We start from the raw sequence: 72,089 nt of genomic DNA, 5'->3' as shown, positions 1-72,089 counted from the left end.
TATTAGGTTCATGGAAAATATTTTGGTTTATATGAACTTTGATTTCTCTACTTCATCTGTATGCTTCTTGATCTTTCCTTGAACAAGATCCAAAACCTTTTTCTTTTAGAGGATGAGATCTATCCTCTTTTTCCAAGCCCTGTAGTTGGAGATTCCTTCTAGTTTGTTTTCTCCCTTCATTGAGTTTGGCATAGTTCCCATAGATATTAGACTTATCTCTTTATATGATCATTTTTCCTAAATGACCTTTCTTTTATTTTATTTTATTCAATATATCTTTAACCCGCCTTTTTATTCTGTCTCCACCTAAGATCTGATACAATGTTAGAAAATATGAAAGGCGGAAATATTTTCTCTTATTGATAATTACTTGTGATTTCGGAGCTGATCTGATGGCGAGGGTTTCTGCAACCATTGTACAGGCCAAAGAAATTCCTCTGCCTAGTGATCTGGGTCTCAAAGAAGGCTGCAAGATGGGATCTCATAGCTTACATAGCAGATCAGATGATGGATCTACAACCTATGCCAAACAGCAGATCTTTTGAAATCATCAAGAACTCCCAGACGCAGAAATTTTCTTCCATTGGAAAAGGACAATCACACCCTCTCTAGATCAAAGTTTCATCCTTGGAGTGGGCCAGATCTTATCAGATCTGATCAATCCAAAGCTAGATTGACCCTTAATCTGGTCAGATCTGGAAGCATTTCCTAGATTTGGGCTTACCATTTGTAGAGCCGACCTAGAGTCAAAATACAAATCAAGGTTTTATGAAATGCTTGACAGATGGAGGCTAGGGTTATAATCATGGACGCTAATGCAACAATTGCTTTAAATGAGATAACAATGCGGGGAGCGCATGACAATTTGCTACAAAGCTAAGGTGTGGGCTACCCAGTGCTATAGATTGGGCAGGCTTACTTTACAACGATGGGGTTAAGAAGGCGACATGGCAGGCTCTTCTAGAGGTCCCTAGGAACAACTCTACTCCTCAATCCTGAATAAGCAACTTAAACCCTAATTTGCATCATTCATTACACCTCGTGGAGGATGCAGAGAGACTGTTTATCATCATTATTGTGCCGAAACATCCGCGAGACAACTGCGTCGTCCTCCACGACCTGAAGTGCTCGGATGCAGGTCTTCCTGCTGACCAGCGCATTGTTTTTAAGCATTTGGCTAAAGCCAGGGATCTGAGAATGGATAGGGTATATCAGAACGTATCTAGTGCCGACGTTGTTGTAGCCGTTAAGGAGAAGCACAAAGCTATCGGAATCAGCCTCGACCCTATCCCATGTGGCCACCCTTCCTCGGCTACTATTTTGAGATATTTCCACGGCATAGATCTGAAGAAGAAAGGACTAGTTGGGGCATCGAGTGGACCAAATCCATTAGACTCAGAATCTTTGGCAGCAGATCAAGCCCCACATCAGGCAGATCCAGTCAATCCTACCTGGATTTGATCCAAATTTTCATAAAAACGCTAGATGGAAAAAACATATGCAAGAAAATCGCGAGAGGGAGATGGTTACAATATGTAAGACAAAAAATCTAGACACGCATGGGCATACCAGCAAGCATACAAAACCTGATTTACTCAGGACATAGCCTACAAGATAACTGCACACTACAGGATTATGGTATTGACACAAACTCGAATATCATAGTCAATTTGTGGCTGCGAGGGGGATGCTCTGGTACAAGTACAAAGGGCACATGCACGTTTAAGGACACGGTCAAAGGAAAAGAAAAATCCCAAACCAAACCAACATTTTCCCCTGAACTACCAGGGCCCTACATAGTGCAACAAAAATCACAGAATCCTACCTTCACGGTCTCAATACCTGAGGTAAATGGGTTGTACTCTGATTTTCTTACCAAAGTAGTCATATGCAGATTTAATGGGTTTTGGCCCAAATTTGATCTTTTGTACCAATGGAATTTTACGCTTGGTCACCAACGTGTGAAATCCTTTTATGTTCCAAATGTTTTTTTATTGTTAGATTTAACACAGTTCAAGAAAAGGAAAATATACTTAATAAAGGACCATGGTTCTGGGGCAACACAGGGCTCTTCATGACCCCTTCGTTCTTAGAATTTGACGCCAACACAATGATGGTATCAGAAATGCCAATTTGGGTCAGATTACACAACCTCCCATTACACTTCTGGCATCATCAAGTGCTACAAGGTATAGGGAAATCCCTGGGGAAGTTTCTAAAGATTGACGTAGACAAATTTGCAAGGGGCATATTCACCTTCGCTACGATATGAGTCGAAGTAGACCTTAGTCAAGGATTACCAGACAACATCACATTGATCTTCAATGATACACACTGGACATAACCTCTGGATTACGAAAAAATAGCTTTTTGGTGCCAAGGATGTCTGCAGACAGGCCACCTCTACAGTGCCTGCCCTCAAGCTAAAAAAGATCCCAAAAGGAACAAAAAGCAACCCAAAAAACCAAAATCCTGGCAATGCATAGACATTTTGGAAGAAGAAGTAGGGCAAGCAGAAGCAACAGAAAATAATGCAAAAAAGGATATACAACAAGACCAGAACAGCACACAAACAGAGGAGATAGACCATACCATTGCCTGCATTTTGAGGACCAACAACCCCTTGCCCCATAAGGAGTCCCAAATAACAAGAATGGAAGTACATGGAAGCAAACGAACACATGGATCAGAAGGATCCGATTTTGACAAATAATATCCTATAGCCACAGATGAAATTCAAATGTCCATTATAACTTCCACTCCCAACACTGGAGGTTGGAGAAAAGTGGAAAAGAAGAAAGATAGAAAAGAATAGGTTATTGTAATTTCTAGTTTTCTTTTTTTGTATTTTGTATTAACAGAATTAGCTCAGTATGCATATGCTATTTAGCATCTACAACATGTAGTTTTGTCTTATGAATAAAATTATGATTTTTTCCAAGGGAAAAAAATTACTTGTGATTTCTTTGAGTTATTATTATATTTCTTATATCCTTATTCTATCTTAGTTTCATCAAGCAATTACCAAAACCAAAACACGAAGATCAATTACACCAAATGTAGGCACTCAGTCAAGGCTAAAACCCCTATATAGGGGAAAACCTAGTCAAAAACTCTTCCTTCAGTAAATTCAAGATGATATGGACCAAGACCCTAAAAAAATACCTTCCTCCTCCACCAACTCAGCCTTCCAATAAGATACATCAACCTTCAATAGTATCTTCTTTTCCAACAACTACAACCCAACATCAACCTAGAAATTCCAACCCCATCTTCACCAAAATTTCGGCCCAGCTTCAAATTTTTGGCCTCCCAGCTTCTACAAATTTTTGGCCCTCCAGTAACACTCTAAAACTTTGCACATGTGGAATAAGAGATAAATTTTTGTTTCTCTTCCAAGATAATGACCTCCTTCTTCTTCGTTATACTTTTCCTTCTTGTCCCTTGAATTTCACACATTTTCCTTACCCAGAAGTTGCAGATCGATCTTGATTGGATTGGTATCCAAATGAAGTTGAGTTGCTTCCTTTATATAGGTGATTCTTCCCCTCAGTTAGGCTGACTTGTCCTTCTTTGAGTTTGGATTGGTGGAGGAGGCCTAATTGCCTACTTTACATTAAAATAATTTTCTTTCTCGATAAATAAATCCCAAGAAGGGTTCTTTACATTATGACATGGACATGGACACTTGATATAAACCTAGAATCATGTAATGGAAGCTTTGACCTATAAACAAATGACCCAAGCATGAAACCCATGCTTTAATAAGTCAATTTATTTAATAATAAAATTCATTTTTCTTTCTTTTGACAAATGTATTACACCATGACTCAAATACAATTATGAAGGCTGATACTAGTTACACTCTTCAACACCCCCTCTTAACTAGGGATGTATTATAATTGAATATATATAGAGGTACATAGAAGATCTCAAAATGAACTATAAATAGTTCTAGCACACTAAGTGTTGTGAACTATATATCTGGCCAGGGTATTCTATCTGGATGGGACTAAGGGGACTCAAGCTTTAGCCAAATCTAGGTAGCGTCAAGATTTTAAGCTCTTCCACCAACCCAGAGATCTAGATGTGTATCCAAGGTCAAAGCTCAATGACCAACACCACCCTCCCTCTTCAGGATATAGACATCAACACATAGGTCAGTTAGATTTCCTCCCAAGAATATTGCCATTAGATGATTCATCTCTCCCTAATAAACTATATCAGATATATCCATTTGTCCAAGCATGCTTCGAAAGAGTCCAACCCTCTTATGGAGAGATAGGAGAGATTTTTTTGTACAAACGTAACTCCAATCATTAATAAACCTTCAAATATAAATTTACAAGTACAAACCTTTGGGGTCCTCAATCAATCTAATGATATTTCTCATCATCATCAAGTTATCCAAATGCAAGATGTCGGAAGCTTTCTTCCATGATAGCACCAAGTACATATTCAAAACTTCTCAATTCTTTTGTTTGCAACTTCATGAATGTATTTCTCACATTCATTCTTTGATAATATTCTTTCTTCAAAGTATTCATCATGACTATCATAATATGCCCCACCTGCTTAACTAGGGAGATGTACTATTTCTTTTATCTAGACTCCCTCTCAACTTGGGAAGATCAACAACTTCCTTCCTGTTATAATATCGGAGAAACTTCAATCTTTCAATGCTTCATAATTTTTCATGTCATCAAGGTTATATTGATCATTTTCATGCTCATTATTATGAACATATTCAATTACGAACATCTTCAACATCTTGAAGATTTTGTACATGAAAAACTGTAATAGCAAGTACAACCAAATACATATATGTCGAAGCATGAAGTTAATCATATCATATCATTACAATGGAAGAATCAAATCATTCAAACTTTAAACATCAAATACCTAAACCTAGTTAGGTTCATAATTGAAAAGAGACACATTTATTTATATACTAAACCTCAAATTCTTGCTAGAGTTTTGTTATAAAGTCTAGAATATATTTTTGAGACACAAGGCCTTAGATTCAACCAGCCAATCCAATCATAGTACTATACATCTAAGGCTTCAACAATATACTTTATGACATACCCTACTAGGGTTTATTCAAACCCTAGATTTTCATCATCAAAACATATAAATAATATCATCAAGTCCTAGAATCTTAATCTTTACTAGGGCTTTGTTACACTAGAATTTACAAACTAAAACATGAGTATCAACAATCATACTCACATATACATATCTAGGATTTCATATTCATTCACTAGCATATCACAACAATATATTCTAGGTAAACTTAGGACACAACCATCATTAAAGTTAGATATACGACAAATTTGATTAGACTAGGGTTTCACAATAATGATCAAAACATAATAAGGTTAGATTCATTCTAATGATTAATAACCATAACAAAAATATTTAAGATTAAAAACCCTAGACACATCGATGTCAGTAATGTAAAGTAAATTTCAAAACAAAAATGATAGTACTTTTTACATGAAGAGAAGTTTATGACAAAGCTTGAAGTCTAGAACATACCTTGAGTTTTTTCCTAACAAAACTTGTAGGACATCGATTCTTGAAACGGTTATTCTGCAACAGAACTTCTTTCATGCTTCAAGTCTCCTTCATAACCTTTTTGTTATCTACAATATTTCCTAACCAAGGAAATTTATAAAGAAAAAGGTTATTAGTATATAATAAAAACAAATCTTGATATGATAGGGAAACCAAACATAAAAGAGGAAACAAGAAATAAGATACTTATCTCTTGGAAAAATGGTGAAGTCTCCCTCTTAATCCATTATTTTAGGGATACTACAACTTACCAAAATTCAAAAATGTTCTAACAAGACATGTTAGACCTATAAACTCTAGAAACAAAAACATAAAGGAAAACAATTCAAAAGTTAAAATAGAATACTAAGATGGATATGTGTGAGAGAGAGAGAACTTTGTAGTATAATTCCTTGACGTTTCATTCTTCAATATTGTTCTTCTTAAGTGGAGGTTCACTGGTAACATTTGATTGATCTATATCTCTCTTCTTTTTCCTTGGATTCTCTAGACATTGATTTTTGTAGTGACCCATCTTGTGATAATTGTAACATTCAATATTGGATAGGTAAATTTTCTTCTTTGGTCCTTTGAAATTCATGAAGGTTTCCTTCTTCTCGTGATGAGAAGAATGGGCATTAGAGGCATTTTCTTCTTCATCCTCATTCTTGTTGTTTAATAATGATATTCGAGCTTCTTCTTGACTACATGCCTTCCACATTTGTTCAAATCATGGAGTATCCTTCCAACTATTGAGTCCCGAAGCAAAAGCACTCCAAAATTTTGGTAGTCCTAGAAGAGTAGTAATTATGAGCTCTTTTTGGGACATTTTCATCTATTGCTTGGAGTTCATCTTTGATTCTATATATCCTTATAATGTAGGATGATACAATATCATATTTTTTCATATTAATAGTTCTTAACTCATTATTTAGGCTAGCTATTTGACCAATGTTCTTGATGGTGAATAATTTGGAAAGACCCTCATACAATTCTTGAGCAGAATCTATGTTGGATATGTATGGAATGAGGTTTTCCTTTACTCCATCCACTATTAGGTTCATGGCCAAGATTTTGGTTTCTCTAAACTTTGATTTCTTTGCTTCATCTGTAGGCCTCTAGACCTTTCCTTGAACAAGATCCAAAACTTTGTTCTTTCCGAGGATGAGATCTATCCTCTTTTTCTAGGCTCTGTAGTTGGATTCTCTTTCTAGTTTGTTTTCTCCCTTCATTGGGTTTAACATAGTTTTTGTAGATAGTAGACTTATCTCTTTATATGATCCTTTTTCCTAAATGGCATTTCTTTGATTTCATTTTCTTCAATAGATCTTTAACCTACCTTTTTCTTCCTTCTTCACCTAAGCTCTGATACCATGTTAGAAAATTAGAAAGGCAGAAAAATTTTCTCTTGTTGCTAATTACTTGTGATTTCTTTTAGTTCTTATTATATTTATTATGTTCTTCTTTTATCTTAGTTTCATCAATAAATTACAAAAACCAAAACACGAATATGAATTACACCAGATTAGGCAACTAGTCGGGACTAAAACCCCTATATAGGGAAAAACCTAGTCAAAAAATCTTCCTTCAGTAAATTCAAGATGAGACGGACCAAGACCCTAGAGAAAATACCTTCCTCCTCCACCAAGTCAGCCTTCCAATAAGATATAGCAACCTTCAATAGTTTCTTCTTCTCCAATAGCTACAGCCCAGCATCAACCCATAAATTTTGAACCCAACTTCACTATAATTTTGGCTCAGCTTCAGATTTTTAGCCTCCTAGCTTTTGCAAAATTTCATCCCTACAACCACACTGCAAAAATTCGCACATGTGGGATAAGAGATAGAAACTTTGGTTTCTTTTCCATGATAATGACCTCCTTCTTCTTCGATATACTTTTCCTTCTTGTCCCTTGAATTTGGCACCTTTTTCTTGCCCAGAAGTTGCAAATCGAACTTGATTAGATTGGTCTCCAAATAAATTCAAGTTGCTTCCTTTATATAGGTGATTCTTCCCCTCAGTTAGGTCGACTTGTCATTCTTTAAGGTTGACTTGGTAGAGGAGGCCTAATTGACCTATTTTACATTAAAATAATTTCTTTCTTAACAAATAAATCCTAATAAGGGTTATTTACATTATGACATGGACAAGGACACTTGACATAAACCCTAGAAGCCTACAATGGAGGATTTGACCTATAAAAAAAGACCCAATCATGAAACCAATGCTTTAATAAGTCAATTTATTTAATAAGAAAATTTATCTTTCTTTCTTTTGATAAATCTATTACATCATGACTCAAATACAATTATGAAGACCGATACTTGTTACATTCTTCAAATCTCCCTCTTAACTATGGAGGTATTCATAATTACATATATATAGAGGTATATGGAATATCTCAAAATGAACTACAAATAGTTCTAGGACACTCAATGTTGCGAACTAGATACCTAACTAAGTTATTATATTTGGGTGGGACTAAGGGGACTCAAGATCTAGCCAACTCTAGGTACCATTAAGATTTTAATATTTACCACCAACCCAGGGATCTAGTTTTTTATCCAAGGCCGAAGCTACATGACCAACACCACCCTCCCTCTTCGATATCTAGGCATCAAAACATAGGCCGGTCAGATGTCCTCCCAAGCATTTTTCCATTAGATGCTTCATCTCTCCATAATAAACTAAATCAGATATATCCATTTGTCCAAGCATGCTTCCAAACTGTTCAACCTTCTTATGGAGAGATTTACCTGTATAAACACAACCCCAATCATTAATAAACCTTTAGATATAAATCTACAAGTACAAACATTCAGGGTCCTCAATCAATCTAATATTATTTATTATCATCGTCAAGTTATCCAAATGCAACATGTCAGAAGATTTCTTCTATCATAAAACCAGGTACATCTTCATAACTTCTCAAGTCTTTTGTTTGCAACTTCATGAATTTAGTTCTCTCATTCATTGTTTGATTTCATTATTTCTTCAAGGTATTCATCATTACTATCATAATATGCCCCACCCGCTTAACTAGGGAGATGTACTCTTTCTTGTATCCAGGCTCCCTCTCAACTTGGGAAGATCAACAACTTCCTTCCTTTTATAATATTGAAGAAACTTAAATATTTAAATGCTTCATTGTTTCTCGTGTCATCAAGGTTATCTTGATCATTTTCATGCTCATTATTATGAACATATTCAATTACCAACATCTTGAAGATTTTGTACCTGTAAAAATTTAATATCAAGTACAGCCAAATACATATATAAAGAAGCATGAAGTTAATCATATCATATCATTACAATGGAAGCACCAAAGCATTCAAACTTTAGATATCAAATACCTAAACCTAGTTAGGTTCATAATTGACAAGAGACACATCTATTTACATACTAGACTTCAACTTCTTTCTAGATTTTTTTTATAAAACCTAGAATACATTTTTGAGACAAAAGGCCTTAGATTCAACCAACCACTCTAATCATAGTACTATACATCTAAAGTTTCAACAATATAATTTATGACAAACCCTAGTAGGGTTTGTTCTAAACCCTATATTTTCATCATCAAAACATATCAATAATATCATCAAGTCCTAGAATCTCAATCTTTACTAGGGTTTTGTTACAAACCCTAGAATTCACAATCTAAAACATGAGTATCAACAAGCATACTCGCATATACATATCTAGGATTTCATATTCATGCACTATCATATCACAACAATATCTTCTAGGAAAACTCGAGACACAACCATCATTAAAGTTACATATACGATAAATTTGATCAGACTAGCAGGGAAAATTTTAAGAACCACCCTAAATTTATATGTATAATAAATGGGCTAATCCCCATGATACATAGGAAAAATGGGAGGCGATTTTATCAATAATATAACGTGTATATATAATTTTTTGGTGAATCTCTCACCAAATTATATTATCTTGTACAGTGATGGAGAATCTTTCACTGAATTATAAAATCTTGTAAGATCTTGGCAAATCTTTTACTTAATAATAAAACATTGTGAAGTCTTGGTGAATGTTTTTTTAAAGTATGAAACCATATATGATAATAAGAAAAAATATTCATTAAACTGTAATATACTAACATACATGTTTGGAAAAAGAAACATAATTTTCTCTTCCTACAAACAATGTTCCAATTCTTAGTGGCCGTGTTTGTCAAGGTTCTTACAATACACTCTTTCATATCCTTCTATTAGTTTTGATAATATTCCACAACAAAGTTCTTGTAGGTGTTGATATTAACAACAAGTTCTGTCAAGGTAGGAGAGATTAATGTTTTCTCTACAACTTTTGTCAAGCTACCACTTTTTTCAAGTTATCAAATTTCTTTCTTATTCCATAGACTCCAACTGCGAGATAAAAAAAACACATCAAGTTTGTTTACCCAACACGCCAACAAGTAGCAAGCCCCAACTATATTATATAAGAAAGTATTAGGTATCCCAAGGGCTTGAAGGGGATCTAATTGAAATAAGTGACCATTGTGAGAATCCTTCCAATCAATATATGGATATATAAATGTAGATTTATTATTATTTTAATTGGAAATCTTCAATTAAATAATAAAATTTAATTATGTCTCTCCCAATCTAAATTGCTTATAAGCATAATTCACTACCCTTATAGGTCTCGTATTTTTTAATAACGTTGTAACATGTAGATTAATTTTCTTTTTGGTTAACAATCTCCACCTTGTAGGAAAATATGGTGCAGTGGCTCCAACCCCTATAGATCATTAGGACAAACTAAGAATAGCACAGAAAATGAAAGGTTGTACAAACCAACTTATTTTTCAAACAACTAATCCAACATCAGTACCTAAACTTTTTCATGAAGATATCATATTGAGAATGTTTGAAAAATGGTGAGAAATCTTTTGGGAGGGTGATGCGGAAAGAGTGATAAGGTTTCATTGTTTTGAATTTTTTTTGTTAAATCAGAAAAAGTTAAAAACCAATATTAATGGAGATATTGGTATTTTTTACTAAATTTTGTGAAGTGACTAAATGTAGCTTTAACCATTCACCTTAAGATTTTTTTACAATATAATTTCATAAGTCTATTTAATATCTTCATTATCATAAAAACCAACCTATATCCATCTTAACTCCACATATACCACTATTAAGATCCCCCTTTAAATAGTCCATGCTCACATGAATACCATGGTATTACCATCAATACCATGGATTATCATAAACCTGGAGCTTAAAAATTAGTATTAGTAATTTATAAAAATTAATAAAATTAATAATTGAGTTTTATTTTATTTTTTATTTTAACCAAGTTAAAATGTTTAACAAACATTAAATTAAAACATCCATTTTTACTCTTGATCCACCAAGCCCCGAGAGGGATCAAATATTTTTTCACTCTATGCTAGTTTGCATATCATGATATTTGATACCTCTCGGGGCTTAGTAGATCCAGAGTAAAGATGGATCTATGCTGGTTTAATTCCCCCATTTAAATATGCTACATTCCAGGTGAATACCATGGGTCAATACCATGTGCCATTTTTATTTTTATTAATACTAATATTAAGGTTAATAATGTTTTTTGCATGGTATTAATAATAATCTAGCCCATGGTATTTGGCCCATAGTATTTTGCCCATAGGTTTCACCTAAATATAACGCATTTTTTGAGTGTTCGTAAATATAAGGTGACTTATGGAGTAAATATAAAAAAATGTTTTATTTGTTTACCATACCTCTCGTTTATTTATATTTTTATTAATTTACCATACCTTTTTTACAAATATGGTATTTGGCCCATAGGATTCACTTAAATAAAACCTTTTTTTTGAGCCTTCATAAATAGAAAGAGGGTTATGGACTAAATATAAAAAGAGGTTTTATTTATTTACCATACGTCTAGTTTATTTATGTTTTTATTTATTTACCATACCTTTTGAGTAAGTATAAAAAGAGGTTTTATTTATTTATCATACCTTCACTTTATTTATATTTTTATTTGTTTACACCCTTGCATATATATAAGGTGACTAATGGAGTAAATATAAAAAAATATTTTATTTATTTACCATACCTCTCATTTATTTATATTTTTATTAATTTACCATACCTCTTTTATAAATATGGTATTTGGCCCATAGGATTCACTTAAATAAAACCTATTCTTGAAAATTATGGCGAATGGAAGGTTGTAACTCCATATTTCAAGGACTAAATTTACCTTTTACCCTCTCCCTTAAAATAAGGTGGGCTATTTGAGGCGATTTGTAAAAATGTACTATGATACAAAATATTCGCCCACTAAAAATTTAAAACCCCTTAATTTCGCCAAAGGGCGAACATTCGCCCCTAAAGTTTTCCATGCAGACTAGGGTTTCAAATAGATAGATGAATATACACCTATGGATTTATTCCTACGATCTTAGTATTACAAGGGTTTTTTTTATAAACCCTATTTTACCAAAACCTAAAGATCTAGGGTTTCATCTAGACATTAATAGAAAACCCTAAAAGATTAAGGTTTTTTCCATATCATTATCAAAGCCCTAAACTTCAAGAAAATATAATTTTAGACATTATCAATAACCCACAAGTAACCTAGGGATTCATAATCAATATTTCCATACCCTTAGCCACAAGAGGCTAGAGTTTTATAGTGAACCATAAGGGTTAGGGTTTCACAATAATGATCAAAACATAACAAGAGTATATTTAATCTAGTGATTAATCACCCTAACAAGAATATTTAAGATTCAAAACCCTAGAAACAACAATGTCAGTAATGTAAAGTAAATTTCAAAAGAAGAATGATTGTACTTTTTACATGAAGAGAATTTTATGACAAAAATTATAGTCTAAAACATACCTTGAGTTGTTTCTTAGCAAACCTTGTAGGACATCAATTCTTGAAAGGCTTACTCTGAAACAAAACTTCTTTCATTCTTCAAGTCTCCTTCATAACCTTTGTCTAATCTGCAATCTTTCTTAACCAAGGAAATATGTAAGAAAAAGGTTATTAGAATATAATACAAAGTAATATTGATATGAGAGGAAAACCAAACATAAAAGAGGAAACAAGAAACAAGATGCTTATCTTTTGGTAAAATGGTGAAGTCTCCTTCTTAATCTATTCTTTGAGGGATACCTACAACTTATCAAAAAATCAAAAAATTTCTAAGAAGACATGTTAGACCTACAAACTCTAGAAATCAAAACATAAAGGAAAAAAATTCAAAACTTAAAATAGAAGACTAAGAGGGATATGTGAGAGAGAGAGGACTTAGTAGTATAATTCCTTGACTTTCAATTCTTCAGCCTTGTCCTTATTAAGTGGAGTTTCATTGGTAACATTTGGTTGATCCATGTCTCTCTTCGTATTCCTTGGATTATTCAGACATTTATTTTTGTAGTGACCCATCTTGTGAGAATTGTAAATTTTGATCTTAGATAGGTTAACTTTCTTCTTTGGTCCTTTGAACTTCTTTAATGTTTCCTTCTTCTTGTGATGAGAAGAATAGGCATTAGAGGCGTTTTCTTATTCATCCTCTTTCTTTTTGTTTATTAACGATACTCGAGCTTTTTCTTTACTACATGCATTCCTCATTTATTCAAATGATAGAGTATCCTTCCAAATATTAAGTCTTGAAGAAAAATCACTCCAATATTTTGGTAGTCCTAGAAGAGGAGTAATTATGAGCTCTTTTTCAAGGACAATTTCATCTATTTCTTGGAGTTCATCTTTGATTCTATATATCCTTATAAAGTAGGATGATACAGTATCGTCTTTTGTCATCTTAATAGTTCTTAACTCATTCTTGAGGCTAGTTATTTGACCAATGTTCTTGATGGTGAATAATTTGGAAAGAGCCTCATACATTTCTTAAGCGGAATCTATGTTGGATATGTATGGAATGAGGTTGTCCTTTACTCCATCCACTGTTAGGTTCATGGCCAAGATTTCAGTTTCTCTGAACTTTTCTTTCTCTACTTCATATGTAGGCTTCTTGAACTTTCATTGAACAAGATACAAAACTTTTTTCTTTTCGAGGACGATATCTATCCTCTTTTTCTAGGCCCTGTAGTTGAAGGCTCCTTCTAGTTTTTTTTCTCCCTTCATTGAGTTTGACATTGTCCCCGTAGATAGTAGACAAATCTCTTTATATTATCCTTTTTCCTAAATGACATTTCTTTGATTTCCTTTTCTTCAATAGATCTTTATCCTTCCTTTTTCTTCCTCCTTCACCTAAGCTCTCATACCTTATTAGAAAATCAGAAAGGCAGAAATATTTTCTCTTCTTGATAATTACTTGTGATTTCTTTGAGTTCTTATTATATTTCTTATGTTCTTATTTTATCTTAGTTTCATAAAGCAATTACCAAAATGAAAACACGAAGATGGGACACATTAGATGTAGGCACTCAGCCAGGGCTAAAACCACTATATATGGGAAAACCCAGTAAAAAATTCTTCCTTCAGTACATTCAAGATGAGATGGACCAAGGCCCTAGACCAATGACCTTCCTCCTCCTCCAAGTCGGCATTCCAATAAGATACGGAAACCTTCAATAGTCTCTTATTTTCCAGTAGCTACATCTCATAATCAACCTATAAATTTTGACCCCAACTTCACCCGAATTTCGATCCAGCTTCATATTTTCAGCCTCCCATCTTTTGTAGAATTCCAGCCCTCTAGAAACACTCCAAAACTTCGCACGTGTGGGATAAGAGAGAGAAATTTCGTTTTCTTTTACAAGATAATGACCTCCTCCTTCTTCGTTACACTTTTACTTCTTGTCACTTGAATTTCACACCTTTTCCTTGCCCAAAAGTTGCAGATAGAACTTTATTGGATTGATCTCCAAATAAAGTTGAGTTGTTGCCTTTATATTATTGATTTTCCCCCTCATTTAGGTCAACTTGTCTTTCTTTGAGGCCGACTTGGTGGAGGAGGCCTAATTCATTTATTTTACATTAAAATAATTTTCTTTCTTAACAAATAAATCCCATGAAGGGTTCTTTACATTATGACATGGACAAGGACACTTGACATAAACCCTAGAAGCCCGCAATGGAGGCTTTTGTCTATAAACAAATGACCCAAGCATGAAATTGGTGATTTATTAAGTCAATTTCTTTAATAATAAAAATTGTTTTTATTTATTATGACAAGTGTATTACATCATGACTCAAATACAATTATGAAGATTGATAATAGTTACATTCTTCAACTAAGAACAATATCACTAGTATAAAAAAGGTGAGGGATTACTATACTAGTGAGAGTTGGGAAAACTCAACCTACTTCCTCAAAACACTCTTATAATTTATCAATATATATAGCAGAAATGGAAGGGTAAAGGGGACACCCTTGATTTACTCTAATATTGTAATTAATTTCTTCTGACTAGCCCACAGTGGTCCTAAAGTTGGAAATAACATTCTCATGCAAACTTGTTAGAGTAGCCCTCAACTCAAAAGGAACCTTATCTCTTCCAACCTCTTCCAAAGGTTTGTCCTCAAAATGGTGTCAAAATCTTTTTTAAAGTCAACAAAACAATGTTGGAGATCATATTTAATATTGTGGTACTCGTCCAAAATGATCCTAAGAGCAACAAGTTCATCCGAAGTTGAATGAAATTTCATAATGTTGGTTGGGCCTTTAGATCTTTTCTCATGAGCTTCTAGCATAAGTCTAATCTTTTTTTCCAAAAGAATCTCATACAGCTTGGTTGAAATGGAGCTAATCATTCCCCAAATGGGGTTTTCAACATGGGACATATGGGGAAGCATAATGTTTCCATCCCACCAACTACAGGAGGAGGGAGATGTGGCACTGCTTCCCCCCATAAGTTAATAATGCAAATACCATCATATTTGAACTTCAATGATCCATTACTTGACAATGACATTGTCGATCATGTCACTCGGGTCTTGTTTAATGGAAGAACTCTCTTGGCATTTATAGTGTCATTATATTGTTAATTCCCCCATACTTTGAGGACTAGCATTATATGTGAGCTAACCCCCATTCTGCACATTATTCATTCTAAGAGGTGTATAATTATGATGGCACACAAATCCATCCCCCTGCAAATGTGGAAAGTGGCTCATGGTCTATCTACATTCATTTGTTATACACTATAGTTAATGGTTCACAGAATATGTTTATAGTTTCAAGCCTGGACACATGTATTTAGACATAGTAAAGACAGTTCCTTTATTAATTCAAGCTTCTCTCTGGTGAGCTCCAGTATTGCAGCAATAATGCTGCAACTCCTAGGACTCCCTTCTTTACTTTTATCAACCTGGTAGTTCGTAACAAACTTGGAAGCGACGGTGCTATATGCACAAGTACTAGCTCTTGCCGCAGCTGTCACTTGGTCAGTTGGCACAAGTTCGCTAGGAGCTTAAGCCAACTTCTATGAGCTCTGAGAAGAAGCTTTTTAACTGATGGATGAAAGCTAACTCAAAGAAGGCTGATCTACTTGTAGAAAGAAACTGGAAAGCTGAAAGGAAACGTAAACCCTAGCAAACCCTAATTTTACCAGTTGTCCCTACCGATGCAAGAAAGAGGATGCAAGCTACTGAAAGAAATGTCATTGACTTCTAGGAAGGTAAATACATGTATCAAAGCTGCTTCTACAGTAACATCTGAAGAAAAAAAACATCTTTTTGTATTTTTGAATAAATTTCCAGAATTATCATGCATGCGATTTGACTGTTTTAACTGTGCAGAGGTGGATTGGCGAGAGGAAATGCTTGGAGGAGGTCGGGAAGGTTCAGAGAGGGCCTAAGGGGTCCCTAACACCCTTCCAGAGAGTTTCACAGAGTTTGGCTATCAAGAAACCTCATTCGTGAGCTTCTACAGGAAGTCTACAAGGGTTCTACAGGATGTCTGTGATTTTCTATAGGATGTCTGTAATTTTTTCTACAGGATGTTCAGAAATGGGATTTTGGAGGATGGATGGAGGGAGAAAGATGAAGGAGTGGGTATGGAGGTAGGATAAGGGTTGGAGGTGGTCCAGGATTTGGTGGATGGAGTTGAGGACAAATGTAGATGGCTGGATTTGTTCAAGGAGGACTGAAGCGGTGTTGCACAAAAACTAGGGTTATATGAGAAAATGGCAAACGTAAGGCAAGAAGCTGAGATGAGGGATGGAGTAGATGGTTTTGATGGAGTATGGGTAGGTAGAGAAGTGGTACAGGTGCTTTGCAAGTTTCTTTTCCAACTGAACCAACGAAGACTTGTAAAATCAAAGACCTAGTTACGTTGACCTAATCTGATCTAGTTGTTAGTAAATAGAATGAACAGAAGTTTGACCTGCAATGAAACCATGTATACTAACTTATGCAACTAAGCAAGCAAAAATCTAAACATGTAACCAACTTCTACAAATGAAAATCAAACACTAGTGATTGCATGGCAACGCAAAGTCAGTGTTTTTGTGGGCAGCAAGGTCACCCTGATCCCAGCTCCTGATCCCACTGAGGTAGAGGTGAAATCAGAGGTGTTTGATGGCCCTTTTCTAAAGCTTTTCCCTGTTAACAACCTATCAACTCAATCTGAACATCAAAAGACTTTCTAATCATTAACAATGACCTAGTTAATTGGCAAGATTTAATCTACTTAACAGAAATGATTTTGCAAATACATAAAGAACAAATAACAATACATGAAGGAGGCCTTAGCACTCGGGTTGGGCCCAACCCCAAGAGCTGCAGGCTCCTATAAAGAACTCAGATCTGATGCCAAGTAAAGCTACTTCTCATTACTCAAAAATAATCATCACAAGAAAGTTGTACAACAGTAGCTAAGAAAAACGAGCTGAGAAAAGGACAACACTATAGTGCAAATACCAACAGTTCCAAACGTAAACCACGAAGGCTGAGGCCTTCCTATTTGTACACTACGAGGGGCCTAGCAGCCTTCCTAAATTCAAGGGACTCGACTATTCCAACTGCTAGTAAACAATCACTCTTCCAAAAGCTACTCGGCTGCCTTTAGAACTCGTTTTGGTGGCCTGTTGAGCTCGGAGTTGAGGGTGGAGATTTCGAGGAAGGGCCATTTAATTCCAAAGACAACCTCCCTATGAATCCTCACCTTAAGCTTGGTTGTCACCTGGGCCATAATTGCTTGGTTTTGCTCCAAAATTTGTCCAAAAAACCTGAAATGACCACGTATTAGCCTCCTTGGTAGAGTGACCACCCTTATTCGTTCAAATAACATAAACATACTAGAAAAACATGCACAATCTATGAAAAAATGGAGGATTGAACAAGGACAATTAGGCAAAATGAGCCCAATAAGTTACCCAATTCGGGGCTCATCATCACCCCCCTGCTAAATGGGTTGCTCATCCTCTGAGCAACTAGTCCAACTCCTCATCCTTTATGGATTTGATCGCTTCCCTCACGTCCCAGGCCTCTGCGGTGATATCCTCTTCCTGGTCGTGGAATCTTGCCTTCCTTTCCACTTCCTCCCATTGTCTACCTTCCTCCTCTTCCTTCACTCCTTCTAGCAATCCCAAAAGTAAAGGAGGATTGAATTTCAGGCCAATCCAATTGGCCTGCAAATTCTGCATCAACTGTTTGTAGAGAGGTACCCTTGCCAAGGCTTCCCTCATCCTGGTGGGAGAGTGGTATTCTTTTATCTTCAAGCTGTGAGGCAGTGTGTTCCACCGCCTTGTGCAGGCATGCATGCAGTTTTCTCCCAACAGTCTCTCCATGTCCTCAAAGTGGGCAATGGCTTGAGCCTGTTGCTCAATGTATTCTAGTAGATCCTGAGGACTGTTGGCCAAGTGCTAGTGGGCACTTATCACTGCTGAGGGGTCATCTGGCTCTGCTCTGATCATGAGTGGCTCACTGAGCTCTCTGCCTATGATACTGCAGACCTCTGCTGTTCTCTTCTCCTCATGGCTCATCCAAGAGGCCATGGACATAAGCTGGACATCTCCTATCACCATGTTGGGATCCCATGCGTTCATGTTCAGAAGGGCGAAGTTGTGCAAGTATAACTCTAATAATTTGGCCCTATCCTCAGATGAACTACTGCCACATAGAGCTGCAAACTGATGATAATTTTGGAATGGGGTGATGCCCCTTTGGGCCAAGGTATTGATCTGAAACTGTAACCACTGATCCTTGAGGTATAGGGCATAGGATTTGGCAAGCTTCCTACACTGCAGAGCTTCCATTGCCCAGCTGGCCATGCAGGGCAGTTGGGCCTCCTTTTCTTGTACCCGTTGTTTCAGAGACTGTATCCCCAAGCCTACTTGCAATTCTTTTTCCTGTAGCTGTCGATTCAGTGTCTCAATTTCAGTCTGCATCCCTTCCTTTCTCTGCTGTTCATCAGGGGTATCTTTGGCTGTTGTGGGCTCCTCTTGTTGCTGTTGTTCTCCCAAGATATGAGGCCTGTCTTCCTTCCTCTATCCCTATAACTGTAGCTGCTGTCTAAGCAGCTCATTTTCTTCCTGTAGCTTGACCCGCTGGCTACTCTCCACATGTCGTACCATAGCCAATTCCCTTCTTTCCTCTTTGAGTTGCTCCTCCAGAGGACCTATATCCGCCACACCCTTGGACTTAGCGATTTTCATCCAAGTGTGGGTCCTCACTCTCTCTTCTTCTAGTGCAAGGAAAAGTGGCACTGTGAATTTTTTAGGAATGATCTTTCCGGCCTCTAAGAAGTTATAGTAGGAGCCCAAGCTAGGCTGGGGGCTAGGTTCCACAATTTTCTCCACCTTTTCTTCCTCCTGTGGTGATTTAGCTGCCTCACCTTCCATTGCTTCGGTCTCCTTCAGCCTAGCCAGTGTTTCCTGTAGAATAGTCTTAGCATCCTGTAGAGAGGCCTTTGTGTCCAACATTTTCATTCTTTCTCTCCAGGTGGATGTCTTTGGGCTTCCCCGTTCATAAGTGATGGATGCCTTGGAGGGGGCCCTCTCCTTTTGTGTGGTAGGGGTGTCTACAATTGTGATTGGTTCTTTTGACGGTGGCTTGGGTCTGCCAATCTTAATCCTCACACTCCTTGCCTTGAAATACAGGGGAGGCTCCCTCTTTCGCTTCCCCTTCTGCTTGGGAGATGTGCTTAGGGTGGCCAGCACAGCTGCTGCCTCCCTAGCTAAAATTTCCAGCGATTTTTCCCTCTGTTGCTCTGTCTTCAGACTTCCTGTAGAAAGTCCTATGCTAAGTGTTTTCTATCTTCCTGTAGAAACAGTTTTCGGGCTTCCTCTAGAAATGGTTTTTGTTGTTTTGGCCTGCTTGGCTGGGGGTGCCTTCTCTTTTAATTTTTTTGTGGTTGCCTTGGATGTGCCCTCACTTGCTTGGACTTTTTCAGTCCTTTCTGCCCTGATTTGCAACCGCTTCTCCCTTGGCATTTGTGCCTTTATTCCACCCACAATTTTGGGCTCAGCAGCTTGGCCTTTCTCTTGTTTCTCTTTTTGCTCTTTCTGTGGTGGTCTGTCCTGGGGTTCCTTACCCTTGGCTTTCTCTTCTGCCTCAATTTGCTCCCTTTCCTCACTGTTGGATGAAGTGAGTTCCTCGGCCAGAATCCAGATATCATCATTCTTGGACATATTGCAGAAAATCTCCTAGGAGAGAGGGACAGTATAGGTATGGAGGGCATCTTCTACTAGAAGCTTGATAAGCCCATGATGAGCCAGCTGGTCCGGTGTCCCTTCCTTCATTTTTGTGCCACACTCCATTAATGATTGTAGGAGGAAATATGGGATGCTTAACTTTTGTTCTGTGGGTAAATCCATCTTATGCCTGAGCTCAGTTAGCAACCGGAAGTGATACCCATATACAATACTGAACCGCCCCTCACAGGTAATGTATTTCATGATCTGAAGGCTGACCTCGTTCCAAAATGGATGTAGGCTGGCTCTCTGGACCCCATTTTTATCCTCTGAAAACTGTTCTTCTGGGAGGAAGAATTCATTTTTGGCTTTTTGGCCCAATGCCCTCTCCTCTTTGCTCCAGGGTATCCCCAATGGCAGCTCAGTGACTCGACTAATGAGTTGTGGGGTAAGTTTTAAGGTCAATCCTCTGAAATTTACAGTGGCCAGTATCTTGGATTTAGGCTGCAGAGACATTAGGAACTCTTCTGTTACCTCATCATCGTGACCTTGAATCTTGTCACAGAAGGTCATCCAATTGGCACGGGTAAATAGGTCTACCACCTCAGGAGTTTCTCACAATTTCCTAGAATCTGAGGGTTCCTTTCTGATAAACCCTCCTGGCATGGTGAGAATGCTCTGTTTTGGCTTGTGTTCTGATCAGAAGGGGAATTCTGTGTATGGTTTCCTCCTTTGATTCTCAGGACAGGGTTTCTCAGATGGTTGTGTCTCACTTTGCACCAATTCCCTGGTTATAATGCCGTTGCTGCCCAAAACTCGACTGTCAAAAGGGAATTAGGCTCTCACAGACAGAGTGCAGAGCTTAATTTTCACACCAATCACATACAAGTCACATTCTTCATGCACAGGTCAGCCCTTACAGTGGTTTATCGTTTCTACAAGAGGAATTTGTTAACAGGAACTGTGGAGGAGAATGTGACGCAGAACCAACTGAAAAAAAATCCCGTGTATCACACAGGCAAACCACCATTCTTGACCCACAGGCAGACTTGTTTTAATTCTCCTATTCCAAACAGTTTAATTTACCACCTTTCGAAATATCATGCATGGGAATGGCGTTTTTCGAGCCTACCTCTCTTCGAAACTCCAATTCCGACACAGAAGATCCGGGTTTCTCTGCTCCGGGAGGCTATGTTGTGCTTCCTGTAGAGCTCCTTCCTGTAGAGAGCTTTGCTGGCTTCTGGAGGATGTCACGGCACTTCTGAGCAAGCCTGGGATGCGGGAGGAGTTTGAAACGGGCCGAGAAGCTCGGGCTAACGAACTGCAAAGGAGGAGGACGCGTACGTTGCTGAAAACCGGTTGCAAGAGTAAATGACAGTGGTTAATGTGAGTGCTCTGGCCGAACGATTTTGAATTACGGCGCAATTCATGGCGCGGGGGTGAGGTGTCCAGGCCGATCCATTAGCCAATGTCACGGCCATCATTCTTCGGCGTGTCTCTGACCGCCATTTCCTATCTCTGCCATTACCCGCCGTCATCACTGCCAATCCACCGATTTCACTGCAAATCCGCTGATTTTCCTCGATTGGACACTTCCCACGTGTCGGCTCCATGTCCCTTTGGCGGATTCGAGCGTAACCGAGCTCATTTGGATCCTACGAGGCCATTCGACTGACTATGGGTGGCCAGTTGACTGGCCACCAAATTCGTTTAATCCGCACCATTCACAGACATGCAGTCTTCATAGTATAGTCTATGCAATTTGACGAAATAAGGTTAGACACTTACCTGTGTGGTCGTGGACGGGTTCTGCAGGTTTCGGGATGTGGAACAATGGCTTTGCTCACCGCTACTTCGTGCACAGGCGCTGGAATTCCTTCATTCATTGGCTGATGCTATATGCAAGGCTTTGGGACCTGATCCTCTGGTGGTGAACGTTGCATGCATGGCTCTATCTTTTCTTAGCTGTTGAGGAGGTGTTCACGTTCAAGCAGAGCTAGTTACATGCCTCCTACATTGATTTCAACTACTATTGCCTCCATAGTGTGTGCTCCAGACGGATCAGCTGCTACAGGATTCCTGTAGGACATCCTGTAGCTGTTTCTCCCCCTGGGATGCATGCTGAAACGAGCAGGGTTGTATCCACGGATGAAGGGTCCTGATGGAGCTTTAACAGGTAGAGTGTGCAAGCCTTTATGTGCTTGATTTTTCCTTTGAAAAATTGCAATCTGAGGAAAAGAGGACTCTTTGCATGACTTGTGCAGGAATACAGGACCAGATTGTTGTAATGGCGGTGGAAAGAGATGAAACTAGTGATGGATGGAAGAGAGGGGTGGCTGCAGGCCTCATCAACAGACTTCAAGCTTTAAATCCCCTTCAGAATCGATTTTAGCTTGCCCGAAGGCTTTACAGGATGTTTCCTGTAGAAATGCGGAACTTCCTGTAGAAAGCCCATAAACTTCCTATAGAAAGCTCAGAACTTCCTGTAGGAGGTTGAATCTCGACCCGAATGTGTTCAAATCCTGGAAAAAGTGAGTGGCCATGGAGGGGGTGTCTGTGAGGATGTCTGGTAGCTTGGTACGGACCCCTGTCCTCGTTTTGCGTGACCTTCTTTATCTGCACTATATTCCCTGCAACCTGCAATAATTCTAGAGATTAGACCTGTTTCTTTTTCTTTTTTCTTTCTTTTTTCTTTTTTCTTTTTGAGAGACAGCAGGGGCACCTCCATGAGGTTTTCACCCCCACTATCTGCCCTGGGCGCCTCAGAGAGGTTTTCGCCCAAGGATCTTTTTTTTATTCCATTTCTTTATTTTCTGAGAGACAGCTGGGGCGCCTCCATGAGGTTTTCACCCTCACTGTCTGCCCTAGGCGCCTCAGCGAGGTTTTCACCCAGGGATCTTTTTATTCTTTTTTTTTTTTTGATGATCAAGGTGTGGCCGGAATAGAGGCAGAACCCTGCTCTACTACCAGCACTGATTTTTCCACAGTTTCAATGAACTCCTGCCTCGAAAGGGGTTTCTTGTAGATTTTCAATCGATGCCCATTGACAAGCATGGGGATGGCTTCTTCATCAATGGTCCTGATAAGGACTGAACCATTGTCATTGCATTTCTCCACTGTATATGGTCCTAACCATATTGTCCTCAGCTTTCCTTTGAAATCCTTGTATCTTGAGTCATACAGCAGCACCCAATCTCCCCGCTGGAATTGCTTTTCATTAAGGTGTCGGTCATGCCATATCTTCCTCTAGAATTGAACTGCTTCTGAGTGGAGGAGGGCTTGCATTCTCTGTTCATCTAATCCATTCAGCTGTAATAATCTTTCACGTTGAGCATGGCTGAGATCTAGGCCCAGCTGAGCTGCCACCCTCAATGTATTGTACTCGAACTCTATGGACAGCAAAGCTTTCTTCCCGCAGACCAGCTCATAAGGTGTGAAACCTGTTGTAGTCTTCCAAGTGGTGTTGTAGGCCCAGGTGGCGTCAACCAGGCGATCTGCCCAATCCTTTCTGTTGCTGCTCACAACCTTAGTCAAAATCCCTTCCAATGCTCTATTAGTGACTTCCACCTACCCATTTGCTTGGGGATGATATGGGGTGGAAGTCCTGTGCTTGATCTTGTGATGAGCGAGAAAATCTTCGATCACGTTGGAGGTGAACTGGCTTCCTTGATCGGTGACTAAATCTCTTGGGTAGCCAAACTTGTAGAAGATATTTTCCCTCAGAAACTCAGCCACCTTTTCTTCTGTTGCTGCTTTGACTGCCTTCGTTTCTGCCCACTTGGTCAGATAGTCGGTGCACACAATGATGTAAGACCGTTGCTTTGAAGGAGGGTTGATAGGACCCACAAAATCCATGCCCCACTTCTCAAATGGCTCGAAGGTCACTTGAGGTTGGAGAGGCATTTCATCCATTGGAGTCGGTTTCCTCATCCTCTGACATCGGTCACACTGGCTGATGTATCTTCTGACATCTTGATGAAGAGTAGGCCAATAGTAGCCTGCCTGTAGAATTTTGAAGGCAGTCATTTTGGCTGCAAAGTGGCCTCCACAAGGTCCATCATGGCAGGTTAGGAGGGTGTCAAAGACTTCCTCCTCCCTAACACAATGTCTCAAGATCTGATCTAGGCCAGTTTAAACAAGTTGCCCCCGATCCAAGTGAATGAGCACTCTTCCTTACAATTCTGCTCTTCTCCTTTGAGGATAGATGTGGAGGGAACTGTGCTGAGACCAAGAAATTTGCTATATCAGCAAACCATGGAGAGAGCACTGAGATAGCAAACAGATGTTCATCTGGCATTTGGTCATCCACTGTTCCTTCTTCACCTACAGGCAAGTCCAATCTATACAAGAAGTCAGCAACAACATTTTCCTTACCTAGCTTGTCGACAATCGTCAAATCAAATTGCTGCAACAAAAGTAACCATCTAATGATACGAGCATTGACATCAGGCTTATTCATTAAATATCTAATCGCAGCATGATCAGTGTGTACAAATGTTTGATAACCAGTGATGTAGTGTCTGAACTTGTTTAGGGAATGGACTACAACCAGGAACTCTTTCTCGGTTACAGTATAGTTCATTTCTGCCTTGGATAGGTTTTTGCTGACGAAGTATATGGCATATGGGAGTTTCTCCTCAACTTGTCCTAAGGCTGCCCCTATGGCTTTTTTCGAGGCATCAGTGTGGATGTGGAAAGGTAGGGCCCAGTTTGGACCTCTCAAGATCGAGGCGGACACCAGCTTATCTTTCAACTCATCCAGTGCCCCTTGACAGCTGTCAGTCCATTTAAACTCAACATCTTTCCCTAAGAGGCCAAACAATGGCGAGGCTAGCTTACTGAAGTCTTTAATGAATCTTCGATAATATCCTGCTAAGCCTAGGAAACTCTGAACATCTCTTACCTTTTGAGGAGGAGGGACCTTTTGGATGATAGCAATTTTATTAGGATCCACCTGTAATCCTTGCCGAGAAATGGTATGACCTAGCACGGTCCCTTAAGTCATCAGGAATTCACATTTTTCAGGATTGAGGGACAGGTTCATCTCAATGCACTTGGTTAGAACTTTTCCCAGATTAGTCAATGCTTCTTGGAAGTTGGACCCATAAGGAGTAAAGTCATCCATATAGATTTCTACCGAATCATGGACCAACTCAGAAAAGATGCTCAATACTGCTCTCTAGAAAGTGGCAGGAGCGTTGCATAGCCCAAAGGGAAGGACTCGGTAGGCAAAGGTACCCCAAGGACAGGTGAAGGTGGTTTTATCTTGGTCTTCCGGGCTTATTTGGATCTGGTTATACCCGTTGAACCCATCTAGGAAAGAGAAGAACTTATTCCCTGCCAGTCCATCCAACACTTGATCTATGAAAGGAAAAGGGAAATGGTCTTTCTTGGTGGCTTTGTTAAGTTCTCGGTAATCTACACAGATTCTCCACTTCCCGTTCTTCTTGGGCACAAGCACTAGAGGTGAGACCAACTCACTATCGGAGATAGGGTAGATGAATCCTGCATCCAATTCTTCTTTGACAATGTCTTTAAGGGCTAGATTCATTCTCCTCTGAGGCTGTCTGACTGGTTTGCAATCTTCTTTAATGTAGATGTGATGGGTACAGACCGAAGGATGGACTCCTTTCATCTCCTTATAGCTCCAAGCGAAAGCATCTAAATGATTGTTCAATAAGCTACACAGCTCCTTCTCCTGGGAAGGAGATAGGGAGGAGCTAATCTTTAAAGTTCTTTCAGGACCAAACTCCACATTCTTAACTCTGGGAGAGATTGGATCAGTCACATAGAGGTCCACTAAGGTGTTGGCTTGGGTATCTTCCACCAATTCCTCTAAGGACAGTGCACTGGGAGGTGGATTTTGAATCAAAGTCTCAATCAAATCATCCTCGATTTGAGGGCCTCCCCTAGTGGTTTCTACTGTGCACAATGGTGCAGAGTAGAACTCATCCTCATCTCCTTCTTCCAACCAGTGTGGTAAGTCATGTTCTAGCAGAGGTTGGGTAGGAGGATATAGGACTAGCTGCTTGGACATAGGCTCATTCTTGATCGTCATGCTTCCAGCTCGGAAACTGATGTAAGCATCCGCAGTGGCTAACCAAGGCCTTCCCAAAATGAGGGGGTATCCAGTGAGCTTTGCCTTTGGCTGAAGGACCAAGAAGTCCGCAGGGTACTCCCAAGAGTCAACAGAGACCAAGACATCTTCCACAATCCCTCCGGGAGTCACGGTGGAGCGATCTGCCAACTGTAGGACTATCGAGGTATTCCTTAAGGAATTCTGAAGGTTGAGTTTAAGCATGGTGTCCCTGGTCATCACATTAATGGTTGCCCCTAGATCAATCAAGGTATGGGGGATTATGGTGCCATTGATTTGGACATCAACTACAGGACTCCCAGGGTCCAAATACTTTGGACAGATTACTTGCCCCAACATTAGATCGGACAATTGTCTGATGACATTTATAGTCGAGGCATCTCTCTTTCGCCTGCCTGGGTGCCTGAAACACTTCTCCTTAATCAATTTGTTGTATATCGGTACATCTTTGATGGCATGGATAAGTGGTATTTTCACACACAACTGTTTCAGTTTTCCCAGAAGTTCAGTCTCCTCTGGGTATGGTTGCGTGGTTACTGTTAGTCGCTCAGGAATGGGTGGAATGGCTTTGGGTTCACTTTCCTGTTTCTCTTCCTCGTCCTCTGGGGGAGGAGGTTGGCGATCTGGAAGGGTCTTCCCGGATCGCAGGTTGATCTCCTGGATCTCCACAGCATAGGTAGGACATGTTGTCTCCCTAGTGTATACCTGCTGGGCCTGTCGGTTGTTGGGGTTCGGGTTCAGTTGAGCAAGCATTTGGGGTTGTCTTGGGGGAGCAGGAGGTAATGGTTGTGGCTGAGCCGATTGTGGAGGCAGAATGGTGGGAGGAGAGTTGTATTGGGGCCTCCACCCCGGTTGAGGTGCATTCCACTAAGGCTGTGGCTGGACATGTGAGTGAAACGAATGAGCAGTGGGTTGAGTATGGTATTGAGGTGGATAAGACCACGGAGGAGGTGCAAACTAGGAAGGATGAGCAGGGGGACCCCAAGAAGGCATGTGAGCAGATTGGTTGGGGCTATAATAAGCTTGGGATGTCCCTTGCATCCCCTGCTGGTAAGGTCTGGGTCCATGCAGCCTCCTTTGGTTGAGGAAGTAGAGAGGTTCAGTGGGTGCCTCAGTCCCTTGGTACATGGCTTTAAATCCGGGTAAGTTTGGGCATTGGTTTGTGGGGTGGTTCTCCTCACAAATGAAACATACCTCTACTGAGTGTAATGGACACTCGTTCTTAGGGTGCTTCCTCATACATCTGGGACAAAAATGGCCAAAGCCCTCTCAGCTTCCTCTTTCTTTTGTTGGATTCGGAAAGTATCAAGTTGCATGGCAATGGTCTGTCTCATCTCACTTTTGAGGTCTTCCATATGATTAGCAAACTCATGCTTGGAGAAGGTTGTACTAGCTGAAAGTGGATTCCCCCTACCTCTTTTTCGAGTTGCCCTAGAGTGGTTTCTAAACACAGTCTTGATGTCCTCATAAGGTAGTTGGTAAATGTCTCCTCCAGTTAGCATGTGAAGGGTATCTAGAAGGTCTTCAGGGACTCCTCAGAGCAGCACCAGCTTTAGAGATTCAGGGTCAAGTGTGCACCTGGCCCGTTTATAGCTAAGTCGGAACCTTTCCTCGTAGTCCTCTAAAGACTCATCATTTCCCATGGTCATCCGAAAGATTTCTCTCTTGGTTTCCTTTGACCTACAGTAATCCCGGTATTTGTTTTAAAGGCTTGCTGCATTTGAGCCCAAGTAGTGATACTGTTTCCAGGTAACCCCATGAACTAGCGTAATGCTACATCCTTGAGGGTAGAGGGAAAGAGTTTCAAGTTTGCTCATCTTCTGTATAGTCATAAGTTCGACAAAGGACAGCAAACTCAAACAGGAAGGTATCAGGGTCTTCAGTGGTCAATCCATGGAAATGAGGTAAGGCTAAGGGACTTATGTTCTTCATTTTCATGTCCCCGTTGGTCTCTCGGATGGGGAAGGTACCTTCTATTCTCTCGTCATCGTCTCTACCATTTCTGTTGTTAGCCATGGTCTCAAAAGGAATGTTTTCTTGCTCTTCTTCTGTTATAGGATCTTCGTATATCTCAAGAGGTTCACCTATAGGTTCTTCTGGGTCACTGCCACCAAAGAAGAGAGAAGGGTGACTCAGTGAAGTGGTGGGGGTGTTGGGTAGGAATTTTCCGGTATTATCTCTGTTCCTACGAGGCATGAAAGGATTTTTGGTTGCTTTTGCTTTTTTCCCCTGCTTGTACCTGCAAAACTGAAACAGATGGAATTGCAACTAACTAAAATCTATCTTGCAGAAATGAAAATGCGGAATTGAAATGAAAGCAGGAAAGGACTAATCTATTTTGCTGAAATCAAATTGCGAGAATGAAATGCTAGACTACGCTTGCAGAATTGAAATTCTATTCTACACTTGCAGAATTGAAATTGCGGAATTGAAAGGCTAATCTATGAAAGCAGGAAATGTCTAATTTACTTTTGCAGAAATGAAATTGCAGAATGGAACTGAAATAAACTACTTAGCAGAAGGTTAGAGTAGGAAAATAGAAGAAAAGCAGCAATCACAAATACTCTGACGCTTCCCCGGCAACGGCGCCAAAAAGAGTGGTGAGCTCCAGTATTGCAGCAATAATGTTGCAACTCCTGGGACTCCCTTCTTTACTTTTATCAACCCGGTAGTTCGTAACAAACTTGGAAGCGACGGTGCTATATGCACAAGTACTAGCTCTTGCCGCAGCTGTCACTTGGTCAGCTGGCACAAGTCCGCTAGGAGCTTAAGCCAACTTCTATGAGCTCTGAGAAGAAGCTTTTTAACTGATGGATGAAAGCTAACTCAAAGAAGGCTGATCTACTTGCAGAAAGAAACTGGAAAGTTGAAAGGAAACGTAAACCCTAGCAAACCCTAATTTTACCAGTTGTCCCTACCGATGCAAGAAAGAGGATGCAAGCTACTGAAAGAAATTCCATTGACTTCTAGGAAGGTAAATACATGTATCTAAGTTGCTTCTACAGTAACATCTGAAAAAAAACATCTTTTTGTATTTTTGAATAAGTTGCCAGAATTATCATGCATGCGATTTGACTGTTTTGACTGTGCAGAGGTGGATTGGCGAGAGGAAATTCTTGGAGGAGGTCGGGAAGGTTCAGAGAGGGCCTAAGGGGTCCCTAACACCCTTCCAGAGAGTTTCACAGAGTTTGGCTATCAAGAAACCTCATTCGTGAGCTTCTACAGGAAGTCTGCAGGGGTTCTACAGGATGTCTGTGATTTTCTACAGGATGTCTGTAATTTTTCTACAGGATGTTCAGAAATGGGATTTTGGAGGATGGATGGAGGGAGAAAGATGAAGGAGTGGGTATGGAGGTAGGATAAGGGTTGGAGGTGGTCCAGGACTTGGTGGATGGAGTTGAGGACAGATGTAGATGGTTGGATTTGTTCAAGGAGGACTGAAGCAATGTTGCACAAAAACTAGGGTTATATGAGCAAATGGAAAACATAAGGCAAGAAGCTGAGTTGAGGGATGGAGCAGATGGGTTTGATGGAGTATGGGCAGGTAGAGAAGTGGTACAGGTGCTCTGCAAGTTGCTTTTCCAACTGAACCAACGAAGACTTGTAAAATCAAAGACCTAGTTACGTTGACCTAATCTGATCTAGCTGTCAGTAAAGAGAATGAACAGAAGTTTGACCTGCAATGAAACCATGTATACTAACTTATGCAACTAAGCAAGAAAAAATCTGAACATGTAACCAACTTCTACAAATGAAAATCAAACACTAGTGATTGCATGGCAAAGCAAAGTCAGTGTTTTTGTGGGCAGCAAGGTCACCCTGATCCCAGCTCCTGATCCCACTGAGGGAGAGGTGAAATCAGAGGTGTTTGATGGCCCTTTTCTGAAGCTTTTCCCTGTTAACAACCTATCAACTCAATCTTAACATCAAAATTCTTTCTAATCATTAACAGTGACCTAGTTAATCGGCAAGATTTAATCTACTTAACAGAAATGATTTTGCAAATACATAAAGAACAAATAACAATACATGAAGGAGGCCTTAGCACTCGGGTTGGGCCCAACCCCAAGAGCTGCAGGCTCCTATAAAGAACTCAAATATGATGCCAAGTAAAGCTGCTTCTCATTACTCAAAAATAATCATCACAAGAAAGTTGTACAACAGTAGCTAAGAAAAACGAGCTGAGAAAAGGACAACACTATAGTGCAAATACCAACAGTTCCAAAAGTAAACCATGGAGGTTGAGGCATTCCTATTTGTACACTACGAGGGGCCTAGCAGCCTTCCTAAATTCAAGGGACTCGGTTGTTCCAACTGCTAGTAAACAATCACTCTTCCCAAAGCTGCTCGGTTGCCTTTAGAACTCGTTTTGGTGGCCTGTTGAGCTCGGAGTTGAGGGTGGAGATTTCAAGGAAGGGCCATTTAATGCCAAAGACAACCTCCCTACGAATCCTCACCTCAAGCTTAGCTGTCACCTGGGCCATAATTGCTTGGTTTTGCTCCAAAACTTGTCCAAAAAACCTGAAATGACCATGTATTAGCCTCCTTGGTAGAGTGACCACCCTTATTCATTCAAATAACATAAACATACTAGAAAAACATGCACAATCTATGAAAAAATGGAGGATTCAACAAGGACAATTAGGCAAAATGAGCCCAATAAGTTACCCAATTCGGGGCTCATCACTCTCTTTGTCATGATTTGGCTCACTAGGTGAAATCATTGGTCTTCCTTGTAGAATATGTAGTGATGAAACTATTCCCCTGGTCAATCGGATCCCTTTCAGTAGCTTTTTCCTTTTCTTCGCTTGTATTTCCACTAAGTATTTAATTGCTAGATTTTCTCAACCCCAAACCTCCTCCCTAACATTGGTGTACCATCTGTTGTATTTGTTCCTTGAAAATAACTTATTGGCTGGAAATTTCTCTAAGAAACCAACTCAACCACTTTAGGTCCAAGTTGGCCCTTGAACTAGAGGAGTCTCCCTCAACTGTTACGAGGTTTTAATTTTGTTCATTGTCACTTAACAACAACCTATGAAGCACAATGGACAGATCTAACGGTTTTTGGATGGGTGGTTGCTAATGAGTCACAAATTCCTATTTAATAGATAAATCCCTCTATTTTAGAGGCCTAATCAAATTCCCAACATCCAACGTGACAAAATAATATAGCTTGAAATATAAGGATGGAAGACATAAAGAGATACCAGGAAGCATAAACATTCTTATTGAATATCAATAATACCTAATAAGAACATAAGAGTATAGAAGAGTCTCTATAGTGAAACATCAATACATATATGAATTTAATAGAAGCAACAATCTAGTGATACAAAGTAATCAGATCAAACAAATTTTTCAATTAATTAACTCAGTAATGAACATAACTTTGCAAAGGGATGTCAGGTAGGTTGACACTCAACCTAGCCCTTCCCAAATATCTATACAACCACAGATGTATGCAAAAATAAATATTATGCAATCACTAGGAAGCACTCACACAACAACAAAATTTTCCATATGCTAAAGCTAGAAGCCCTTGATTTCAAACTCTGTAATATTAAGCTTTACAAAAATATAATGGTTTTGGGCCAAAAGCCAATCCTCTTACAATAGAAATTAAAGAATACATAGAGAAAATATAATCCTCTAGCTTGTTACAATATTTTAGGAACAAAAATCTAATAATAAACTAAAAACAAAAGCAATTTCAAATTAATTGCAAAAATCTCGAATTCTTAGAGCTACTTGAGTCGAATGTCTGAAAATTTGGAATAATTCACAGCTAACGTCTTAATGTATGTCTAGGAATTTGCATTTGTTGAGCTAAAATATGTACTTGAGATCTGGGAATATCTTTGATGATGATGATGATTTGTCGCCTCTTCCTTGAAAACTCCAAATGTTTATTTGGATGCCCTTCAAATGTTCAACTGCCTTTTTACAAGCTGCCCAAAAATAATCTTCAATTTGATTTAGATGTCAAGTGATATTTGTATATTGGCTGCCTAAGAAATGCTCGATTTAATCTCATAATTGCTTGCTTGAAAATTTGCAATTTGATCCTCAATATTCTGATCTTTTGCTACTAGGTGTCTTTTGACTAATGATTCATCCCTTTGAATTTGGGATCTGACAGTTGTTGGCCGATATTCTGCCTAGAAATGCTCAATTGTTAATTTTGTGCCTTGGAATATTTTTTAATGCTCTTAACTAGAAATATGTCAACTACCCTTTAAAAGAGGGTAAATTTTTCCACCTATTCTCCAACTCATTTCCTATAATAGCTCTTTCCCTTTGGCTACATTAATGTCCAAAACAGTATGATAGGAATATCAAAACACTTATGCGTTGAAATTTCTAACATAGGTGTATCTCTAGTAGGATATTTTGATTCTTCAAAATTGATTTCCTCTAGCTCAATGTGATTCCTAAAAACCGATATTTTCCTTTTGGCATTATTCATTACAAGGAAATAAGTCTCCCTTCAAAAATTTTGATTATTTGGAATACATTGTCTCTTTTTTTCATAGTTCTTCAGAAATATTTGTCAGTCGTTTCCAACCTGGCCACATGAATTCTTGTAGTTAAATCTGACTTTTTCATATTTCTTAGTTGATCACTACTTGTAAGGTTGCCCAAATTTAATGTGGCTCTCAATCCACTCTCTTTCCCATTCAAGGACAGTACTTCTTTTATGTTCTCACATGAACACTTGATAGCATAGGTCAATGTACTTGGATCCCTTGCTAGCAAAGTTTGCACGTTCTTTTCTTGTCACTCAAAAATGTTGCATCTTTGATTAGACCATATTTTATAACCTTGGAAATATATGGAGATAGTTCTCTATCTGGTAAAGTGTATTTGTGTTTACAAGTACAAATTGAGGCGTGAAAAATCCACCAATCAAGTTCTTTTCCATTTGATGGTTTATTTTGCTTTTCCTCCAATTGAAGCATTAACCTGTGACATCAATGTTGTTGGAATCTCAATGAAATTTAATCCGCGCAAGAAAGTAGCAACATCAAATCCACAAATGTCACCAATCACACCCCCTCCCAGATTAATAAATGCATAGAATCGATCCAGTCGTGTCTCAATAGCCTTGTCAAAGACCTTCATAAGAGTCCCCATTTCCTGGTTTACAATACACCCATCGATATCTTTATATAATAAATTAAGGCCTGCTTAATATTAGAAATTTTTTCTTCATTTGAGTGCTTCCACCTTTGAATAAATAAGAAACTTTTCCAATAAGCTCCTCTCATGAATAAAATATCGGAAACTTATGAATCACCAAAAATATTTTCTTTGGTAACAGGGTTAACATTCCATTCACCGAAAATGCACTCCTAAGAATAACAATCTGCCTTATTTTATGTGGAAAGTCAAGATTTGGTTCTATTTCCAAAGTTCTATAAAAAATATGATGTTCATTGTGCAGTTGGATTCCCTTTTGGTGGATTAATATTGGTCTCCCCAAGCCCATCAAAACCATGGGAAAAATTTGTGGTTCACAACTTCGTAACTTCCTTGATGACGTGTGTGAACCTTCTGCAACATGAATATTGTTTATCTCTACAAATACCAATAGATGAAGTGTGTTTTATTGTTGCCAAAGTTGTTTGGAAATTTCCATAAATTATAGTACGACCAATAACATCAACCTATGGAGAATGAAGAACGAAAAAAAAACAAAAAACTTCCATGGAATCACCATGGCCATGGCTTGCTTGCAACGCCACTGTATCAACCTTCACCTCCCGGATCTCTTTGGACACCTTTGGTATATAACAAAGGTTGTTTTGTCAAAACAATAAATTTCGGACCCTTCTTCCATTAAACCTCGAAAAGCAAGCAGAGTCCACAATAAATATTAATTGTTGATCTGGCTCAATGCCACCTGGAGAACTAACAAAATTTGCTTATCCTTGGAACCTTCATATAAGCTAATCCTTGCGCTCATGGAATATATACCACATTGGTCGGGAGAATTTAGATGTTGTTTATATGTGTTGGGTCCTTCATTTTCGGGGAACATAATTTTGGCATATTTTTATCGGGTCTGACCAGAAAGCGCTTGCATAGACAACCGCCAAAGAAAAGCAAAGGAATAAGACAAGAACAGTCACACGCCAAAAATGACGAGAAGGGTGTGGAAAAGAACATGGAAGGAGAAATTGAGGCAATATGACAAAGGAAGATAAGGTCGTGGAAATGAGCAGTTGAGGTCGAGTTATAGAAGTCATCGAAGAGGAATGGGTGCGATATCGAAGGTGACAACGGGCCAGATCATGTGAGTGGGAAAGTCTATAAAATCTAAAGGGACAATAACAAAAGTAGAGAGAGAGGACTCTATGCCAAGAAGTTGCCACTACGTCATTTGAGACTTTGATTCGTGCATTTCTCTCTCCTTCTGAACTTTAGCATGTAATGTGATTGATTCTCCTATTGTAATGACAAAGCTACTATGATGTATTGATGATATTATATATTAATAAAAAGGGAGTTACAGAAATTCCTTGTGTCCATGAATTGTGCTGAAATCAGTGGGCCCTTTAAAATTTTCTCTTGTATAAGATATGCATAATCTCTATTTTCCTAGTCATGTTGTGAATCTATTTTTTTGCATGATGCATGTCTGTTAATGGGGAATTTTCTTATGAATGTGTGAACCAAATTATATGTTGTGTTACTCCTTGATGCGTCCATGTGATCCCTTACCCTTATGGGTCTCTAAAGACCTCAAGTGAGACACCTTTCTTTCTCATTAAGTAAGGTGAAAATGTTAACATAATGCTAGATTACAGTAGATCCCTTTGTTGGCACCCTGTGCCCGAACCCAAGGTATCCATCCATTAAAATTTGGTTACGTTGTTGGGACTCGAAGTTTCTTTAAGGGTTCTAGATCATTGAATTAGGTATCCTCAAGGGATATCTTTAGGATTGGTGGCATGAGCAGGTAGACCTATTTGTTTCCCACCAAGCACAGTTATGCTAAAAGAGTGTGAAGTGGGTAAAGGAAGAAGTTTTGTGCTCTAAACCTATAAGTGACCACTATGAAATATTTTGGTGCAAGTTTCCTAAATAGATTTGTAATTGGTTGTGAAGGCTACATGTAAAAGGCAGAGTTGGAAATTGGCGTAGATCCTCTCATATTTGGACCCCTGCTGATCCAGATGAGCTACATAGGCTAGATATGGAACTGACAAGAATAGTCGATTTCTGGGTACATGAAACTCTAGATAGCTATATCATCGAGTTCACCACATGAGACCATCTGTACGACTCTAAAGCGAAAGTTGTGTCTAGATCGAGTTTGCGAGGAAGGTTGTTGAGGGAGATCACCCTCTAGATTAAAGTTTTAATGGTAAAAGAGAACATATTGTCGTTCCAACACTAGGTGATGGCTTCTTAAAATCTAATTAGTGGGGGTAGGATTTGGGGAGAAATACTACCTAATTACAGGAGATGAAGATGTTGATGTAGTGGACGCAGATGACTTGCAGAGGGCTGGAGATTTGAGAGCTCAAAAGAGGGCATAGATCGTTGAAGAATGGTGGGAAAAACATTTGCAAGATATATGAAGGAAATAGAAAGAAATGCATCAAATAGGAGTGGGTTGAGTAGTTCTAAGTTGTGGGAATGAGGATCAAGATAGTTGGAGTTGCAGCACATGGAGGGTAGTGATAGGGCGAGTTTTGTTCAAATAGAAGGGGTCAGAGCCAATGCTACAGAGTAGATGGATGGAAGCGGTGGAGATCACCATGTACGAGAAAGAATAGAGACACCAGATGGATCAGGGCCTATAGTCCTAGTAGCGAACCACAACAACTCTCCTGATGACAACATGCATTTTGTGATGAGGAGATTGTTTTCTGAAGATGATGTGTCTCCTGAAGGTAATAGTTCATTTCCCAGGAGCATAAGTAGCTCCTCCCCCAACCTTCCCCTGGTACCTTATCAAGACCCTGCTCATTTTCTTTCAATGTTAGTTAAAGTCATAAAGGTTAGGAAAGTATACAATAACTACAAAACTAGTAATTTTGGTGGTAGTGTTAGTAGTTTTCACTTAGGTTCTCTAGGATATTTGTAACCCGTTCTCAAGGGTTCATACTTATATTTCCTAGTCAATTAAGAATGGATGGTAACGTAGTGGATTCATTCACTCGGTATCCTAAGTTCTTCGAATGAGGGAATGAAGATGTTGATCGGCATTGGTACTTGCACCAAGCCATATGGAGAGATCTCCAAAATCCAGATGATACTAAACTCATTGATTTGCAGACCACCCTAAGAGATAGGGCTCTTATTTGGTTCATTAAGTGGTATTCTATGCACCAAAATCCTTCAATAGATGAGGTTCAACGAGAAATTGTTCAAGAATTTAAACTTCCACATACAAATCAGCATGGGTTTTCTGATTTGCGGGAGATCAAGAAACGGGAAGGAGAAACTACATGGGAGATGATGCAATGGTTTAAGGACACTATTAGCAAGATGATTTACCCTAATTATCCTAATCGATAGTGGGACTAGTTCATCAAGGCTTTGTTTCCATTAACCTCGACACCATTGACTCAGCAGAAGATCGACACTCTTCGAGATATGCTGGAACAAGAAACCAGGATTGAATTTATCGAAGAGCACCCTCATGGGCACTAAGGGGGGATCCATTTCCAATGATCCTGCCCTCATTGGACTACAACACCATATTGTTGATTTGACTGAGAAGTTAAAACATATGCACTATGCATGACCAATACGACCTCAAGTGTGGTGTACCAAACACCATGTTGAAGGACATCACGCTATGGAGTGCCTGAGACTGAGGATACCGAGTACATCCTCCATGCCTATGGGTCCCTCTCCAAATTTTCCCATTGTTGGAGTTGTGCAAGTTGGTACGCATAGCTTATACCAAGGTCGTACACAATTTCATGCTTTCCCCGGCCAACAAAGTGCATCTTCGGCTAAGTACTGTGAAATATGTCATGTGTATGGATACCTCCCCCACCTTTGTCCTGTCTTAAATAAATACTTGAGTGTCCCAAACAATTTCTTCTACAAATTTTTTGGGTCACCATCTCACAGCACATACCAGTGTATATCTTTGGATGCTCTGGCTAACCAGCTGGATCGTTTTGCCTTTAGAATAAATGAAGATCTTGAGGGAAAGGAGGCAGAGGAACAAATGGGGCCAGGGATGGAGGAATAGTTCCAATACGTTGATATAACTGTGACCAAGAGGGACACGTCGCTCTCAATTTTCCATTACCCAAAAGGCCTTAGTGTTCACAATGCAGATTGAACACACATGCAACAAAGGATTGTCCTGACTTGATCACTAGGTACGAGGAGAGGAGTCAGCAGAGAGGAGAAAACTTGATCAATGTAGAGCCTCGAGAACTCGAGCCAATCCCTATGTCTAATATCAATATTCACTTGAGGATGAAAGAGAATAGGATCAAACTCGCGTGTCCCTGAGCAAGCAGCAATGATCATACCTTCATCGCCCAAGAGGTCTTCCGACTCTACGCAGCAGAAATAATATTATAGGGATGCGACATAAATTTTCAAGCAGTTTGCACCAGCCCTTAAATCTCAATTGGAACGACCATAAAAACAAAGTCTAGAGAGCCTAAGGCCCTCACAAGACATGCCCCAGCTTGTGCTAGAATGGTTTAATCTATTCTTACAAATTATGGGCGATGAGCAAAAGTCGGGCCAGCTGCAGAAAAAAATCAAGGATGTTGTTAAGGATGGAGAGCTCTCGGAGGGACTTATCTCTGCAAATTTTGCAGAAAGGCACTCCAAACGAGTTCAGTGAAATAAGAGGAGGATTGGAAGGGAATTCTGGGTCGATGCTCAAATTGCAAGGTTCCAGATCAAGGATTTTATGCTATATTTTGGCTTTCACGTTAACATCCTACAAAGGAAGACTTGAAACGCCCTTGGGAAACCAAAACTGGCATTTTCCCCAATTCAGTTGTAAATGGCCAATCATTGTTGTATTCTTCTTGTTCGACATTTGGAGGATGATGAGGTGGATATCACAGGGGTGAAGACATACGCAGACTTTGAGGTGATATACATTATGGGAGACAAAGACCCCTATCTTACATTTTTGGGGATAGATTGGGCCTTTTAGAACTATGTTTTAATTGATCTAAAAAGGGAAACAATGACTTTTGAAGTGGATGGGGTCAGAGTGATTCAGCCCCTAGATCCTTATCAAGGTCCCATATTTACATAACCATTGGACTACAGATAGGAGTCTAGTCTTTTGGACCAGATATATTCTCAATGTAGAGAAGAGGGAGGAATTTATCAACCCCGAGTTGATGGTTCCATTAGTTGGAGAAACATTCAAAGCACAGAGGTTGGTTTGTAGGTTGCATGGGATGATTGGCAATAAGGATATCATGAGTTACATGCCAAAAGATGTGCAACTGTATGTTGTGCCCCTTGGATTGGTACCAAGGTACGGAAGTATCCTTATTTCAATGGTATGGGTTTGAAATTGATTTGGAAGTTGAAGAAACACAAAAAAATCCCCTTATTGGACATTTCCCTTCAAGAAACACCAATGAGGTGGTGCGTAGCTCATCACAACCAGCTCCAAGGATAGGAATATGTCAAGTCTAATTTACTAACTCACTTTGGTGTCCCAAGGGACTATTCAACTAGTATTCTTAAGTATGAGGGATACATTGATCTGCAGAAACACATTCGTAATTGCAGGAGAAAATGGATCAAGGAAGGACTTCCTGAGGCATTGTGGGTGCATCAATTTATCCACACCTTGGGAACATTTCCATGGGCTTGGTATTTAAGGGGGAATGAGGAGACACAAAATTCCATGGGAACCAATGGTAGCCCAATTTTCCAATGATTTCTATTTTTCGAATGAGGATGAAAATATTGCAAGAGCCCTTAAAGAAATCAAGCACATTTTGTTCCCTGCAGGGAGGCCTGTTAAATATTATACTAGACAAGATATTTATGTTCATATATATGAATCAGGATTCCATGAGGTTGTCACTTGCAAGAAGGTAAATATATACCTCAATGATTATGACTTGGAGGAACTAAGACACTTGGCATTCACATAATTGGAAGGGGAACGAGATATAAACGATGGGCCTGTCATAGATTCTCGGCATCTAGAGCCACTAAATTTGTGGAAGTACAATATTAGCACTAAGGAGAGACCTAAGCTCACATCTATTGGAAATTATTGGGATGAGAAGACTGCCAAAGATATTTTTGACCTTCTAAAGGAATATCCTGCATTAGTTGCAAAATTCAAGGGGATTAAGGGAGATTTGGGGGTGTTGGAATGGGGTCCCCTGGGTCAGTTTTGGGGTTAAAAACCCAAGTTTTGTTGTAAATTTTGATGAAAATATATAAAGTCTCCACAAATTGTGGATGTGGAGTGTGTAGGTAGCTAGGAGTCAAAAATGGTTTTTACCCTCATTTATGTAAAGTTGAGTCAGTTTTGAGATCCACCCATGGTTCGCAGACCATGGGATTGTATGTAAAAGGATATAAATAGGTGTGTCTTAGAGATCTATGTCCATGTCAATGGGTACGAACAGATGAAGTCTTAGAGAGATAGTGTAGAGAAGTAAGTCCTAGAGGGAAAAAAGGCTCTGCAACTGAGTGCGCAGAGGGCCTAGAGTAGTGTCCGTAGCTGAGTGCACAGGGAATTTTTGAGTCTGTAACCTGATACTAAAGATCAACAAAGAAGATTTTTTAAGAAAATCACGTGTTTTATCTTTTTACCTCTGTTGTTTATTTTTGCAATATATGTTGTGATGAAATAATGATGTATTGATGCGCGAATCCACTGAATAAGTCGTACTAACTAAACAAAATACATGTTAAGTATTTATGCAGAGATCATAATACCTTCTGTTACGTTTGTCAAGCACTTAAGTAGATCTGAGTAGATTCGGATCTAAGGATAATTTATGGTGCGCTTAAGTAGGTACTTCATTTGTTTAGGGTTCGCAAAAGCTGATCATCGACCTTCGTGGAGGTCTAGGGAGCATTCGAAGGAAGTTACAGTCCCAAGCCCTAAGGGTAGAGGGAAAGAGTTTCAAGTTTGCTCATCTTCTGTATAGTCATAAGTTCAACAAAGGACAGCAAACTCAAACAGGAAGGTATCAGGGTCTTCAGTGGTCAATCCATGGAAATGAGGTAAGGCTAAGGGACTTATGTTCTTCATTTTCATGTCCCCGTTGGTCTCTCGGATGGGGAAGGTACCTTCTATTCTCTCGTCATCGTCTCTACCATTTCTGTTGTTAGCCATGGTCTCAAAAGGAATGTTTTCTTGCTCTTCTTCTGTTATAGGATCTTCGTATATCTCAGGAGGTTCACCTATAGGTTCTTTTGGGTCACTGCCACCAAAGAAGAGAGAAGGGTGACTCAGTGAAGTGGTGGGGGTGTTGGGTAGGAATTTTCCGGTATTATCTCTGTTCCTACGAGGCATGAAAGGATTTTTGGTTGCTTTTGCTTTTTTTTCTCTGCTTGTACCTGCAAAACTGAAACAGATGGAATTGCAACTAACTAAAATCTATCTTGCAGAAATGAAAATGCGGAATTGAAATGAAAGCAGGAAAGGACTAATCTATTTTGCTGAAATCAAATTGCGAGAATGAAATGCTAGACTACGCTTGCAGAATTGAAATTCTATTCTACACTTGCAGAATTGAAATTGCGGAATTGAAAGGCTAATCTATGAAAGCAGGAAATGTCTAATTTACTTTTGCAGAAATGAAATTGCAGAATGGAACTGAAATAAACTACTTAGCAGAAGGTTAGAGTAGGAAAATAGAAGAAAAGCAGCAATCACAAATACTCTAACGCTTCCCCGGCAACGGCGCCAAAAAGAGTGGTGAGCTCCAGTATTGCAGCAATAATGTTGCAACTCCTGGGACTCCCTTCTTTACTTTTATCAACCCGGTAGTTCGTAACAAACTTGGAAGCGACGGTGCTATATGCACAAGTACTAGCTCTTGCCGCAGCTGTCACTTGGTCAGCTGGCACAAGTCCGCTAGGAGCTTAAGCCAACTTCTATGAGCTCTGAGAAGAAGCTTTTTAACTGATGGATGAAAGCTAACTCAAAGAAGGCTGATCTACTTGCAGAAAGAAACTGGAAAGTTGAGAGGAAACGTAAACCCTAGCAAACCCTAATTTTACCAGTTGTCCCTACCGATGCAAGAAAGAGGATGCAAGCTACTGAAAGAAATTCCATTGACTTCTAGGAACGTAAATACATGTATCTAAGTTGCTTCTACAGTAACATCTGAAAAAAAACATCTTTTTGTATTTTTGAATAATTGCCAGAATTATCATGCATGCGATTTGACTGTTTTGACTGTGCAGAGGTGGATTGGCGAGAGGAAATTCTTGGAGGAGGTCGGGAAGGTTCAGAGAGGGCCTAAGGGGTCCCTAACACCCTTCCAGAGAGTTTCACAGAGTTTGGCTATCAAGAAACCTCATTCGTGAGCTTCTACAGGAAGTCTGCAGGGGTTCTACAGGATGTTTGTGATTTTCTACAGGATGTCTGTAATTTTTCTACAGGATGTTCAGAAATGGGATTTTGGAGGATGGATGGAGGGAGAAAGATGAAGGAGTGGGTATGGAGGTAGGATAAGGGTTGGAGGTGGTCCAGGACTTGGTGGATGGAGTTGAGGACAGATGTAGATGGTTGGATTTGTTCAAGGAGGACTGAAGCAATGTTGCACAAAAACTAGGGTTATATGAGCAAATGGAAAACATAAGGCAAGAAGCTGAGTTGAGGGATGGAGCAGATGGGTTTGATGGAGTATGGGCAGGTAGAGAAGTGGTACAGGTGCTCTGCAAGTTGCTTTTCCAACTGAACCAACGAAGACTTGTAAAATCAAAGACCTAGTTACGTTGACCTAATCTGATCTAGCTGTCAGTAAAGAGAATGAACAGAAGTTTGACCTGCAATGAAACCATGTATACTAACTTATGCAACTAAGCAAGAAAAAATCTGAACATGTAACCAACTTCTACAAATGAAAATTAAACACTAGTGATTGCATGGCAAAGCAAAGTTAGTGTTTTTGTGGGCAGCAAGGTCACCCTGATCCTAGCTCCTGATCCCACTGAGGGAGAGGTGAAATCAGAGGTGTTTGATGGCCCTTTTCTGAAGCTTTTCCCTGTTAACAACCTATCAACTCAATCTTAACATCAAAATTCTTTCTAATCATTAACAGTGACCTAGTTAATCGGCAAGATTTAATCTACTTAACAGAAATGATTTTGCAAATACATAAAGAACAAATAACAATACATGAAGGAGGCCTTAGCACTCGGGTTGGGCCCAACCCCAAGAGCTGCAGGCTCCTATAAAGAACTCAAATATGATGCCAAGTAAAGCTGCTTCTCATTACTCAAAAATAATCATCACAAGAAAGTTGTACAACAGTAGCTAAGAAAAACGAGCTGAGAAAAGGACAACACTATAGTGCAAATACCAACAGTTCCAAAAGTAAACCATGGAGGTTGAGGCATTCCTATTTGTACACTACGAGGGGCCTAGCAGCCTTCCTAAATTCAAGGGACTCGGCTGTTCCAACTGCTAGTAAACAATCACTCTTCCCAAAGCTGCTCGGTTGCCTTTAGAACTCGTTTTGGTGGCCTGTTGAGCTCGGAGTTGAGGGTGGAGATTTCAAGGAAGGGCCATTTAATGCCAAAGACAACCTCCCTACGAATCCTCACCTCAAGCTTAGCTGTCACCTGGGCCATAATTGCTTGGTTTTGCTCCAAAACTTGTCCAAAAAACCTGAAATGACCATGTATTAGCCTCCTTGGTAGAGTGACCACCCTTATTCATTCAAATAACATAAACATACTAGAAAAACATGCACAATCTATGAAAAAATGGAGGATTCAACAAGGACAATTAGGCAAAATGAGCCCAATAAGTTACCCAATTCGGGGCTCATCACTCTCTTTGTCATGATTTGGCTCACTAGGTGAAATCATTGGTCTTCCTTGTAGAATATGTAGTGATGAAACTATTCCCCTGGTCAATCGGATCCCTTTCAGTAGCTTTTTCCTTTTCTTCGCTTGTATTTCCACTAAGTATTTAATTGCTAGATTTTCTCAACCCCAAACCTCCTCCCTAACATTGGTGTACCATCTGTTGTATTTGTTCCTTGAAAATAACTTATTGGCTGGAAATTTCTCTAAGAAACCAACTCAACCACTTTAGGTCCAAGTTGGCCCTTGAACTAGAGGAGTCTCCCTCAACTGTTACGAGGTTTTAATTTTGTTCATTGTCACTTAACAACAACCTATGAAGCACAATGGACAGATCTAACGGTTTTTGGATGGGTGGTTGCTAATGAGTCACAAATTCCTATTTAATAGATAAATCCCTCTATTTTAGAGGCCTAATCAAATTCCCAACATCCAACGTGACAAAATAATATAGCTTGAAATATAAGGATGGAAGACATAAAGAGATACCAGGAAGCATAAACATTCTTATTGAATATCAATAATACCTAATAAGAACATAAGAGTATAGAAGAGTCTCTATAGTGAAACATCAATACATATATGAATTTAATAGAAGCAACAATCTAGTGATACAAAGTAATCAGATCAAACAAATTTTTCAATTAATTAACTCAGTAATGAACATAACTTTGCAAAGGGATGTCAGGTAGGTTGACACTCAACCTAGCCCTTCCCAAATATCTATACAACCACAGATGTATGCAAAAATAAATATTATGCAATCACTAGGAAGCACTCACACAACAACAAAATTTTCCATATGCTAAAGCTAGAAGCCCTTGATTTCAAACTCTGTAATATTAAGCTTTACAAAAATATAATGGTTTTGGGCCAAAAGCCAATCCTCTTACAATAGAAATTAAAGAATACATAGAGAAAATATAATCCTCTAGCTTGTTACAATATTTTAGGAACATAAATCTAATAATAAACTAAAAACAAAAGCAATTTCAAATTAATTGCAAAAATCTCGAATTCTTAGAGCTACTTGAGTCGAATGTCTGAAAATTTGGAATAATTCACAGCTAACGTCTTAATGTATGTCTAGGAATTTGCATTTGTTGAGCTAAAATATGTACTTGAGATCTGGGAATATCTTTGATGATGATGATGATTTGTCGCCTCTTCCTTGAAAACTCCAAATGTTTATTTGGATGCCCTTCAAATGTTCAACTGCCTTTTTACAAGCTGCCCAAAAATAATCTTCAATTTGATTTAGATGTCAAGTGATATTTGTATATTGGCTGCCTAAGAAATGCTCGATTTAATCTCATAATTGCTTGCTTGAAAATTTGCAATTTGATCCTCAATATTCTGATCTTTTGCTACTAGGTGTCTTTTGACTAATGATTCATCCCTTTGAATTTGGGATCTGACAGTTGTTGGCCGATATTCTGCCTAGAAATGCTCAATTGTTAATTTTGTGCCTTGGAATATTTTTTAATGCTCTTAACTAGAAATATGTCAACTACCCTTTAAAAGAGGGTAAATTTTTCCACCTATTCTCCAACTCATTTCCTATAATAGCTCTTTCCCTTTGGCTACATTAATGTCCAAAACAGTATGATAGGAATATCAAAACACTTATGCGTTGAAATTTCTAACATAGGTGTATCTCTAGTAGGATATTTTGATTCTTCAAAATTGATTTCCTCTAGCTCAATGTGATTCCTAAAAACCGATATTTTCCTTTTGGCATTATTCATTACAAGGAAATAAGTCTCCCTTCAAAAATTTTGATTATTTGGAATACATTGTCTCTTTTTTTTATAGTTCTTCAGAAATATTTGTCAGTCGTTTCCAACCTGGCCACATGAATTCTTGTAGTTAAATCTGACTTTTTCATATTTCTTAGTTGATCACTACTTGTAAGGTTGCCCAAATTTAATGTGGCTCTCAATCCACTCTCTTTCCCATTCAAGGACAGTACTTCTTTTATGTTCTCACATGAACACTTGATAGCATAGGTCAATGTACTTGGATCCCTTGCTAGCAAAGTTTGCACGTTCTTTTCTTGTCACTCAAAAATGTTGCATCTTTGATTAGACCATATTTTATAACCTTGGAAATATATGGAGATAGTTCTCTATCTGGTAAAGTGTATTTGTGTTTACAAGTACAAATTGAGGCGTGAAAAATCCACCAATCAAGTTCTTTTCCATTTGATGGTTTATTTTGCTTTTCCTCCAACTGAAGCATTAACCTGTGACATCAATGTTGTTGGAATCTCAATGAAATTTAATCCGCGCAAGAAAGTAGCAACATCAAATCCACAAATGTCACCAATCACACCCCCTCCCAGATTAATAAATGCATAGAATCGATCCAGTCGTGTCTCAATAGCCTTGTCAAAGACCTTCATAAGAGTCCCCATTTCCTGGTTTACAATACACCCATCGATATCTTTATATAATAAATTAAGGCCTGCTTAATATTAGAAATTTTTTCTTCATTTGAGTGCTTCCACCTTTGAATAAATAAGAAACTTTTCCAATAAGCTCCTCTCATGAATAAAATATCGGAAACTTATGAATCACCAAAAATATTTTCTTTGGTAACAGGGTTAACATTCCATTCACCGAAAATGCACTCCTAAGAATAACAATCTGCCTTATTTTATGTGGAAAGTCAAGATTTGGTTCTATTTCCAAAGTTCTATAAAAAATATGATGTTCATTGTGCAGTTGGATTCCCTTTTGGTGGATTAATATTGGTCTCCCCAAGCCCATCAAAACCATGGGAAAAATTTGTGGTTCACAACTTCGTAACTTCCTTGATGACGTGTGTGAACCTTCTGCAACATGAATATTGTTTATCTCTACAAATACCAATAGATGAAGTGTGTTTTATTGTTGCCAAAGTTGTTTGGAAATTTCCATAAATTATAGTACGACCAATAACATCAACCTATGGAGAATGAAGAACGAAAAAAAAACAAAAAACTTCCATGGAATCACCATGGCCATGGCTTGCTTGCAACGCCACTGTATCAACCTTCAACTCCCGGATCTCTTTGGACACCTTTGGTATATAACAAAGGTTGTTTTGTCAAAACAATAAATTTCGGACCCCTCTTCCATTAAACCTCGAAAAGCAAGCAGAGTCCACAATAAATATTAATTGTTGATCTGGCTCAATGCCACCTGGAGAACTAACAAAATTTGCTTATCCTTAGAACCTTCATATAAGCTAATCCTTGCGCTCATGGAATATATACCACATTGGTCGGGAGAATTTAGATGTTGTTTATATGTGTTGGGTCCTTCATTTTCAGGGAACATAATTTTGGCATATTTTTATCGGGTCTGACCAGAAAGCGCTTGCATAGACAACCGCCAAAGAAAAGAAAAGGAATAAGACAAGAACAGTCACACGCCAAAAATGACGAGAAGGGTGTGGAAAAGAACATGGAAGGAGAAATTGAGGCAATATGACAAAGGAAGATAAGGTCGTGGAAATGAGCAGTTGAGGTCGAGTTATAGAAGTCATCGAAGAGGAATGGGTGCGATATCGAAGGTGACAACGGGCCAGATCATGTGAGTGGGAAAGTCTATAAAATCTAAAGGGACAATAACAAAAGTAGAGAGAGAGGACTCTATGCCAAGAAGTTGCCACTACGTCATTTGAGACTTTGATTCGTGCATTTCTCTCTCCTTCTGAACTTTAGCATGTAATGTGATTGATTCTCCTATTGTAATGACAAAGCTACTATGATGTATTGATGATATTATATATTAATAAAAAGGGAGTTACAGAAATTCCTTGTGTCCATGAATTGTGCTGAAATCAGTGGGCCCTTTAAAATTTTCTCTTGTATAAGATATGCATAATCTCTATTTTCCTAGTCATGTTGTGAATCTATTTTTTTGCATGATGCATGTCTGTTAATGGGGAATTTTCTTATGAATGTGTGAACCAAATTATATGTTGTGTTACTCCTTGATGCGTCCATGTGATCCCTTACCCTTATGGGTCTCTAAAGACCTCAAGTGAGACACCTTTCTTTCTCATTAAGTAAGGTGAAAATGTTAACATAATGCTAGATTACAGTAGATCCCTTTGTTGGCACCCTGTGCCCGAACCCAAGGTATCCATCCATTAAAATTTGGTTACGTTGTTGGGACTCGAAGTTTCTTTAAGGGTTCTAGATCATTGAATTAGGTATCCTCAAGGGATATCTTTAGGATTGGTGGCATGAGCAGGTAGACCTATTTGTTTCCCACCAAGCACAGTTATGCTAAAAGAGTGTGAAGTGGGTAAAGGAAGAAGTTTTGTGCTCTAAACCTATAAGTGACCACTATGAAATATTTTGGTGCAAGTTTCCTAAATAGATTTGTAATTGGTTGTGAAGGCTACATGTAAAAGGCAGAGTTGGAAATTGGCGTAGATCCTCTCATATTTGGACCCCTGCTGATCCAGATGAGCTACATAGGCTAGATATGGAACTGACAAGAATAGTCGATTTCTGGGTACATGAAACTCTAGATAGCTATATCATCGAGTTCACCACATGAGACCATCTGTACGACTCTAAAGCGAAAGTTGTGTCTAGATCGAGTTTGCGAGGAAGGTTGTTGAGGGAGATCACCCTCTAGATTAAAGTTTTAATGGTAAAAGAGAACATATTGTCGTTCCAACACTAGGTGATGGCTTCTTAAAATCTAATTAGTGGGGGTAGGATTTGGGGGAGAAATACTACCTAATTACAGGAGATGAAGATGTTGATGTAGTGGACGCAGATGACTTGCAGAGGGCTGGAGATTTGAGAGCTCAAAAGAGGGCATAGATCGTTGAAGAATGGTGGGAAAAACATTTGCAAGATATATGAAGGAAATAGAAAGAAATGCATCAAATAGGAGTGGGTTGAGTAGTTCTAAGTTGTGGGAATGAGGATCAAGATAGTTGGAGTTGCAGCACATGGAGGGTAGTGATAGGGCGAGTTTTGTTCAAATAGAAGGGGTCAGAGCCAATGCTACAGAGTAGATGGATGGAAGCGGTGGAGATCACCATGTACGAGAAAGAATAGAGACACCAGATGGATCAGGGCCTATAGTCCTAGTAGCGAACCACAACAACTCTCCTGATGACAACATGCATTTTGTGATGAGGAGATTGTTTTCTGAAGATGATGTGTCTCCTGAAGGTAATAGTTCATTTCCCAGGAGCATAAGTAGCTCCTCCCCCAACCTTCCCCTGGTACCTTATCAAGACCCTGCTCATTTTCTTTCAATGTTAGTTAAAGTCATAAAGGTTAGGAAAGTATACAATAACTACAAAACTAGTAATTTTGGTGGTAGTGTTAGTAGTTTTCACTTAGGTTCTCTAGGATATTTGTAACCCGGTTCTCAAGGGTTCATACTTATATTTCCTAGTCAATTAAGAATGGATGGTAACGTAGTGGATTCATTCACTCGGTATCCTAAGTTCTTCGAATGAGGGAATGAAGATGTTGATCGGCATTGGTACTTGCACCAAGCCATATGGAGAGATCTCCAAAATCCAGATGATACTAAACTCATTGATTTGCAGACCACCCTAAGAGATAGGGCTCTTATTTGGTTCATTAAGTGGTATTCTATGCACCAAAATCCTTCAATAGATGAGGTTCAACGAGAAATTGTTCAAGAATTTAAACTTCCACATACAAATCAGCATGGGTTTTCTGATTTGCGGGAGATCAAGAAACGGGAAGGAGAAACTACATGGGAGATGATGCAATGGTTTAAGGACACTATTAGCAAGATGATTTACCCTAATTATCCTAATCAATAGTGGGACTAGTTCATCAAGGCTTTGTTTCCATTAACCTCGACACCATTGACTCAGCAGAAGATCGACACTCTTCGAGATATGCTGGAACAAGAAACCAGGATTGAATTTATCGAAGAGCACCCTCATGGGCACTAAGGGGGGATCCATTTCCAATGATCCTGCCCTCATTGGACTACAACACCATATTGTTGATTTGACTGAGAAGTTAAAACATATGCACTATGCATGACCAATACGACCTCAAGTGTGGTGTACCAAACACCATGTTGAAGGACATCACGCTATGGAGTGCCTGAGACTGAGGATACCGAGTACATCCTCCATGCCTATGGGTCCCTCTCCAAATTTTCCCATTGTTGGAGTTGTGCAAGTTGGTACGCATAGCTTATACCAAGGTCGTACACAATTTCATGCTTTCCCCGGCCAACAAAGTGCATCTTCGGCTAAGTACTGTGAAATATGTCATGTGTATGGATACCTCCCCCACCTTTGTCCTGTCTTAAATAAATACTTGAGTGTCCCAAACAATTTCTTCTACAAATTTTTTGGGTCACCATCTCACAGCACATACCAGTGTATATCTTTGGATGCTCTGGCTAACCAGCTGGATCGTTTTGCCTTTAGAATAAATGAAGATCTTGAGGGAAAGGAGGCAGAGGAACAAATGGGGCCAGGGATGGAGGAATAGTTCCAATACGTTGATATAACTGTGACCAAGAGGGACACGTCGCTCTCAATTTTCCATTACCCAAAAGGCCTTAGTGTTCACAATGCAGATTGAACACACATGCAACAAAGGATTGTCCTGACTTGATCACTAGGTACGAGGAGAGGAGTCAGCAGAGAGGAGAAAACTTGATCAATGTAGAGCCTCGAGAACTCGAGCCAATCCCTATGTCTAATATCAATATATTCACTTGAGGATGAAAGAGAATAGGATCAAACTCGCGTGTCCCTGAGCAAGCAGCAATGATCATACCTTCATCGCCCAAGAGGTCTTCCGACTCTACGCAGCAGAAATAATATTATAGGGATGCGACATAAATTTTCAAGCAGTTTGCACCAGCCCTTAAATCTCAATTGGAACGACCATAAAAACAAAGTCTAGAGAGCCTAAGGCCCTCACAAGACATGCCCCAGCTTGTGCTAGAATGGTTTAATCTATTCTTACAAATTATGGGCGATGAGCAAAAGTCGGGCCAGCTGCAGAAAAAAATCAAGGATGTTGTTAAGGATGGAGAGCTCTCGGAGGGACTTATCTCTGCAAATTTTGCAGAAAGGCACTCCAAACGAGTTCAGTGAAATAAGAGGAGGATTGGAAGGGAATTCTGGGTCGATGCTCAAATTGCAAGGTTCCAGATCAAGGATTTTATGCTATATTTTGGCTTTCACGTTAACATCCTACAAAGGAAGACTTGAAACGCCCTTGGGAAACCAAAACTGGCATTTTCCCCAATTCAGTTGTAAATGGCCAATCATTGTTGTATTCTTCTTGTTCGACATTTGGAGGATGATGAGGTGGATATCACAGGGGTGAAGACATACGCAGACTTTGAGGTGATATACATTATGGGAGACAAAGACCCCTATCTTACATTTTTGGGGATAGATTGGGCCTTTTAGAACTATGTTTTAATTGATCTAAAAAGGGAAACAATGACTTTTGAAGTGGATGGGGTCAGAGTGATTCAGCCCCTAGATCCTTATCAAGGTCCCATATTTACATAACCATTGGACTACAGATAGGAGTCTAGTCTTTTGGACCAGATATATTCTCAATGTAGAGAAGAGGGAGGAATTTATCAACCCCGAGTTGATGGTTCCATTAGTTGGAGAAACATTCAAAGCACAGAGGTTGGTTTGTAGGTTGCATGGGATGATTGGCAATAAGGATATCATGAGTTACATGCCAAAAGATGTGCAACTGTATGTTGTGCCCCTTGGATTGGTACCAAGGTACGGAAGTATCCTTATTTCAATGGTATGGGTTTGAAATTGATTTGGAAGTTGAAGAAACACAAAAAAATCCCCTTATTGGACATTTCCCTTCAAGAAACACCAATGAGGTGGTGCGTAGCTCATCACAACCAGCTCCAAGGATAGGAATATGTCAAGTCTAATTTACTAACTCACTTTGGTGTCCCAAGGGACTATTCAACTAGTATTCTTAAGTATGAGGGATACATTGATCTGCAGAAACACATTCGTAATTGCAGGAGAAAATGGATCAAGGAAGGACTTCCTGAGGCATTGTGGGTGCATCAATTTATCCACACCTTGGGAACATTTCCATGGGCTTGGTATTTAAGGGGGGAATGAGGAGACACAAAATTCCATGGGAACCAATGGTAGCCCAATTTTCCAATGATTTCTATTTTTCGAATGAGGATGAAAATATTGCAAGAGCCCTTAAAGAAATCAAGCACATTTTGTTCCCTGCAGGGAGGCCTGTTAAATATTATACTAGACAAGATATTTATGTTCATATATATGAATCAGGATTCCATGAGGTTGTCACTTGCATGAAGGTAAATATATACCTCAATGATTATGACTTGGAGGAACTAAGACACTTGGCATTCACATAATTGGAAGGGGAACGAGATATAAACGATGGGCCTGTCATAGATTCTCGGCATCTAGAGCCACTAAATTTGTGGAAGTACAATATTAGCACTAAGGAGAGACCTAAGCTCACATCTATTGGAAATTATTGGGATGAGAAGACTGCCAAAGATATTTTTGACCTTCTAAAGGAATATCCTGCATTAGTTGCAAAATTCAAGGGGATTAAGGGAGATTTGGGGGTGTTGGAATGGGGTCCCCTGGGTCAGTTTTGGGGTTAAAAACCCAAGTTTTGTTGTAAATTTTGATGAAAATATATAAAGTCTCCACAAATTGTGGATGTGGAGTGTGTAGGTAGCTAGGAGTCAAAAATGGTTTTTACCCTCATTTATGTAAAGTTGAGTCAGTTTTGAGATCCACCCATGGTTCGCAGACCATGGGATTGTATGTAAAAGGATATAAATAGGTGTGTCTTAGAGATCTATGTCCATGTCAATGGGTACGAACAGATGAAGTCTTAGAGAGATAGTGTAGAGAAGTAAGTCCTAGAGGGAAAAAAGGCTCTGCAACTGAGTGCGCAGAGGGCCTAGAGTAGTGTCCGTAGCTGAGTGCACAGGGAATTTTTGAGTCTGTAACCTGATACTAAAGATCAACAAAGAAGATTTTTTAAGAAAATCACGTGTTTTATCTTTTTACCTCTGTTGTTTATTTTTGCAATATATGTTGTGATGAAATAATGATGTATTGATGCGCGAATCCACTGAATAAGTCGTACTAACTAAACAAAATACATGTTAAGTATTTATGCAGAGATCATAATACCTTCTGTTACGTTTGTCAAGCACTTAAGTAGATCTGAGTAGATTCGGATCTAAGGATAATTTATGGTGCGCTTAAGTAGGTACTTCATTTGTTTAGGGTTCGCAAAAGCTGATCATCGACCTTCGTGGAGGTCTAGGGAGCATTCGAAGGAAGTTACAGTCCCAAGCCCTAAGGGTAGAGGGAAAGAGTTTCAAGTTTGCTCATCTTCTGTATAGTCATAAGTTCAACAAAGGACAGCAAACTCAAACAGGAAGGTATCAGGGTCTTCAGTGGTCAATCCATGGAAATGAGGTAAGGCTAAGGGACTTATGTTCTTCATTTTCATGTCCCCGTTGGTCTCTCGGATGGGGAAGGTACCTTCTATTCTCTCGTCATCGTCTCTACCATTTCTGTTGTTAGCCATGGTCTCAAAAGGAATGTTTTCTTGCTCTTCTTCTGTTATAGGATCTTCGTATATCTCAAGAGGTTCACCTATAGGTTCTTTTGGGTCACTGCCACCAAAGAAGAGAGAAGGGTGACTCAGTGAAGTGGTGGGGGTGTTGGGTAGGAATTTTCCGGTATTATCTCTGTTCCTACGAGGCATGAAAGGATTTTTGGTTGCTTCTGCTTTTTTCCCCTGCTTGTACCTGTAAAACTGAAACAGATGGAATTGCAACTAACTAAAATCTATCTTGCAGAAATGAAAATGCGGAATTGAAATGAAATCAGGAAAGGACTAATCTATTTTGCTGAAATCAAATTGCGAGAATGAAATGCTAGACTACGCTTGCAGAATTGAAATTCTATTCTACACTTGCAGAATTGAAATTGCGGAATTGAAAGGCTAATCTATGAAAGCAGGAAATGTCTAATTTACTTTTGCAGAAATGAAATTGCAGAATGGAACTGAAATAAACTACTTAGCAGAAGGTTAGAGTAGGAAAATAGAAGAAAAGCAGCAATCACAAATACTCTAACGCTTCCCCGGCAACGGCGCCAAAAAGAGTGGTGAGCTCCAGTATTGCAGCAATAATGTTGCAACTCCTGGGACTCCCTTCTTTACTTTTATCAACCCGGTAGTTCGTAACAAACTTGGAAGCGACGGTGCTATATGCACAAGTACTAGCTCTTGCCGCAGTTGTCACTTGGTCAGCTGGCACAAGTCCGCTAGGAGCTTAAGCCAACTTCTATGAGCTCTGAGAAGAAGCTTTTTAACTGATGGATGAAAGCTAACTCAAAGAAGGCTGATCTACTTGCAGAAAGAAACTGGAAAGTTGAGAGGAAACGTAAACCCTAGCAAACCCTAATTTTACCAGTTGTCCCTACCGATGCAAGAAAGAGGATGCAAGCTACTGAAAGAAATTCCATTGACTTCTAGGAACGTAAATACATGTATCTAAGTTGCTTCTACAGTAACATCTGAAAAAAAACATCTTTTTGTATTTTTGAATAATTGCCAGAATTATCATGCATGCGATTTGACTGTTTTGACTGTGCAGAGGTGGATTGGCGAGAGGAAATTCTTGGAGGAGGTCGGGAAGGTTCAGAGAGGGCCTAAGGGGTCCCTAACACCCTTCCAGAGAGTTTCACAGAGTTTGGCTATCAAGAAACCTCATTCGTGAGCTTCTACAGGAAGTCTGCAGGGGTTCTACAGGATGTTTGTGATTTTCTACAGGATGTCTGTAATTTTTCTACAGGATGTTCAGAAATGGGATTTTGGAGGATGGATGGAGGGAGAAAGATGAAGGAGTGGGTATGGAGGTAGGATAAGGGTTGGAGGTGGTCCAGGACTTGGTGGATGGAGTTGAGGACAGATGTAGATGGTTGGATTTGTTCAAGGAGGACTGAAGCAATGTTGCACAAAAACTAGGGTTATATGAGCAAATGGAAAACATAAGGCAAGAAGCTGAGTTGAGGGATGGAGCAGATGGGTTTGATGGAGTATGGGCAGGTAGAGAAGTGGTACAGGTGCTCTGCAAGTTGCTTTTCCAACTGAACCAACGAAGACTTGTAAAATCAAAGACCTAGTTACGTTGACCTAATCTGATCTAGCTGTCAGTAAAGAGAATGAACAGAAGTTTGACCTGCAATGAAACCATGTATACTAACTTATGCAACTAAGCAAGAAAAAATCTGAACATGTAACCAACTTCTACAAATGAAAATCAAACACTAGTGATTGCATGGCAAAGCAAAGTCAGTGTTTTTGTGGGCAGCAAGGTCACCCTGATCCTAGCTCCTGATCCCACTGAGGGAGAGGTGAAATCAGAGGTGTTTGATGGCCCTTTTTTGAAGCTTTTCCCTGTTAACAACCTATCAACTCAATCTGAACATCAAAAGTCTTTCTAATCATTAACAGTGACCTAGTTAATCAGCAAGATTTAATCTACTTAACAGAAATGATTTTGCAAATACATAAAGAACAAATAACAATACATGAAGGAGGCCTTAGCACTCGGGTTGGGCCCAACCCCAAGAGCTGCAGGCTCCTATAAAGAACTCAAATATGATGCCAAGTAAAGCTGCTTCTCATTACTCAAAAATAATCATCACAAGAAAGTTGTACAACAGTAGCTAAGAAAAACGAGCTGAGAAAAGGACAACACTATAGTGCAAATACCAACAGTTCCAAAAGTAAACCATGGAGGTTGAGGCATTCCTATTTGTACACTACGAGGGGCCTAGCAGCCTTCCTAAATTCAAGGGACTCGGCTGTTCCAACTGCTAGTAAACAATCACTCTTCCCAAAGCTGCTCGGTTTCCTTTAGAACTCGTTTTGGTGGCCTGTTGAGCTCAGAGTTGAGGGTGGAGATTTCAAGGAAGGGCCATTTAATGCCAAAGACAACCTCCCTACGAATCCTCACCTCAAGCTTAGCTGTCACCTGGGCCATAATTGCTTGGTTTTGCTCCAAAACTTGTCCAAAAAACCTGAAATGACCATGTATTAGCCTCCTTGGTAGAGTGACCACCCTTATTCATTCAAATAACATAAACATACTAGAAAAACATGCACAATCTATGAAAAAATGGAGGATTCAACAAGGACAATTAGGCAAAATGAGCCCAATAAGTTACCCAATTCGGGGCTCATCACTCTCTTTGTCATGATTTGGCTCACTAGGTGAAATCATTGGTCTTCCTTGTAGAATATGTAGTGATGAAACTATTCCCCTGGTCAATCGGATCCCTTTCAGTAGCTTTTTCCTTTTCTTCGCTTGTATTTCCACTAAGTATTTAATTGCTAGATTTTCTCAACCCCAAACCTCCTCCCTAACATTGGTGTACCATCTGTTGTATTTGTTCCTTGAAAATAACTTATTGGCTGGAAATTTCTCTAAGAAACCAACTCAACCACTTTAGGTCCAAGTTGGCCCTTGAACTAGAGGAGTCTCCCTCAACTGTTACGAGGTTTTAATTTTGTTCATTGTCACTTAACAACAACCTATGAAGCACAATGGACAGATCTAACGGTTTTTGGATGGGTGGTTGCTAATGAGTCACAAATTCCTATTTAATAGATAAATCCCTCTATTTTAGAGGCCTAATCAAATTCCCAACATCCAACGTGACAAAATAATATAGCTTGAAATATAAGGATGGAAGACATAAAGAGATACCAGGAAGCATAAACATTCTTATTGAATATCAATAATACCTAATAAGAACATAAGAGTATAGAAGAGTCTCTATAGTGAAACATCAATACATATATGAATTTAATAGAAGCAACAATCTAGTGATACAAAGTAATCAGATCAAACAAATTTTTCAATTAATTAACTCAGTAATGAACATAACTTTGCAAAGGGATGTCAGGTAGGTTGACACTCAACCTAGCCCTTCCCAAATATCTATACAACCACAGATGTATGCAAAAATAAATATTATGCAATCACTAGGAAGCACTCACACAACAACAAAATTTTCCATATGCTAAAGCTAGAAGCCCTTGATTTCAAACTCTGTAATATTAAGCTTTACAAAAATATAATGGTTTTGGGCCAAAAGCCAATCCTCTTACAATAGAAATTAAAGAATACATAGAGAAAATATAATCCTCTAGCTTGTTACAATATTTTAGGAACATAAATCTAATAATAAACTAAAAACAAAAGCAATTTCAAATTAATTGCAAAAATCTCGAATTCTTAGAGCTACTTGAGTCGAATGTCTGAAAATTTGGAATAATTCACAGCTAACGTCTTAATGTATGTCTAGGAATTTGCATTTGTTGAGCTAAAATATGTACTTGAGATCTGGGAATATCTTTGATGATGATGATGATTTGTCGCCTCTTCCTTGAAAACTCCAAATGTTTATTTGGATGCCCTTCAAATGTTCAACTGCCTTTTTACAAGCTGCCCAAAAATAATCTTCAATTTGATTTAGATGTCAAGTGATATTTGTATATTGGCTGCCTAAGAAATGCTCGATTTAATCTCATAATTGCTTGCTTGAAAATTTGCAATTTGATCCTCAATATTCTGATCTTTTGCTACTAGGTGTCTTTTGACTAATGATTCATCCCTTTGAATTTGGGATCTGACAGTTGTTGGCCGATATTCTGCCTAGAAATGCTCAATTGTTAATTTTGTGCCTTGGAATATTTTTTAATGCTCTTAACTAGAAATATGTCAACTACCCTTTAAAAGAGGGTAAATTTTTCCACCTATTCTCCAACTCATTTCCTATAATAGCTCTTTCCCTTTGGCTACATTAATGTCCAAAACAGTATGATAGGAATATCAAAACACTTATGCGTTGAAATTTCTAACATAGGTGTATCTCTAGTAGGATATTTTGATTCTTCAAAATTGATTTCCTCTAGCTCAATGTGATTCCTAAAAACCGATATTTTCCTTTTGGCATTATTCATTACAAGGAAATAAGTCTCCCTTCAAAAATTTTGATTATTTGGAATACATTGTCTCTTTTTTTCATAGTTCTTCAGAAATATTTGTCAGTCGTTTCCAACCTGGCCACATGAATTCTTGTAGTTAAATCTGACTTTTTCATATTTCTTAGTTGATCACTACTTGTAAGGTTGCCCAAATTTAATGTGGCTCTCAATCCACTCTCTTTCCCATTCAAGGACAGTACTTCTTTTATGTTCTCACATGAACACTTGATAGCATAGGTCAATGTACTTGGATCCCTTGCTAGCAAAGTTTGCACGTTCTTTTCTTGTCACTCAAAAATGTTGCATCTTTGATTAGACCATATTTTATAACCTTGGAAATATATGGAGATAGTTCTCTATCTGGTAAAGTGTATTTGTGTTTACAAGTACAAATTGAGGCGTGAAAAATCCACCAATCAAGTTCTTTTCCATTTGATGGTTTATTTTGCTTTTCCTCCAACTGAAGCATTAACCTGTGACATCAATGTTGTTGGAATCTCAATGAAATTTAATCCGCGCAAGAAAGTAGCAACATCAAATCCACAAATGTCACCAATCACACCCCCTCCCAGATTAATAAATGCATAGAATCGATCCAGTCGTGTCTCAATAGCCTTGTCAAAGACCTTCATAAGAGTCCCCATTTCCTGGTTTACAATACACCCATCGATATCTTTATATAATAAATTAAGGCCTGCTTAATATTAGAAATTTTTTCTTCATTTGAGTGCTTCCACCTTTGAATAAATAAGAAACTTTTCCAATAAGCTCCTCTCATGAATAAAATATCGGAAACTTATGAATCACCAAAAATATTTTCTTTGGTAACAGGGTTAACATTCCATTCACCGAAAATGCACTCCTAAGAATAACAATCTGCCTTATTTTATGTGGAAAGTCAAGATTTGGTTCTATTTCCAAAGTTCTATAAAAAATATGATGTTCATTGTGCAGTTGGATTCCCTTTTGGTGGATTAATATTGGTCTCCCCAAGCCCATCAAAACCATGGGAAAAATTTGTGGTTCACAACTTCGTAACTTCCTTGATGACGTGTGTGAACCTTCTGCAACATGAATATTGTTTATCTCTACAAATACCAATAGATGAAGTGTGTTTTATTGTTGCCAAAGTTGTTTGGAAATTTCCATAAATTATAGTACGACCAATAACATCAACCTATGGAGAATGAAGAACGAAAAAAAAACAAAAAACTTCCATGGAATCACCATGGCCATGGCTTGCTTGCAACGCCACTGTATCAACCTTCACCTCCCGGATCTCTTTGGACACCTTTGGTATATAACAAAGGTTGTTTTGTCAAAACAATAAATTTCGGACCCCTCTTCCATTAAACCTCGAAAAGCAAGCAGAGTCCACAATAAATATTAATTGTTGATCTGGCTCAATGCCACCTGGAGAACTAACAAAATTTGCTTATCCTTAGAACCTTCATATAAGCTAATCCTTGCGCTCATGGAATATATACCACATTGGTCGGGAGAATTTAGATGTTGTTTATATGTGTTGGGTCCTTCATTTTCAGGGAACATAATTTTGGCATATTTTTATCGGGTCTGACCAGAAAGCGCTTGCATAGACAACCGCCAAAGAAAAGCAAAGGAATAAGACAAGAACAGTCACACGCCAAAAATGACGAGAAGGGTGTGGAAAAGAACATGGAAGGAGAAATTGAGGCAATATGACAAAGGAAGATAAGGTCGTGGAAATGAGCAATTGAGGTCGAGTTATAGAAGTCATCGAAGAGGAATGGGTGCGATATCGAAGGTGACAACGGGCCAGATCATGTGAGTGGGAAAGTCTATAAAATCTAAAGGGACAATAACAAAAGTAGAGAGAGAGGACTCTATGCCAAGAAGTTGCCACTACGTCATTTGAGACTTTGATTCGTGCATTTCTCTCTCCTTCTGAACTTTAGCATGTAATGTGATTGATTCTCCTATTGTAATGACAAAGCTACTATGATGTATTGATGATATTATATATTAATAAAAAGGGAGTTACAGAAATTCCTTGTGTCCATGAATTGTGCTGAAATCAGTGGGCCCTTTAAAATTTTCTCTTGTATAAGATATGCATAATCTCTATTTTCCTAGTCATGTTGTGAATCTATTTTTTTGCATGATGCATGTCTGTTAATGGGGAATTTTCTTATGAATGTGTGAACCAAATTATATGTTGTGTTACTCCTTGATGCGTCCATGTGATCCCTTACCCTTATGGGTCTCTAAAGACCTCAAGTGAGACACCTTTCTTTCTCATTAAGTAAGGTGAAAATGTTAACATAATGCTAGATTACAGTAGATCCCTTTGTTGGCACCCTGTGCCCGAACCCAAGGTATCCATCCATTAAAATTTGGTTACGTTGTTGGGACTCGAAGTTTCTTTAAGGGTTCTAGATCATTGAATTAGGTATCCTCAAGGGATATCTTTAGGATTGGTGGCATGAGCAGGTAGACCTATTTGTTTCCCACCAAGCACAGTTATGCTAAAAGAGTGTGAAGTGGGTAAAGGAAGAAGTTTTGTGCTCTAAACCTATAAGTGACCACTATGAAATATTTTGGTGCAAGTTTCCTAAATAGATTTGTAATTGGTTGTGAAGGCTACATGTAAAAGGCAGAGTTGGAAATTGGCGTAGATCCTCTCATATTTGGACCCCTGCTGATCCAGATGAGCTACATAGGCTAGATATGGAACTGACAAGAATAGTCGATTTCTGGGTACATGAAACTCTAGATAGCTATATCATCGAGTTCACCACATGAGACCATCTGTACGACTCTAAAGCGAAAGTTGTGTCTAGATCGAGTTTGCGAGGAAGGTTGTTGAGGGAGATCACCCTCTAGATTAAAGTTTTAATGGTAAAAGAGAACATATTGTCGTTCCAACACTAGGTGATGGCTTCTTAAAATCTAATTAGTGGGGGTAGGATTTGGGGGAGAAATACTACCTAATTACAGGAGATGAAGATGTTGATGTAGTGGACGCAGATGACTTGCAGAGGGCTGGAGATTTGAGAGCTCAAAAGAGGGCATAGATCGTTGAAGAATGGTGGGAAAAACATTTGCAAGATATATGAAGGAAATAGAAAGAAATGCATCAAATAGGAGTGGGTTGAGTAGTTCTAAGTTGTGGGAATGAGGATCAAGATAGTTGGAGTTGCAGCACATGGAGGGTAGTGATAGGGCGAGTTTTGTTCAAATAGAAGGGGTCAGAGCCAATGCTACAGAGTAGATGGATGGAAGCGGTGGAGATCACCATGTACGAGAAAGAATAGAGACACCAGATGGATCAGGGCCTATAGTCCTAGTAGCGAACCACAACAACTCTCCTGATGACAACATGCATTTTGTGATGAGGAGATTGTTTTCTGAAGATGATGTGTCTCCTGAAGGTAATAGTTCATTTCCCAGGAGCATAAGTAGCTCCTCCCCCAACCTTCCCCTGGTACCTTATCAAGACCCTGCTCATTTTCTTTCAATGTTAGTTAAAGTCATAAAGGTTAGGAAAGTATACAATAACTACAAAACTAGTAATTTTGGTGGTAGTGTTAGTAGTTTTCACTTAGGTTCTCTAGGATATTTGTAACCCGGTTCTCAAGGGTTCATACTTATATTTCCTAGTCAATTAAGAATGGATGGTAACGTAGTGGATTCATTCACTCGGTATCCTAAGTTCTTCGAATGAGGGAATGAAGATGTTGATCGGCATTGGTACTTGCACCAAGCCATATGGAGAGATCTCCAAAATCCAGATGATACTAAACTCATTGATTTGCAGACCACCCTAAGAGATAGGGCTCTTATTTGGTTCATTAAGTGGTATTCTATGCACCAAAATCCTTCAATAGATGAGGTTCAACGAGAAATTGTTCAAGAATTTAAACTTCCACATACAAATCAGCATGGGTTTTCTGATTTGCGGGAGATCAAGAAACGGGAAGGAGAAACTACATGGGAGATGATGCAATGGTTTAAGGACACTATTAGCAAGATGATTTACCCTAATTATCCTAATCGATAGTGGGACTAGTTCATCAAGGCTTTGTTTCCATTAACCTCGACACCATTGACTCAGCAGAAGATCGACACTCTTCGAGATATGCTGGAACAAGAAACCGGGATTGAATTTATCGAAGAGCACCCTCATGGGCACTAAGGGGGGATCCATTTCCAATGATCCTGCCCTCATTGGACTACAACACCATATTGTTGATTTGACTGAGAAGTTAAAACATATGCACTATGCATGACCAATACGACCTCAAGTGTGGTGTACCAAACACCATGTTGAAGGACATCACGCTATGGAGTGCCTGAGACTGAGGATACCGAGTACATCCTCCATGCCTATGGGTCCCTCTCCAAATTTTCCCATTGTTGGAGTTGTGCAAGTTGGTACGCATAGCTTATACCAAGGTCGTACACAATTTCATGCTTTCCCCGGCCAACAAAGTGCATCTTCGGCTAAGTACTGTGAAATATGTCATGTGTATGGATACCTCCCCCACCTTTGTCCTGTCTTAAATAAATACTTGAGTGTCCCAAACAATTTCTTCTACAAATTTTTTGGGTCACCATCTCACAGCACATACCAGTGTATATCTTTGGATGCTCTGGCTAACCAGCTGGATCGTTTTGCCTTTAGAATAAATGAAGATCTTGAGGGAAAGGAGGCAGAGGAACAAATGGGGCCAGGGATGGAGGAATAGTTCCAATACGTTGATATAACTGTGACCAAGAGGGACACGTCGCTCTCAATTTTCCATTACCCAAAAGGCCTTAGTGTTCACAATGCAGATTGAACACACATGCAACAAAGGATTGTCCTGACTTGATCACTAGGTACGAGGAGAGGAGTCAGCAGAGAGGAGAAAACTTGATCAATGTAGAGCCTCGAGAACTCGAGCCAATCCCTATGTCTAATATCAATATATTCACTTGAGGATGAAAGAGAATAGGATCAAACTCGCGTGTCCCTGAGCAAGCAGCAATGATCATACCTTCATCGCCCAAGAGGTCTTCCGACTCTACGCAGCAGAAATAATATTATAGGGATGCGACATAAATTTTCAAGCAGTTTGCACCAGCCCTTAAATCTCAATTGGAACGACCATAAAAACAAAGTCTAGAGAGCCTAAGGCCCTCACAAGACATGCCCCAGCTTGTGCTAGAATGGTTTAATCTATTCTTACAAATTATGGGCGATGAGCAAAAGTCGGGCCAGCTGCAGAAAAAAATCAAGGATGTTGTTAAGGATGGAGAGCTCTCGGAGGGACTTATCTCTGCAAATTTTGCAGAAAGGCACTCCAAACGAGTTCAGTGAAATAAGAGGAGGATTGGAAGGGAATTCTGGGTCGATGCTCAAATTCCAAGGTTCCAGATCAAGGATTTTATGCTATATTTTGGCTTTCACGTTAACATCCTACAAAGGAAGACTTGAAACGCCCTTGGGAAACCAAAACTGGCATTTTCCCCAATTCAGTTGTAAATGGCCAATCATTGTTGTATTCTTCTTGTTCGACATTTGGAGGATGTTGAGGTGGATATCACAGGGGTGAAGACATACGCAGACTTTGAGGTGATATACATTATGGGAGACAAAGACCCCTATCTTACATTTTTGGGGATAGATTGGGCCTTTTAGAACTATGTTTTAATTGATCTAAAAAGGGAAACAATGACTTTTGAAGTGGATGGGGTCAGAGTGATTCAGCCCCTAGATCCTTATCAAGGTCCCATATTTACATAACCATTGGACTACAGATAGGAGTCTAGTCTTTTGGACCAGATATATTCTCAATGTAGAGAAGAGGGAGGAATTTATCAACCCCGAGTTGATGGTTCCATTAGTTGGAGAAACATTCAAAGCACAGAGGTTGGTTTGTAGGTTGCATGGGATGATTGGCAATAAGGATATCATGAGTTACATGCCAAAAGATGTGCAACTGTATGTTGTGCCCCTTGGATTGGTACCAAGGTACGGAAGTATCCTTATTTCAATGGTATGGGTTTGAAATTGATTTGGAAGTTGAAGAAACACAAAAAAATCCCCTTATTGGACATTTCCCTTCAAGAAACACCAATGAGGTGGTGCGTAGCTCATCACAACCAGCTCCAAGGATAGGAATATGTCAAGTCTAATTTACTAACTCACTTTGGTGTCCCAAGGGACTATTCAACTAGTATTCTTAAGTATGAGGGATACATTGATCTGCAGAAACACATTCGTAATTGCAGGAGAAAATGGATCAAGGAAGGACTTCCTGAGGCATTGTGGGTGCATCAATTTATCCACACCTTGGGAACATTTCCATGGGCTTGGTATTTAAGGGGGGAATGAGGAGACACAAAATTCCATGGGAACCAATGGTAGTGTTACACTAAAAAATGTCACCTTGACTACTTACAGTTAGTATGGCTCAAATCAACAGTCATGCTACCCTCTTAGGCAAGTCTCATGCCTCTGTTATCCATCTCAAACTCAAAGAAGAGAGAAAGTCTTGTAAAAATCATGTTTATCTCTGGGGTCGCAGGTTCTCTCTAGCCTTACCTGCGGGGACGCTGACCATGTTCACAAAATATGCGTCCATGGACGCTCTGTATGTTAAGGGACAGGTGCGTCCCTCTGTAAAAGGCAGACTGCGCGAGTTTTATCTTGAAAAAGTTACTTGTGGTTACTTCTAGAACATTCTAGAGGTCGGTTTGATGAAATGGATGCGCCTCCAGTTGGTTCATGTATCTCTATTAAGGGGGAACTTATCCCATCAATAAGGGAGCTATCCCACCCAAAGAGGGGGATGATCCCATTGATAGTGGACCTGAATAACCTCTTTACAGCACTATAAATAAAGGCATTGAGCCAGAAGGAGGGGAGGTTGGAGCTATACATTTTCTTTGGGTAAATGCTGCAGGATTTAGGTCTTCCATTAGAGCCTTTGTGAGGAGAGATTGTCTTCACTTGATTCTACTTGGGAGAGGGTGAGCTTTGTCAAAGTAGAGGAAAACCCTTGATGGACCCTGGGAGGAACTTGCACAACACCAAGGCCAGGTTGTAAGAGTTTCTTTGTTTCGTTATTAATACAAACTGGTTTATTTTTCTCAATAGCTTGTGTTAATGAGTTATTTCATGTGTTCCTTGGTCTGCATGTTGAATATATGTTTTATTATATGAAATGCAAGTGCTTGGTAATTGTTTGATTGTTTGTGGTTGCAGGAATTGACTTGAAGGAGGAGCTCATCCGGATCGTCAAGAACGGACTTCAACAACAGCGTTTTGGAATAAGGTAAGCCTAAACACTTGTAGTTTTCATGTTGTAAAAGGTGTATTTAGAGAAAGATCACTCCATTTTGTCTTGTTTGTCATTAGAATGTCTTAGACTTCTAGGAAGGTCAGTCGTGTCCGCACCCTTGACAGATTCCGTGTGACAAGTTGGCGACTCCACTGGTTGGAACCTCTTGAAAACATTCCGGGTCATTTAGAAGGGTTAAAGGTCCTTGTAACTCCTCCTAGTGGCAGTAGAGTAGGTTCAGGTATTGTGCCTGAGCAATGACTTGCTCCTCAGTAACTACGCCGGCCTTAGCTACATCTTCAGTAATTCTTGGTAATAATGATTTTACAAACCATTCAGCTAAAATTTTGTCCGGGATAAAAACTTTCACTAATCTCCTTCGACGTCTCCACTCATGGATGTGATCAGAAATGTACGTGGATGTCGATTGTTTTAGCGAAGTTAATAATTCCGTACCATTATCGTATCTGACTGGTAACTGAAAATGAGTTAAGAATGAAGTAGCTAACTGGCTAAAGTTGTAAAAAGAAGCCCGTGGCAACTCAATGTACCACTTGGCTGCGAGACCAATGAGTGTACGCTGGAAAAGACGTAAGCGGATAGAATCATCTGAGATGGAATTTGATGCACACCAGAGGTGGTAAGTCATCACGTGATTAGACGGATCCTCTCCAGACTTACCTTCGAACTTGGGTATATCGCTGGGCAACTTATTTGGCATTGGCGGCCAGAACGGAAGATATTGAATTGGATCGTTCGTTAGGCGCGTCAAGTCGGGTAAATCTAAAGTTGCAATAAATGGTAACTGCCGGTTAGGATCTCTGAAACTCTGAGTCACAATACCAGCCCCAGGAGGAGGATATCCAGGATAACTAGGAACAGGATTTGCATTGGGGATATTATACCGCTGATGGTATGATCGGTATCGTGACTACGAAGAGTAAGAAGAAGTCTTCCAAGACCTCCAATACTCCAATTATCACTTTGCCTGATTCTCCGACAGGAGAGTCTTCTCCTCCTGAACTTACCGCCGACATTCACGCTGTAGAGTCATCTACGGCCAAATCCAAAAACGGTGGAAAGAAGAAAGGAAAGAAGAAGGCTAAAGCAGACAAGGCTCCAAAGGAGAAAACGGAAAAGTCGGAAACTAATGACGAAAAGCGCAAACCTCGTTATCCTTGTCTCATTTGTGAAGAAGATCATTTTACGAGAGACTGCCCTCATCGGGCCGAGGTAGTGAAAATAGTTAAAGGTTCTCCGACTCCTGCTGTGTTAAAGAATCCATTCCCCGAGCAGGAAAATAAGATGATAGGTTCTTCTTCGAATGCCAGTGAAGAACCCATTTTGATGATGTCTCATGTCAGGATTGCGACTCGATCGCAAGATTATGGTAGTAAGGCTCCTGTTGATGGTAAAGAAGCAGAATCTTCTAACTCTAACCCATCAACCTCAGCTCCTGGTTCCGATCCACTACAGATCGAAAAACCTAACCCAGACTTAGTGATTAAGCCGCCCGCCAAGGGTGTACTTCGAAGGTCTGCTTTCAATCCACATGCGAGAGCAGCCCAGAATTACAACATTGTTGAAGACTTAGCTGTTTCACCTTCAGCAATGTCGGCACTCGAAGTGCTGCAATCATGTCCAGCGCAACGAAAATTGCTTTTGTCGGCTATTGGAGCTGTCGATGTTCAGGACCCGAACCTAATGATCTTTGATCTAGAAAGTAGTACACCGCGTCTCCCCCATCAAATGGCTTTCCAAATTCCAGTGATAGTCAAAAACAGGCCTATTTATCATCGGACTGTGATTGATGAGGGAGCTTCTACGTGTATTATGTCGATTCAATGTTGGAGATCGCTTGGTTCTCCTTCGTTGAACCAATCCCCCACCATCCTTAAGGCCTTTGATGGCCGTGGGTTCCGTCCGTTTGGTATTCTACAAGAATTGCCTATAGGGGTCGAAGGTAAAACCGTTAGTCTGGATGTGGAAGTGGTTGATGCCCCTCTAGACTACAACCTTCTTTTGGGTCGAAGTTGGTCATATGCTATGACAGCGGTCGTTTCATCGGTCTTCAGAGTCATTAAGTTTCCACATAACGGTAAGATCGTGACTATTGATCAGCTGACATACTTTTCATCCGACCCAACCTCTTTAGAAACTATCCAGCATGTTGGTAAAACGACAATCCCTTATAGGGACATTGGTGTAGGTTTAGTTAAGGATTCCGGTTTACTGGGAACTTTTCCTCTCCCTCCACTCAATGCAGACCCTTCGTTCGCAACAATTCATATGATCACGTCAGAAAACATTATTTATGATGATCCTTGGTATGTTCCCTCTGACTCTGAGCTAGACTCACTCGGTGATGTTATGCCGTTGAGTCCGTATGAGATTGCTTATGAAGCTCTTATGTCTTTTACCGACTTTCATTCAACCGACCAAATGAATGTGGTCAGTGAAGAGTCACTTTTCACCTCACCCTTAGAACGGATAACGTTTCCCGAAGAAGTGTCATCTGACGAACAACTTCGCGAAATCCTAAGTGTAGATGATCTACCATGGGACGATCTCCATCACAGATCTTCGTTTTTACCTAAGGATGATGCCTTTGAAAATGATTTTTCATCTATCTTTACCGCTGAATATGTCAAAGACGCTCAGGATCCAACGAAACATTCTGATTCAGAGCTGAATTTAGGGAATATTTCTCGTACTATTCCCATTGATATTTCAGTGAAGCCCGGAATCAAGGAGAACATTCATATAGGTGCCGCATGTACTGACGAAGAAATTGAAACTTACAAGGCCCTATTCCAAGAATTCCGCGACGTGTTTGCCTGGTCCTACGAAGAAATGCCAGGAATCGATCCTGCCATTGTTGTTCATGAAATCAAAACCTACCCGGATGCTAAACCCATTCGACAACGGTTGCGTCAGATTCACCCTCGAAAAGCAGCTGCAATCAAAGCCGAAGTCGAAAAGCTGTTGAAAGCAGGTTTCATTTATCCGATCCCGTTAACGGATTGGGTATCGAATATTGTTCCCGTCAATAAAAAACAAGGAACAATAAGAATCTGTATCGATTATAGGGATATCAATCGAGCTTGTCCAAAAGACAACTATCCTACGCCTTATATCGATCAAATTATTGATGATTGTGCCGGAAGTGAGATGTTTTCCTTCATGGATGGTTTCTCCGGGTATAATCAAATCAATATTCTACCTGCCGATCAACCAAAAACAGCATTCATTTGTCCATGGGGGACATTTGCTTATTGCAAATTACCTTTTGGCCTTAAGAATGCCGGTGCTACTTTTCAACGGGCCATGTCTTATGCATTTCATGACATCAAGCACATTGTGCAACCCTATCTCGATGATTTGCCTGCTCATTCTTTACACCGAGCTGATCACCTTGTCCATTTACGAGCAATCTTTATGAGGTGTAGGCATTATCGAATTCGGTTGAATCCCCACAAGTGTGTTTTCTGTATAGAAACAGGTCGATTGCTGGGATTTGTTGTTTCCAAAACCGGCATTCGCGTCGATCCCTCGAAAGTCGAGGCTATCATCCAATTGCCTCCTCCTTCGAGTTTGCGCCAACTCCAAAGTTTGCAAGGGAAAGCGAACTTTTTACGCCGATTCATCCCTAACTACGCCGAGGTCACTAAAGGTTTTACACGGTTGTTGAAACAGAACGTACAATTCTTTTGGGACGAGATTGCTCAACAATATTTTGATGCACTGAAACACGCGTTGACCCATGCACCGTTATTGCATCCTCCCAACTACAACCAGGACTACTTCTTATACCTCGCAGCTTCGCATTCCACCATTGGAATGGTGTTAGTTCAAGAAGATGAATTCAAGGCAGAGCATGTGATATATTACCTTAGCAGAACCTTAAATCCAACTGAGTTAAAATATTCACATGTGGAGAAATTGGCCCTGGCAGCCGTTCAAGCTGTCCAGCGTTTTCGTCACTACATTCTTCTCCGCAAAACTACTGTTATTTCGGATTGCAACCCTATGATTTATATATTGACAAAACAATTGCTAGGGGGCAAGTACTCTAAATGGATCGTCATCCTGCAAGAGTTCGACTTGGAGTTTGAGAAGTCCAAGTCTAAGAAATCTTTAGTCTTCGCGGAATTGATGTGTGATTTCCCGAGTGCTGACACAGAGACTGTGGCAGAGGAGTCCATTGCGGACGAATCCTTGTTTCTTATTAGCACTGTAGATCCGTGGTATGGGGATATAATCATCTATCTCCAAACCCAAACCTTTCGGCCTGAAACTTCCAAGGAAAACCGTCGAAAAATTCGGTTTCAATCCCAGCAATACAGAATTATTGGAGATACACTTTATCGCCTGGGGGCAGACTTAGTTTTTCGACGTTGTTTAACTCACGATGAGGCTGAGAGAGTTTTGAATGATTGTCACTCTGGAGCATGTGGCGGTCATATGTCTGGGTATGCCACAGCTCAGAAGGTGTTGCGCGCTGGCTATTTCTGGCCGTCTATGTTTAAAGATTGTATCCTTGCCGTCAGAAAATGCCACAACTGTCAAGTGTTTGATCGCAAGATGCGCGCTCCACCTGCTCCTCTCCACCCTATAATTGCCGCTAGTCCATTCGCCAAATGGGGCATTGACTTTATTACTTGTAACCCTCACTCGGCCGGGGGGCATGCGTATATCATCCTTGCGGTTGATTATTTTACTAAGTGGGCCGAGGCGATGCCTACATTCAACGCAAGCGGCAAGACAGCTGCACTTTTCGTATTCAATCATATCATAACTAGGTTTGGTGTCCCACAAGCAATCATTACGGACCATGGAAGCCATTTTCGAAATGTCATGATGACTGAACTTACAAGCCAGCTTGGTTTGCGCCACGATAGCTCTACACCTTATTATCCGCAAGCCAACGGTTTGGTTGAGTCAATCAACAAAGTTCTAGTCGTCATGATTCGACGGATCATTGGTATCCATCGAACGAATTGGCATAACATGTTATTTTCGGCACTATGGGCATATCGAACTTCAGTGAAAAATTCAACAGGTTTCACCCCTTTTCAGCTAGTTTATGGCTTAGAAGCTGTGTTACCTATTGAGTGCGAAATCCCATCACTTCAAATGGCTGTCGAATTACTTCCAGCTACTTCCGAAGAGGAGAAACGGTTGTTATACTTAGCTAAATTAGATGAGACTCGACGTGACGCTACTTTAGCTATCGAGACTCACGCGAAACGAATGAAAGCTCAGTACGATAAAAATGTAACCCCTCGAAGTTTTTCGGAAGGAGACCTAGTACTATTATATGATCAAGCGAACGATAAGCTAGGTGCTGGAAAATTCGTTCCCATGTGGCATGGGCCCTACATTGTAAAGCGAAAGCTAGCAAAAGGGGCTTATGAGTTAGTTGATTTTGATGGGGACTCTTTGGGCAAACCCAGAAATGGACTTTACCTAAAGAGGTATTATGCTTAAAATGATGGATGGAGAAATTTTTAGATAGGTTAGATTTCCTTTCTAGCTAGCAAGTGTGTTAGTTTAGTCAGTGTGCTTAGCTTAGCAAGTGTGGTTTTTCGTCATTATTTTGGCTCATCTTGGTTTTACTCTTGATATTGTAGATGTCGACGCCTCTCCAAACATACATTGGATTTGCTGATGGTGCTTGTCGTAGTACACGGAATATCTCTTCCGCAGCTTGGGTTATCTATTCACCCTCTGACGAGTTAGTTTCTATGCATGGGGTAAGCCTCGGTCAAACAACGAATAACATTGCAGAATACAGTGCAGTGGTTGAATTATTATCCGAATCTATTTCATTTGGAATTCGACGTTTGATAGTGAGGTTAGATTCTGAACTTGTTGTATTACAGCTTAATAGAGTTTATGCCATTAGAAATCCTGTGTTATTAAGGTTGTTTTTGAGAGTGCGTCTCTTGGAACGTGAATTTGATTACATTGAATATCAACATATTCCAAGGTCTTTGAATACATTAGCAGATGCAATTGCTTCTCGAGTGTTGGACAGACATTTATAATAATCATGCAAGTAAATTTAAAGACATTTCATCATACATGTTAAACAAGATAAGCCGATAATAGTGATATATAGATATAGATAGAAGTGTGTCCAAAAATATATACATCGTCTTCGATCATAGGTTTAACACACCTTATGATCGGCAAAATGATAGTGCAAAAAGTCAAAAATGTCACATGTGACTACAAAAGTGACTAGTCAATCACTGGTGGTGCTCTCTGTACGACACCACTGCGCGGGCTATCTTGCGCAGAAATCTCCTAAACGGTCCAGGGACTGCGACCACGAAGCGCTGAAGCCTCATTGGAATATCATCCATAGTAGTCTCAGGTATATCTGCCGTGAGACGCTCTAGATCATGCTCCAAATCGGCTAGTACTTCTGCTGTCGCATCCTGTAAGGCCGGTGCCGGTGCAGCTGGATGTCGTCTGTCGTAAGGCCGGAGATTGGCTGGACGCTGTGGTCCAACATCTGCATTTTTAAAATTTTACTGTTACTTTGAGACGATATATATGAAAAATAAAAAATACATAATTAGAAAACTTGTGAAAATGAAAGTACCTCTGTCATCCCATTGTTCTCCCTGTGGAAGAACCATGTCCGGATCACCTCTGAAATCCATTCCGGCATATGGAAAGTCTTGTATCACAAAAAGCTGGCCCTCTAGCCAGTCGAAGTAACTGTCCGAGAATCGAACCACTGCAGCACCCTCGTCAGGATGCCGGGCCATCACCGCAGCCCATCGAACAAGCTTTGGCTCCCGAGGACCCAAGTCATCAACAGTGAGTTGCTGAGGGATCAGCATAGGAACTCTCTCCAAGGCAAAGCTCGCGACTAGAGGCCCATATCCAAAAGTCTTTAGTCGTCCGTTCTTTGCCTTGGTTAGTTGGCTCTTCATATGAGCCGACACAGCTTCGCACCAGTTGAAGATGGTGCCTTGGTAACAGTCAACTGCCATCCGCATTTGGGATCCGGAGGCAATGTGCAAGGCGGCCGCGCCACAAATCCTAGTGACCGTAAATGCAATAACTCTAAGTTCCGCCAGAGCGATGTGCTTTATCTCCACGCCTTTTTTATGGCGAGTCCCTGGTCTGCACCACTCCTCGCGGAGATCATCAAGGGATTGGCCACCCGGCCTGGTCCCCGCAAGGTTGAGTTGCTCACCTCTATTTGGCAAGCCAGTGAGAAAGTATACATCCGAGGGCTCTATCTCGAGCTGGTGCCCTCCAATGTAAAAGCATTGATCTTGAACGTTCCATCGCTCAACCAGCCATTCCAAAAATCTTACCTGGCCCCTCATGCCCGGTATGGTCCAATATTTGTACAATCCACATGTTCTTAAGGCATCCAGAGAGGGTTGGTGGTTAATCGCAGCTT

General features: G+C 39.6%; 3 pseudogenes; all 3 read right to left on the bottom strand.

The window, feature by feature from the left end:
- Positions 1–32,785: 32,785 nt before the first annotated feature.
- On the bottom strand, positions 32,786–33,382 carry LOC149203789 (3-dehydroquinate synthase, chloroplastic pseudogene; annotated as a pseudogene).
- Positions 33,383–45,089: 11,707 nt separating this feature from the next.
- LOC149203788 (3-dehydroquinate synthase, chloroplastic pseudogene) lies at positions 45,090–45,686 on the bottom strand (annotated as a pseudogene).
- An 11,711-nt stretch (positions 45,687–57,397) lies between these two features.
- Positions 57,398–57,994, bottom strand: LOC149203787 (3-dehydroquinate synthase, chloroplastic pseudogene; annotated as a pseudogene).
- Positions 57,995–72,089: the final 14,095 nt, after the last annotated feature.

The sequence above is a fragment of the Pinus tabuliformis genome, chromosome 2_1, assembly GCF_031772625.1.
Source record: "Pinus tabuliformis cultivar Carrire ecotype Pingquan chromosome 2_1, CPIR1, whole genome shotgun sequence".
NCBI lineage: Eukaryota > Viridiplantae > Streptophyta > Pinopsida > Pinales > Pinaceae > Pinus > Pinus tabuliformis.
The sequence above is the reverse complement of the archived record's forward strand: the minus strand, read 5'-3'. Positions and strand labels throughout refer to the sequence as shown.